The 65,436-nt window shown below is 44.0% G+C and overlaps 1 protein-coding gene and 1 long non-coding RNA gene across 3 annotated transcripts; one reads left to right on the forward strand and one right to left on the reverse strand.

Annotated features, from left to right (window-relative positions):
* Positions 1–16,145: 16,145 nt before the first annotated feature.
* LOC124249190 (uncharacterized) lies at positions 16,146–17,537 on the reverse strand. The gene is made up of 2 exons (XR_006891292.1): positions 17,392–17,537; positions 16,146–16,782 (listed from the first exon to the last, which is right to left on the reverse strand). It is a non-coding gene; the product is annotated as an uncharacterized LOC124249190 (long non-coding RNA).
* Positions 17,538–45,533: 27,996 nt separating this feature from the next.
* Positions 45,534–59,179, forward strand: SDE2 (SDE2 telomere maintenance homolog). 2 transcript variants are annotated; one of them, XM_046680045.1, is made up of 7 exons: positions 45,534–45,697; positions 51,159–51,276; positions 52,852–52,963; positions 53,560–53,729; positions 54,289–54,403; positions 55,867–56,371; positions 58,462–59,178. In XM_046680045.1, exons 1-7 carry the CDS (start codon positions 45,578–45,580, stop codon positions 58,681–58,683), a joined length of 1,362 nt encoding a protein of 453 aa, XP_046536001.1. In that variant the 5' UTR covers positions 45,534–45,577; the 3' UTR covers positions 58,684–59,178. The 2 variants fall into 2 exon arrangements, with proteins under 2 accessions (XP_046536001.1, XP_046536002.1); XM_046680046.1 differs by lacking the exon at positions 51,159–51,276 and having other exon boundaries at positions 45,573–45,697; positions 58,462–59,179.
* Positions 59,180–65,436: the final 6,257 nt, after the last annotated feature.

The following is a 65,436-nucleotide window of genomic DNA, read 5'->3' on the forward strand; positions in this document are numbered from 1 at the left end:
GGGCCGCCGGGGCGGGCTGCGGGCGGGGCTGCGCGCGGTGCGAACGGGCTCGGCCAGCGCGCCGCCCGGCCCCTCTCGGGTGGCCTCTGCGGGGCCGCGGAGACCCGGCTCGCCGCCTTCCTGGGCCGGGGTGCCTGATGCAAGATGGCTGTGTTTTATAAGCCACTAAAACGATGTATGGAACACACTGTCGACTGCACCAGGGCCTGACTACCGGTGCTGGCAGCCTGTCCTGCCAGCCAGCCGGGCCCTTTAACCGTGTCAGTATTCGGTAGAATTGCCAAATCCAGGGCAGTCAGATGTTGTCAGCAGCTTCTGCATAGTTTAAATGTGGCGGAAAACGGCAGAAATAAGGAAAACGTGGTTTGGGGATTATTGCATTTAACAATTTTCCGGTTCTCAGTAGCATAGGAAAAGGACTTCACGGCTCAAGTTATCCACATCTTCAGTTCGTCGGCCTTAGAATATCTGCACCGTCCCTAGATGGTCTTGACAGCGCTCCGCAGCTGTGTGAGGGTTTTCAACAGGAGTGTCATGCAGACGTCCCACAGGATAGCGAAGGAGAATAAGTTTCATAGATGGAAGGCACTACTATTTGTCATCTGAAGATCTTATAAAGCATCTTAGTCATAAACATCATCCTGAAACGGATATAGAGAAATCAGATACGAGGGAGGGAATAGATGTGTCCAAGGTCACTTAAGTGAGGAACAGACCCAGGAGAAACAAAAAATCCAGGCCTCCTGTTTCATTATCACTTAATGAATGTTAAGTGTCTGTGGTTGCTGTGCAGAACACACGCAATCTGCAGACCCGTCCTAAAAGCACATATGCAAAAAAGCCTGGGCGCAGCTGCCAGCGAAGTTTCTATAATTCGGGCCAAGAAGAGTTTTGTTTGCTTGTTTTTTGTTTTGTTTTGTTTTGTTTTCAGGAGACCAAAATATTTGTTGTTGGATTTATCCAAGAAACCTGTTCCACATCAATTAAATTCATCATATCTTCAAGAAATGTTAAATGACATGGGTAATGTTCTCTTTCTATGCTAGATTTTTCCGTAGCTTCTATTTTTTTGGCTTGGAAAAAAAAATGTTTCTAAGGAAAGGAAAGACTATTTTAGGTGAAATAGTTCTGATCTTGGATTATCTGAACCAACGCAGCTGTCCATCTGTAAATGAAGTCACATTTATCTGGGCGAAGAGCGGCCAGAGGCTCTTTCTAGTGGAGAAGTCCAGTCCAGTTCAGCACCTGGGTGGGTGTCTGGTTACCTACCTAGTGGCTTCAGGAAGTTCGGTCACTGAGTGAGTATTGATTGAGTGCCAGGTATGTGCTAGGCACAGTTCTGGGTGCTGGGAATACAGCAGTGAACAACACAGGCAGCGGTCCTGCCCTAATGGAGCTTATGATCTCCGGAAGCTTTGTCTTGCACCGGGAAGTAACACCCGGAGGAGAGAGAAAGAGGTCCTTGGAGCCCTAGGAGTGGCAAGAACTGTAGCTGAGGGGAGATGTGATCTTTAGAGCCCAGAGGATGGGGGATGGGCGCCTCCAGGGCAGGAAGGGACTTGAAAGGGGCCTCAGGGTTCATCCTGAATTGCCTCTACTTCTAGAACTCTTGGGCTAATGATGGCTTCAAAATTAGGAGTTTAAAAAAATGGAGAGGAGGGAAGCAAAAGCTTTTAAGTTAAAACATTTTCCCTAGAATAGAATGCCTATGGCCAGTAATTTAGAATTGTTTATAAGTAAAAGTTTAAAAAGTCAAATGGAAAGGATTTTAGAAGCACTGCTAGGGGCGGGCCCTGTTGCCTAGTGGTTAAGTTCCACCTCGGTGGCCTGGGTTCGGTTCCTGGGCACGGACCTACACCACTCACCAGTGGCCATGCTGTGGCAGGTGTCCCACATACAAAATAGAGAAAGATGGGGGCCAGCCCAGTGGTTCAGTGGTTAAGTTCGAACGTTCTGCTTTGGCGGCCCGGGGTTTGCAGGTTCAGATCCCGGGTGTGGACATGGCACTGCTTGGCAAGCCATGCTGTGGTAGGTGTCCCACATATAAAACAGAGGAAGATGGGCACAGATGTTAGCTCAGGGCCAGTCTTCCTCAGCAAAAAGAGGAGGATTGGTAACAGATGTTGGCTCAGGGTGAATCTTCCTCAGCAAAAATAAGTAAATAAACAAAAATCAAAGCACCATTATTAGTATCTGCTTGGCTTCTGAGTCAGTCTGATGCAAAGATAACTGCCTTATGGAGCTGTTGTTTCTAGCTGCTCTGGTGCTATCCGCATGCACACTCTCACATCACTCTATCTTCTTGGTCACATTGATTTAATGTATCATGTTTGTTTATTTGTTTATTATCTGTCTCTTCCCAAAAGAATGTAAAGTCTAGAACGGCAGTGGTCTTACCTGTTTCTTTCCACTGGTCTAGCACGGCCACCCCCCTCCACCCCCAGTTTGGGGCCTTTCCCCATTTGCTGTCCCTCCTTATTGGGTCAGCTCATCTAGTTCCAAAAGTAGACAGAGTAGTATAATGAACCCTGCTGTGCCCATCACCTAGCTTCAGAAATGACCTACTCATGACCAATCTTGTGTTTCGTCTACACCTCTACTGCCCTACCTCCCCCATTTGAATCATTTTGAAGCAAGTCCCAGAATTTTACGTCATTTCATCTGTAGATATCTCAGTATGTATCGTAGGAGCCAAATAGATGGTTGATATACCTATTAAATCTCTGTCATCTCTGCATTCTCTGTTTGCACTTGGTTGAAAGATGCGTCCTGAGGCTCTGGGACCCCAGTCCTCTCTCCACAGCTGGCCCCCTTGGTCTTGCCCAGCGAATGGCATTGTGATTTACTCAACTGCTCAAACCAAGGCACGGGCATCCTCCTGAAGCCTCCCTTTCTGTCACCCCCATAGTCCTATCAGTCCTTCCTCTGACAAGCTTCTCACAGTGACCTGCTCCTCTCTCGCCTCCCGTCTGGCCCCACGGTCGCTTCCTATGTGACCTCTCTCTCTCCACTCTTGCGCCTCGTCTTCCGAGCTCTACTGCAGCATGAGGAGATTAGATTTAGAGAACGGAAAGCGGATTAAGTCACACTCTTGCTTAAATCCACGCGGTGGCCGCCCCCTGCTCTCGCAGGGCCTATCATCCCTCCTGCCCTCCCTGGGACCCAGCCACCTCGGTCTGTCCAGCGCTTCCTTCCTGAGGGTCATTACGCTTGGGTGTCCTCAGCTTGAGTGCTGTCCCTCGGCTTTTCACAGGACTGACTCACTCATCTTCCAAGGCAACATTTCCCACTTTCTCCTGTTTTTTTATTCTTAGAAAATGATCATATTTATAATGTACACTGAAGAAAAGTGGAGGGGATTTGGAGCCATTCATATGGAACTTGATTAAAGAATTCATTATTTTTTCATATTACATAATCACTGTAAGATAAAATATTATGTTTTAAGGAAGATATTAAATATCAAACTTGGGTAAAACTCCCAAATAAAATGTTTTCACAGGTTTTGATTAGAAACGTTGAGCTCCGGGCTGGCTCCGTGGCCCAGTGGTTAAGTTCCAACGCTCTGCTGCGGCGGCCCAGGGTTCAGATCCTGGGCGCGGACATGGCACTGCTCATCAGGCCACGTTGAGGCGGCGTCCCACATCCCACAACTAGAAGGACCTGCAACTAAGATATACAACTGTGTACAGGGGGGGTTTGGGGAGATAAAGCAGAAAAAAAAAAAAAAGATTGGCAACAGTTGAAGACTGGCAACAGTTGTTAGCCCAGGTGCCAATCTTTAAAAAAAAAAAAAAGAAACGTTGAGCTTACACCCATGAATATAATTTTTCATATCAGATTTTATACTTGAAATGGCCATATGCTATTCTTCATCAAGACTTTATAATGAAGATCTCTTCAAATTCTTGATGATCTCATCGTTGAAAATCTTGATTCACACAAGTAGGCGATAAAAAACTCAAAATAATTGTTTTCAATCATTCAAAAAAGTCTAACAGTTTGTTATATATTTAAAATTCTTCCCTTTCTTTCATTGACGAACGTAATCTTGAAATTTCTTGTGAATGGATTTTGAATCCAGTTGAACTTTTTAAAGGTTGAGTATTTAAAAATGATACTGTAGCTCAAATGGGCAGAATGCACACGTGCTGCGAAGCGGTCCCCTGCGGCTGCCTGGTCACCGCCAAGAAGGGGCTCTACACTGAGGTGGAGAAGCGCCTGACAGGAGGACGGGAAGTCCGGTCTGCACCAGGAGCCGGTGCGGCCCCCGTGGCCCCAGCTCTGACTCGCTGCCCTTTGGGCTGTACCAGTGCTCCTAGGGCACCTGGCATGGATCTTCCTCAGACTCCTTGTCTGTGATGGGCAGTGCTCCCTGCCCTGCAGGACGAACGCAGGGATCCAGGGGCAGAGTGCCCCCTTGGCTGTGCCCAGCACGGCACGTGGGGCCATGAGTGGTGGGCACCCTGTATCTGCTCAGTGCTTTGGCAACCATGAGACACAGGTCAGGCCCGTGCTGCTCAGGCTGCCCTCCAAGGAGACCCAGACGGGGCTGCTTGCAGCCAGGGCCATGGTCCCTAGGGCTGAGGGGACCTATCTCCTGGCACCCCCATAGCCTTCAGGGAAGACCATTGGGCTGCTCTGAGGCCTCAGCTCCAGTGTGATCCTTCAGAGAGTCACCCCTGAGTCCTTGTCCTCCCTGCCCTCACTCCCATTATACTCTGTCGCATATCCATGCTTATTTCCCTCACACCAGCTCCCACAAGCTGACATTTTGTTGATTTCTTTGCTGCTTTGTGATCTTCCCAACTAGACTGGAAATGTGGTGAGAGCAAGGACTTCGATATTTTATCCCTTGTTCTGTCTCCATCAACTCGCCTGGTACCGAGCCCATGCCGGACACTTAGTAAATATTTGATAGATGAATAAACTGAAAGTGGCCATACTTTATAGAGTTTTACAATGAGTTGTAAGATGCATTTTGCTTGTGGGATATTCACATTTGAAAAAAGGCCCCTCTTCGAGGTAATGAGCTATGAGATGTTTCTCAGTATTCTCATCAGTAAAAGGATGCCAACAAATATTACTCTCCTGGAAGTTGTGAAGATGAACGGTGCGCATCTGACCAGGGCGAACTGTCACTGTGAACGTTTTATTAATTTTGAACACTGATTAAGCGATTAATGGCATGCATTCTTGTCATTATTCCCTGCTCACCAAGCAACCTTGGGATTGCAGTTGGGCTCTCTATGTAGATTGGAGATGACTTCATGGTATCCAGGAGATCTTTCCATTCTCTTTGTAAATGAACCGATGGGCGTCCCGGGTCTACATGTGCCTTGTTGAACTGGGGTAGTGTAGGTCTGCCATGAGGAAGGAGTGCCAAGAAGTCAAAGTGGTTTTGGAGACTGCAAGGACCGCAGTGAATCCACACATGTAAATGGCACCTGCTGAAACTTAGTCATTAGCCTCTGAGACCCTCCCCATGCCCTCCTTCAAGCCCCAGCTTTCTGAGATAATGATCTTGACACTTCTTAAGTATTAGCATCAGGTATGAAAATTCTAAAAAAAAAAAAAAGGCCTTAAAAGAAAAGAGGATGCTCTCTTTTGAACAGCGTCCCCTCCTATCCAAGAACTAGATTAATTGTCCAAGGTCAAGAGAAGCAAACTTCAACCAGTACCCACTTCTCCTCTGGGGAAAAGAGGCATTGAGTTTCCTTTGGTGGACTGAGAATATAGCACTCCACAGAGCTCGTCTGTCACAAGGACCAGGACTTGAGTTACTGGGGAGCCCCAAACTGCCTGCTACCACTTTTTAATAGTTCAAGCAATGATGTTCCCCTTTTTCTAGTATCAAAAAGAAAGTTGGGGTTGGCCCCGTGGCCTAGTGGTTAAGTTTGCCTTGCTCTGCTTCAGCAGCCCAGGTTTGGTTCCTGGGTGTGAACCTACAGCACTCATCAGCGGCCATGTTGTGGCGGCAGCCCACATACAAAATAGAGGAAGACCGGCACAGATGTTTGCTCAGGGCAAATCTTCCTCAGCAAAAAAAAAAAAAAAAGAAGAAGAAGAAGGAAAGAAAAGAAAGTAAATTTTTTCTGATATAACCCCCCCTCTCATTCCAAGCACTTATAAGATCACTTGAAATACCAGACAAGTTAACTTATCCTGATTATATTGAGTTTTTTCTTTTTAATAGACTATTTTTTCCTGATTATATTAAGAATTTTAATTGTAGAACGTATCTTATCAAACAGTAAGTGTGAAGCCTTTATCAGTCTAAAATTCTGTGCACCTCCCCTGCAGTCTCAGATGGCTTGGCCCTCCCTGGGCTGGATGTGAGAACTTAGGGCTCATGTGGCTCCCTGTTAGGACAGGAAACTTCCCAGGACTGCTTCCAACGCTGACATCCATCCGCAGGAAGACCCATCCTGGACGCACTGCCCCAGGCCTCCCAGAGGGAGCTCTCCCTCCTCCTGTTAGTCCTCAAACTCAGCTTGGGAGGGTTGCCAGATAAAATGGTGCCTGGGACCTTATACTAAAAAATGATTCATTTTATCTGAAATTCAGATTTAACTGGGCATCCTGTATTTTTATTTGCTGAATCTGGGGACCTGCTAAAGTGCCATTTCTCTCAGCTCTGCATGCCTCTGACTCCTGATTGCTTGTGCTGTGCTCAGCTGCTTTCGCAGCTGAACCTGGCTCCCTCCCATGGGCCTGGAGAGCTGGTGTCCATTTGTGTTCTTACCGCATCCATCCTTCCCATTCTAGGAAGCAAGTTGCTCCGTGTAAGATCTCCATACGTCAAGTAAGGAGCCTCCAGGCCCTCTCAGCTTTCTTCTGGGATCCTGAGAACTCTCCGCAGTCATGGCAAAGCTCCATAAGAGCTGAGGTCATTACTCTGTTCTCCCTCCTAAATATTCTGCCAAGAAACCTACCCCAGGAAGCAGTCTGGAGTCTTTGTACAAAGCCCGCTGTGAGGGTTGGCAATGCCACCTGAGACCAATTCTTATGTGGTCCTTCCCCCAGCAGAACCCACCCGAGGACGAGGCGCATGGCTCAGCCGGGATCAAAGGAGACCAAGTGGGAGGGGAGGGGCTTTGGACTCAAACAGGACTGAGTTTGGATCCCAGCTCTGCCACTTATTATCAGCCAACTGTTAACCTCTCTGGGTCTTAGTTTCCTCATCTGTGAAGTGAGTAAAATTACCCTAAAGCGTAATAATAGTCCCACCTGGTCAAGTCCCTGCAAGGATTAGAAAGAACGAATATGGAGCACCTGACACAGGGTCTGGGCTCCACAAACGACCAGGATTGTGTCAAATCTGTCTGTGCTGCTTTCAAAAGGTGTGATCTACTGCGTATTATTGCGATTTAAAGCAGCCGCATTGATCCTTTCCAGACCTTTTCAGGAGCATGAGGTCTGGGTTACCTGTAGGGGATTTGTCATGCTTTATTTGGCGTCAGTCCCCTGCTAGGGAGTGAGTCAGTGTCCCCCAGGGCATAGTATCTGCTCAGGACTTCTACATAAGGTTAAGGAAGAAGCTTAATTAAGCAATAGACACATTACTAGAAGCCCCACAAGGTCCCCCAGTCTCTGAGGCGGAGTAGTAATTGCAGGATCAGGAAAGAGGAAGACCTGTCTATGCTGGAACCACGGGAATGTTAACATCTCACTGAGAGAGAGAAAGAGAGAGACTGACTCTGCCTAGGCTATCTTCTTCGTCCTCTGGATCTCCTCTCTGTCATCAGGACACGCCACTGCTACTCAAAATCAACAGGAAAAGCCCCTTATCCCACGCACAAGGCGCTCCCTGATTTTATATGAGACTCAGTTATCTTGGGATAATATCTTTGCATTTCCTCCGAGTGCCCAGCTTTCCTTCTTTCTGGGTTATTTTGAACCCCAGAAGTAGCTTATTCACACCTAGGGACCAGGAGTCACTGATGATAGAGAGATCTATTGTCATTCCGGAGGCAAAAATCCTCTCCCTCGGTCTCTCCAACTTACTTAGGAAACAAAGATACTCATATTAAACGTGGGTTATACAGAGATTATTAAAAGTCTTTCAATATGCACTATTACCCCTTCCAAATGTTCATTTGTGGGCATAGAACCCCCCATTTCCTAATCAGCCCAATGCTTAGAAAATTTAGAAGTTAATGTATGTGCCAGGAAATGGGAAAAGAAAATCGAAAGACATAGATCCAAATAATTCTGGTTAAAAAATAGTGGGTATTTGGACAGAACAGATCTTTTTCTTCTTATTGCATCTATGTTTTCCAGATTTTTATTTTTACTGGAGCCTATATTACTTCTATAGTCAGAAAAATTTGAAGTGCAAAATCTGGGAAAATCACCCGTGGCCCCTGACAAGGTGACCGGGACGGCGGACACAGGCTTGGCTCCGGGGTTCGCCCTTGACAAACGTGTGGCCAGGATCTGCCCACAGGTCTTTCCGGGATCTGCTAGCTGCTCAGCAGGTGTGAACAAGGGCAATTCAGGTCAGCTGGTCTATTGAGTGCACACCGTGTGCTGGGCACTATGCTAGGCACCTGCTACGAAGGCACAAAGGTCGCCCTCACCCCATTGAGAAGAGGACAGCGCCAAGCCACGTGACTCGTGCTCCATTAGAGGCGTTCCGGGAGTTCTGTGGGAGCACCGAGGAAACCTCAGGGCCAGGGAGCGGTTGGGAAAGGATAATACCTAAACTTTTTAAAACATTTTTTAAGTATTTTAATTTTTCTTATTACAAAGAAGGAAACAATTACAGATTACTTCTAACACCTTGAGTTTATATTTTCAGATATTTTGACTTCTTTCCAATATATGATATTCATATATCAACATGCATAAATATGATATTCATATACAAACTCTTCCTTTGGTGTGTTTTATAAAAAATAGGAATTTACATGAGCCTTGAAGGATGAGTAGGAATAGATCGGGTGAAGAAGAGGTGGAAGGGTGTTCTGAGCAGAGGGAACAGCCTGAGTAAAGGTATAGAGGCAAGGGTATTCATCAAATCAGAGCACAGCTGTCAAGGCAGGAAATCTCAGGAGAAGAGGCTGGAGAATGACCGAGGACTTGGTCCTAGACAGCCTTGTCTGTCAGGCTAGGACCCTTGGCCTGTGGGGGAGGGGAAGAGGGGAAGAGACATGGTGAGATTTGCTTGTCTGATTATTGCATTGGTAGCAGGGTGGGTGGTGAATTTGAGAAGGTGTAAGACTGAAGGCAAACAATTTACGACAACATGGATGGACCATGAGGGCATTATGCTCAGTGAAATAAGTCAGATAGAGAAAGACACATATTGTGTGATCTCACTTATATGTGGAATCCCAAAAAACAAAACAAAACTAAGCTTGAACTAATAGATGCAGAGAACAGATTGGCGGTTGCCAGAGGCGTTGGGGGTGGGTGGGTGAAATAGGTGAAGGGGGTCAAAAGGTACCAACCTGCAGTTATAAAATAAATCAGTCCTGGGGATGTAATGTACAGCAGGGCGACTATAGTTAATAATATTGTATCGCACACTTGATAGCTGCTAAGAGAGTAGATCTGAAAAGTTCTCATCATAAGAAAGAAAATTGTAAGTATGTATGGTGATAGATGTTAACTAGACTTATTGTGGTGGTCATTTTGTAATATATACAAATACCAAATCATTTTGTTGTATACCTGAAACTAATATAATGTTATATTCCAATTAGACCTCAAAAAAAGAGAGAAATACTTATCTGCATTCAACAGTATAATCGAGCATCTCCTAAGTGCCAAACTTAAAAAGAAACACACAGGGCCAGCCTGGTGGCACAGTGGTTAAGTGCGCATGTTCCGCTTCAGCAGCCCAGGGTTCACCAGGTCGGATCCCGGGTGTGGACATGGCACTGCTTGGCACGCCATGCTGTGGTAGGCGTCCCACATATAAAGTAGAGGAAGATGGACATGGATGTTAGCTCAGGGCCAGTCCTCCTCAGTGAAAAGAGGAGGATTGGCAGCAGTTAGCTGAAGGCTAAACTTCCTCAAAAAAAAAAAAAAAAAAACCACACAAAAGACTGAAGGCAAAGAAACTCATGAATGCATATATTTTTACACTTAAAGAAGAAGTCAATTTCATCTCCTTAATTAATCCAAGAGGAATTTAACTCTTTGGCAAAGACAGTTTAATGATTTGATTATATCGAACTCCAAGGGACTCCAACATTCCTGCTTATCCTGAGCTTTCACCTGATGGACTCCCTCACAATAATAAAAGTAATGGTGGTAGGACAATAATAATAATAAACATAGATCATGTTTATTAAGCACTTGTGGTATGTCAGGCACTGTGCTGGGTGATAATAATAAGTAACAATAATAAGTATATATGATTCTGCCCCATTTGTAGATGAGGAAACAGGCTAAGGAAGGCCGGGCTAGCAATGGTGGATCTGGGAGTCCATCCCTTCCTCTGCTTGGGAGCCCAGGCTCTGCTGCCCACAGTATTTGCAAACCTTTATTTGACTAAGATTAGTCATAGTTACCAGAAATTTACCTAGAAAATCTTTAAAATGGCCACATTTGATAATATTTTTACCTACCAAGATTTGGTCCGTTTTTCTAGTGTGTCACGTAAATATGCTAAGAACCTCACAACAGGGTGCCAAAATCCAGAATGTAAATCGTGACACTTAATATAAAAAGTTGCAGAAATTTTCAGAGGAGTTAGTACCTAAATGCAAGTGTCCCCCAATAAGGAGGGTGGGTATCCACCAGTCACCATGTATCAGCAGTTAGCCTGTTAGCAGCACTGAGTAAACACATTTCTCTCATTTCTACTTCCTCAGTTTGCAGAGGTGTTGCTATCCCACAGCCTGCAGAGCGGTGCAGTGACTGAGCCTGGGGAGCCCCAGCCGTAGGATCCCCAAGCTTGAGTCACTCTGGCACCCTGGAAGATGGTTTTCAGAGCTGCCAAGTGAGGTTGATCCAAGCTCATTAAATGGAAAAAACCAATGTGAAGGGCCTGGCTCTTGTCCATGCCATGTCCATGTTATTTTCCTCTTCCCTGAGTCAATGAATAGCTATGTGGTTTGTGTCTATCCACTACTTATTGCTATATTAGAAAATAGTAGAGTCGTTCCCATATATTACGTCTATGAGCAGAGTTGAAAAGACCAATGTGGGGCAACATCACTTTCCAAGGTATTTACGTAGAAAGTGGACCCTTCCTACAAGGAGTGCCCCTGGAGCTGTTTAGAGTTTGGCCTCAGACTCACATCTGCCAAAAGCCTTTTCTTCTGAAAAAGCTTCCCTAATTGTGATTGCTGCACGCCCGCTTATGTGCCTGCCCTCGCTTTGTTTCCTAGCAGCCTGCAGATACATCATTGGAAATTGTGGTTTGGAGCGTCATTTAAGTGCTTTTTGCCCCCTACTCACCTGGCTTAAAAGACACACCTCTTCCATTTACCATCTGTTTATAATCATTTTGTACCTATACCTTACCTACTAACATAGGGGGCATCATTCAATGAAACTGTCATAAGAATCATTTTAAAACTTTATCTCAACACATTGGTTTATTGGTGGTGATGACATGGAACAGACACCCTCAGACATTGTTGATGGTCGTGTTTGTTGGTGCAGCTTTTTTGAAAACAACTTGCAATATATATAACAAGAGTAGTAAGCATATTCATACTGTGAACCTATAATTCAACTTCTGGAATATAAGCTAATGAAAAATTAAAAATATAGAAAATGCTGTACAAGGATCTTTATTGCAGATTTATTAATACCAGTGAAAATTATAAACAAATAGAAATATGATTAATATATTTAGTAAGCTCCTGAATGAAATATTATCCTTCCATTAAAATGCTTTCTTTAAAAATGTTTATTAGAAATGTTTTTTAAAAATGTAATGTTGGTTCGAGAAAGTGGGATATAAAATTGTGTATTTATTTTGATAGTATGCTGGGAAAATCACACACCTGTCTAAACGTATACACCAGGATGTTAATATTATGGGTGATATGTTTTTCCTTCTAATTTTCAAAATTTTAATAATATGATTATATTATTTTTTTCTTGATTTTTTTTTTGCAGGGGAAGATTCACCCTAAGCTAAAATTTGTTGCCAATGTTCCTCCTTTTTTCTTCCTTTTGCCCCCTCAAAGCTCCAGTACATAGTTGTGTATAGTTTTAAGTTCTTCTAGTTCTTCTGTGTGAGCCACTGCCACAGCACGGCTACCGACAGATGAGTGATGTGGTTCCACGCCTGGGAAGCAAACCCAGGCCACCAAAGCGGAGTGCATGGAACTTTAACTGCTGGGCCATCAGGGCTGGCTCTGATTATATTATTTTTATAGTGGAAAGATTTTTAATAAAAACTCTTATGAGTACAATTAGAACCATATGACATCATGATGAGAATTTTCCAAAGTAGAAACACCAGGACACACGGCCTGACTTATGGTCTGGCAACAGGACACAAGGTTTGAAATTGGAATGATTCCCCCAGATCCAAGACACACACATATGTGTAAACTGGCAATGATGGCTGCAAGCCAAAAGTGAGTCACCTGACCTGGCTTTATTTGAGGAACCCTCTGCAGACACTAGGTTGTCGATGACTCAAAGCCACCCACTGTGCCATAGTCCCAGGGCAGTGCAAGCTGTCAGGGGACCACAGAAAATCGATACCCTCCTGTGGCTAAAACATTGAGTCTTTTCAGCAATCGTCCCACCCAGGAAAATTCTCTGTTGGGAGTGCCATCACTGTATACAAAGGCAGGTTCCGTCAGTCCTAACTGACATAAGTACTGGTACAAAAGCAACACAATGTCTTATCCACGATCCAGAAGCTTTTTGGGAGTGTTCGGATGACCACATTCTGCTGCTCTCCCCCTCCCAGCACACTCACCTTGCCTGTCCTGGGAGGAGAGCCTTGCTCCTAGCCCCTGAGTCCAGCAGCACATCCAGGATGGTTCCTGGATCCAGGATGCGATTACATAAACTCCACATTAATAAAAAGGTGTTGCTGAATGTCTGGAAGATTCATTCATTCGCTCATTTATTGAAGGATTAATCAAAACAGGCATAATTTATTACATACTGGAATTAAAGAGCACACAAAAACATCCCTCCCCCTGGTCTCCCATTTATAAGCTAAATCAGAGTCACAGAAATTGCTGGGGGAAGTGGGGGCAGTCTGTGCACTTGGGAGCCGGTGAGATGGGGCCGCGTGGTCCTCAGAGAGCAGGGCTCAGAGGAGGGAGGGGAGGGACTCGAGAACTGTTTGCAGAGAGTGGGCCTCAGGGGTGTGACCCAAGGTGCGCTGAAATTAGCTGGAAATTTAGAGGGAGATTCACAAAGGGGAAGAAGAAGATACGGAGGACAAACGTCACATACCAGGCAATTTTGCCCCGTCTGTCTCTTAAGTGAGGGACTCACTTAATAGGACTTGCTTTTTCTTCCTGAATCTACCTCTGGAGTTTGGCCCCCTTTGAGTGGTTCTGCTAATAGGACATTGTTCATGGCCACCTGCCTAGGAGACTTCCTAGGAATTTATTGGGCAGATTTCTTTGATGCTTGACTAGAGTCAATCTGAGCAAATTCCTAAATGTTGGACCTGAAAACACTATTCTCAGGGTCAGCAGGCACTGCCAGTCACCACTTTCCCTACCAGAGACTTGCAATAGTACTTGCACATCTCTTCATCCACTAAGCACATGCCTAGTTGGCCTATGAGGTCGTCTAGCCCTTGTAACCTTGTCTTTGAGAGGATTTCTAGAGAGTACCAAGCAAGAATCTTCTGCAGCCTAGGAGGTGGGAAGGCAAGGTGGATGAGCTCCCAACTTCTTTGTTGGCATTAATTCTGCCCCTCCCCTCTAGCCTCTTCCTTTCTCTCTTTATCTCCTTTCCCCATCTCTTCCCCCACTGGCCTCGCTCCCATCCTGGCCAAATGGATTGGGGAGGAGGGGGACAGTCAGGCCAGGGAAATTCGGCCTAACTTATTTTCTCTCTATAGTAAGCCCTGAGGTTCCTCCATGGAAGCAGATGTGAAATTACACCCAAAGGTTGATGAAGTCATTCAGTTTCACAAGTCAGCTCAGTCTGGAATGAATCAGCGGGTGAAGTGACCCTCTCTGCGGCACCATCCCCAGGCACCTTCTGTGTCTTGGAGCAAAGATGGGGCTCACAAAGTGAGCAGCCCCTGCCTCTCAAGCTTGTGCGAGAAAGACTCATCCTGGGCTGGAGGTGCTGGAGACTAAGCGGTGAGGTGAAAGGAAGGTCTTAGCTCTTCCAGAGGTGGATGGTTAGAACTCAGCCTCTCTCACTCCGAAAACACTTAAGATGAAAATTTTATTTATTTATTTTATTTTTTTATTTTTTTGAGGAAGATTAGCCCTGAGCTAACTACTGCCAGTCCTCCTCTTTTTGCTGAGGAAGCCTGGCCCTGAACTAACATCCATGCCCATCTTCCTCTACTTATATGTGGGACGCCTACCATAGCATGGCGTGCCAAGCAGTGCCACGTCCACACCCGGGATCCGAACCGGCGAACCCCGGGCTGCTGAGAAGCGGAACGTGTGACCTTAACCGCTGCACCACCGGGCCGGCCCCTAGATGAAAATGTTAAATTATGCAACATTCCCACTTTACAAAACACTTGGAAAATAGAAAATAGATCAAGAAAAGAAAAATCCACCTGTAATTTCATCACCCTATTACAATTACTCTTAGTATTCCGAAAAGTTTTAGTTATTAATTCAGGTTGGCATTGCAGTGGGCACACAGGGTCAATGTGAAGGTACCCGCAAAGTCTAGATTTTAAAAAAGCCTGCCTTCTGAGAAGGAAATTAGGAAAAATTGTTGCGATCATAGCCCTCCATAGAAACGGCCCAATCCATGACACTGTCTGAAATATTTCAGCTTTCTTATCTGCAAAATGGCAATAATACTTGAATTCCCTTCCTTTCGGAGTTACCGAGAGACTAAAATGAAACGATTTCCTCAGCATCATCCCTTCCTGAACCACTGAACAGCTCCTCTGCTTCTCCCATCAGAGGTCAGAGTTGATCTGAGTTGTGTCCATCTCAAAATTCCTGTGCTGAGATCCTAATCCCAGAATGTGCCCTTATTTGGAAATAGGGTCATCGCAGATGTAACTAGTTAAGATGAGGTCATACTGGAGTAGGGTGGGCCCCCAATCCAATATCACTGATGTCCTTATCAAGGGGGGAAATTTGGAGACAGATGCACAGAGAGGGAAGACGACGTGAAGAGACACGGGGAGAAGATGGCCATCAACAAGCCCAGGAGAGAGGCCTGGAGTGAACCCTTCCCTCACAGCCCTCAGAAGGACCCAATCTTACCCACACCTTGATTTCAGACTTCTAGCTTCCAGAACGGTGAGACAATAAATTTCTCTCAAGTCACCCAGTTTGTGGTACTTTGTTATGTCAGCAGACTAACACACTCTTCTTGTAGGAGATGCTTTTACTTATGTGTGATTAATTCTGGAGGAGGAACTTCCTGGAGGCGGGCAGGTTAGTGGCATGGCCTCTCACACGGGGCAGCTGGCTCCAGGCTGCTGAGGCCCACCTGACATCCAACAAAGTTGGTGACACTCAGGTGAGGCCTGGGATGTTTGGAAGACAGTTTCCCTCCATCTCTGGCACAGACTGATTCTGGCCTAGAATAACCCATGTTACCCTCCCCCAATGGAACTAGACTGCCGTTCCTCAGACTATGATGGGCGGGCATAATACCTTCTTGAGATTTTGCTTCATCAGAACTTCCTCTGGCCGGAGTCAAGTCAGTTGTGAACCATCGATTATGCAAACCTGCAAACTACCAGCTACAGGGGGTGATAAAGGATGCAGAATGTGGACAGAGCTCCACAGAAATGGACTGGCTTTTCCTTTTCCAAGGCAGACCCAGGGGAGATACAGATAGGACATCTTACCCCAGAGTCCTTTGGCCTTTTCTCGTGGTTAATTTAACATTCCTCGGTTTCTGCCAAGAGAATTCTCACTGTGAAGAAGAGAGCAGCTGGGTTAAGCATCAGAATGTAGTTTAGGGGTGGGAAGACAGGAGCAGAGAGTTAAACAGCGAGGGCAGACCAGGGGGCAACTCAAATACAGACAAGATATTACACGGTATGGAATTACTGCTGATTTTATTAGGGGCAGTAATGGTATGGAGTTCTGTAGGGAATTGTTCTTATTCTCCTCAAGGAGAGGGAGAAAAGAAGAGAGGAAGAAAAAAGAGAAAGCAAATATAGCAAAGGGGAATTTTCGAATCTAGGTGTAAGGTATATAACTATCGTTGTACCATCTTTATGACTTTTCTGTATGCTTACATTTTTTCATTAAAATGTTAGAGGTTGGGAAGAAAAAAGGAATAAAAAAGTCCTGGGCAGAGACATGAGAGGAACCAAGAGAGAATTCAGAAGAAGGACAGAATTTGGAAACAGAGGTGGGAAAAAGGCTCTGGAACGGGAAAAAGGGGAAAGCGCAGGGGAACACAGGGTTGGTCATTCCTTCAGTTCCTCTGTGACCAGCGGAAGTTCTGATGAAACGCGAAAAACCTCAACAAAATCACCTCCAATTTCTGTTTTCACTTTGATACTGCGACAGGAGACTGGAAATGCAAGCTTTTTTTACAGGAATTCTCACTTCGTGGCCAGTTTGCTGAGATGCCGGGACGGGACGGGGCCGGGCATCTGGCCCCAAGGCAAGCCAATCCGCCAGCTAAACTGTGAATTGGCTGCGCTCATTTTGTAGATAAGAGTGGCCCCTAGAAGTAAAATGAAGCAGAAGACACTGGTCAAGAGAGAGATGAGCAGAGCGCCGTGAGAGGCAGAGCTGAAGGAACCAGAAGCCCTGGGCGCGCGCAGAGGGGCCTCCCTTCCGTCCATCCGGCTCCATCCGCTGCGCCCTGTTTCCTGCCCTTGAATCTAAGAAGCCGCGAGCGCCGGCTGTGTCCGGGCAGCGCCTCCTGCCAGCCCACCCTCTTCGGGCTGAACTAGCTGTTTTTTTGCAAACCCAAATCGCCTGGCCTGGAGCAGCGTCTCGTCCTTACTCGTGGAGCGACCCAGCCCTCTCGCTTCCCTGGGCTGCCAGAAGACTGGACCCACCCACACTTGTCGTATCCCCATCGGCACGGATTGAAACTGTTTTGTTCACGGCTGTGGTTCTGGCCCCAGCGCCATTCCTGGCGTGTAATAAGCGCTCAAAGACCGTCTTTGAGCGAGTGAAATGCATCGCCCCCAACCTGAGCTGGGCGCTGGGAGCCTTTTCCCAGCAAATTTTTACCTGTCCTTGCTCTGGTCTCTCTCCTTCCAATTGCTCCGGGCACCCACCCCCCCGGCGCTCGCTCCTGTCAGTCATAATAGCTGACACTTACCGGGCGCACGTTATGGGCCAAGCGCTGTTCTGCGTGTTTTACGTGTTAACTCCTTTAATCCTCCTGAACCCTCGGAAGCAGATCCTGTCATTAGCACGCCTATTTTACAGGTGAGAAAGCTGAGGCTTGGAGACAGGGGTTACCTGTCCGACATCGCAGAACGGTGATAATGAGGATTCCAGCTGGGCAGTCTGGCTCCAGAGCCGACGCCCTTAACCCCTTATTAGTTTAGTAATAATCAAACCCAGTGGTGCTCAGCAGCCTAAATAATAGAGCAGAGAAAACGCTTTATCCTTCAGCAAAGAACCAGACGATAATTTCAGGAAGCCTGTTGTGAAAGGAGTGATGGGTCTCTAGTCCTAGCGCCCGGCACAGTCACTGCCTCCTAGTCCACTGAGAACACGGAAGGAATCAGCGTGAATTCCACCGAGGACCCCTCCCCGTGGACGTCTCCACTGGACTGCCCTCCCCTGCCTGCCTCTGGCTCCAAGAACTGGGTCTCCCCTCATTTTAGCTGACCTGGGTCCCTCCAGCCTGCTTTGGGGGCTTGCCTCATGAGATGTAACAGCTGCAGGAGCCTGGCAGAGGAGAGGTGGCTGCCAAGCGATGCTAGGGCCAAAGTAAAGGTGGTTTCATGAAGAGACTGTCCCCAAGGGTCCAGGCAGGGAAGGGGGGGCACCTGGGCACAAGCAGCAGCAGGGAGCTGTAACTACCCCTGGGCTGAGGGGTAAGGGGAAGGAACAGGGATTCTGGGGCTGGAGAGCCGGCACCGGGAGGAGGGGCTGCCTGAGAGAATGGAGGCCTTAAACTGAGGTGGAGTGGAGTCGTGTTAGAGAGAAGCAAGCCTTGCCTCTCTCTCCTCCTGCCCATTAGCTGCGTAGAGAATCCTGGAAGCTGGAGGGCAAGGAGCCTGGCTGATGGGGTCTCCGATAAACTCAGAAGAGCCGGCACACAGACATGCCCTCGCTCTGTGTTGGCAGCCTCTGCCCTCTCTGTGGTTTCTCTCCTCAGCTGTATGAAACAGAAAGTTCCCTCCACATTATTCCCGTCTCTGCCACCTCTCCCCTTCCTTTCACGGACAAGCTCCTCCATGGGAGAGTTTGCAATACTCATCTTCACATTCTTGCCACCTTGAACTCTTTGAAAAAGTCCTTATGGAGTTTTAGATTCCAAACATGCAGCAAGTTATGCAAAATTTGAACACGACGAAAATATATGCCATAGAAAGTGAAAGTCCTCCATAATATTAGCCACCCTCCCTCCACACACATGCACACACCAGAAATAACCACTGTCAAAAGTTTGGTGTGCATGTTTGTCTAATTTTCTCTTATTATTTATTTTTTTGTGCGGCAGATTGGTCCTGAGCTAACATCTGTGCCAATCTTCCTCTATTTTGTACGTGGGTTGCCGCCACAGCATGGCTGCAGATGAACAGCGTAGGACTACACCTGGGATCCGAACCCACAAACCACGGGCCACCAAAGCAGAGCTTTGGGCCGCCGAAGCAGAGTATGTGAACTTAACCACTATGCCACCAGGCCAGCCCTGTCTAACTTTAAAAATACATATATATAATCAGAATGGCTAAAATAAAAAATTGTGACAACACTAAATGCTGGTGAGGATACAGAGAAACTGTATCTTCAGAGATTGCTACTGGGAATATAAAATAGTACAGCCACTCTAGAAAAGAGTGTGGCTGTTTTGTATATTATTAAATATGCACTTACCATATGACTCAGCAATTGCACTCCTGGGCCTCTATCCTAGAGAAATGAAAACTCATGTTTATGCAAAAACCTGTACATGAATGTTTGTAATAGCTTTATTCATCATTGTCCGAAACTGGAAACAACCCAAATGTCTAAAGAGCTGAAAGGTTAAATACACTGTGGTATATCCATACCATGGAATACTATTCAGCAATAAAAAGGAAGGAACTATTGACACACACAACCTGATGGATCTCCAGAATCTGCTGAGCGAAAAAGGTCAATCTCAAAGGTTATGTAGTGTGTGATTCCATTTACGTAACATTCTTGAAATGATAAAATTATAGAAATGGAAAACACATTAGTGATTCCTAGGGGTCAGGTAGATGGGGGGGTCACTGTGACCATGAAGGGGTAGCACCAGGGATGTGTGTGATGGGCCTGTTCTTGACTGCGGTGGTGGTCATGTGAATTGTCCACGTGATAAAATTGCATAGAACTAAATACACGCACACAAATGAGTGTGTGTAAAATTGGTGAAATCTGAATAGGTTGATGGATTGTATCCATGTCAGTTTCCTGGTTGTGATATTGTCCTATAGTTCATGTTACCATTGGGGGAAAATGGGTGAAGGGTCTCTCCGTATTATTTTTTAAAATAAAATTTGTTGAGCTATAATTCACATCCCATAAGATTCACCCTTTGAACGTGTATAACTCAGTGGTTTTTACTATATTCACAGAGTTGTGCAACCATCACCACAATCTAATTTTAGCACATTTTCATCACCCCAAAAAGAAACTCTGTACGCATTAGGGGTCACTCCCCATTTCTCCCTCCTTCCAACCCCTGACAACTACTGTTTTACTTTCTGTCTCTATAGATTAGCCTATTCTAAATATTTCATATAAACAAAATCATAAAATATGTGGCCTTTGCATCTGGCTTCTTTTACTTAGCGTGTTTTCAAGGTTCGTCCATGTTGTAGCCTGTACCAGCACTTCATTTCTTTTTATGGTTGAATATATTTCATCGTATGGATATGCTTCCACATTTTGCTTACACATTCATCATTTGATGGACATTTGGGTTGTTTCCACTTTTTGGCTATTACGAATAAGGCTGCTATGAACATTCATATATGAGTTTTTGTGTGAACATATGTTTTCAATTCTTTTAGGCATGTACCTAGGAGTTATATGGTGACTCAACTCTCCCCAGCCCCCGTCTCCTCTCCTTTGGCGCCCACAGCCCTGTGTGCACAGAGACTGCTATCAGAGCACTCAGAGGACATAGTCTGTCACCTGTGCACACACCAGGCTCCCTACTAGATGTGAACTCCTGGAGGGCAAGGTTGCCTCTTGGTCCCGTGCTTGGTCAACCATCACAAGACTCAGCAGGAAGCAGTCACTTAAGGAGTGTTTGTTAGACGAACGCGTGAGTGAACCTAAAGCCCCCAGTGACTCCCTAGACAGGAATCCCAGTGCAGTTGGAAGATGGGGAGCCTCACCTGCTGGCAAGTGCTGTCATGGAAGCTGCGTCATGGTAGAATTGACGCTCCTTTGGAGCAGCAGAAAGAGCGACAGTTGGAAAGGAAGAGGGAAAAGAGGAAATGCCTTGGGGCTACTACCTGGGGACTCAGAGCCTCGGAGTCTGCAGGAGAGTCTCCTTCGCTGCTGCCCAGGGATGAAGAAGGGAAGTAAAAAGTAAGGAGGAATCAGAGAACTCAGGCTGTCTGCTAAATGCAGCACCTGAATTCCAAATTCGGAAGCCCTTTATTTACTGAAAGGATGTTCAGGATCAGCGACCTCAAACACTTGGCAGTTCTTTCCTCCTTGGGTAGAACGAGACTCCCCGGGAGCAAAGGTTGGATAATGGCCTCATTGTGGCCATGGGAGCTTTCCCCTCTGGGAATCATGCCGCTTCCCAATTCTATGGGTATTTTGAGTGTGCTCCTCTTTGGAAAAGTTCAAGAACAATCCATATAAATGCAGTCTTTTCTAATTATAAATTTATATTTGGGCAAAGTTTCATCCATAAAAAGAGTAAATTATAGGCCTCAAAGACAGAGGAGACTCCTTGGAAGAAAGTTTGAACCAAGAAAAAAGTTGAGTAAATTTCATTAGTTTCTTTTTGCTTGTGTTCATTTTTTAAATGTTTTAGAGTGAGCGTATCTTATGTTTTTAAAAATAAAATAAAAGCAATAGATTTACTGCAATGAAAAGAATTGCTGATCAGTGGACGTGGAGTAAAGGTTATAAGAAACGCCAGTGAGCTGAGGCCACCGTATTCAGATTGGGGGCTTATAGGCTAAGGGAATGTGTTTGTTTCCTATGATGCACGCAATTGACCACAAACTTAGTGGCTTAAAACAACACCCATTGATTATCTCACTCCACATGGGTCAGGAGTCTAGATGGGCATGGTGCAGACTCGACCCTCCGCAAGGCTGTCGTTGTGGCGTCGGCCAGGGCTCGGTTCCATCTGGAGGACTGACTGGCGATGGATCCGCTTCCAGGCTCACTTAAGCTGTTGGCAGAATTCAGTTCCTTGCCGCTGGGAGACCGAGGGCCCAGCTTTTTGCTGACTGTAGGCTGGAGGCTGTGTTAATCTCCAGGAGGCTGCTCACGGTTCCTTGTCCTGTGGGCCTCTCTGCAGACCCTCTTACAATATGGCAGCTTGCTTCTGCAAATCCAGCGAGGGGGAAAGAGAGCTAGCAAGCATGGAATCTCTTAGAGTATAACCTCATCACAGACTGACATCCCATCACCATTGCTGTTCCAGTGGTCAGAAGCCGTCACACTCAGGAAAGGGGATCATGCAAAGGTGTGAGTACCAGGAGGTGGGGATGATGGGGGCTACCTCTGTTTTCTAAGGGAGCTCAAATATTCTCGTGGGATCCACATCTCCTCATCACTCAGCATTCTAGCACATTCTGAAGGCTGTCCTAACACAAGCACCTGTGATTCTCCACTGATGGCTTTTCTTCTACAGACAGATGGACGTCCCGGGGAGGACGTAATGCTAGTAGCAGGCCTCAGCCAGTGACGGATGGGACTCGGAGCTCCCCAGCTCCCTTACTCCGTGGGTAAGGAAAACGCTGAGGCATGCTCTGTACTGTCTTCCAGAGTCTCCAGCGGGACTGAGCCCCAGTTGCTGTTGCCACAGCATAACTCGCTTAATAATGTTCCTTTTCTTGGCTTCGGTCCCTTCCCTGACTCCCTTCCCCGGTCTTCCTGGGGAAACCAGTTGCACTCAAATCTTGCCTCAGGGTCTGATTCCGGGACAATTCAACCCAAGACAGTGGGAGTCCATAGTAAAGTGGGTGGTAAAGAAAAAAAGCAGTTACAAGCTGGATTTAGGGTTCTACCTGGAGGCTGTCTTAGTCCGTTTGGGCTGCTCTAACAAAATACCAGACAGGGTGGCTTGTAAACAACAGAAATTGATTTCTCATAGTTCTGGAGGCTGGGAAGTCCAAGATCATGGAGCCCCAGTGGATCTGGTGTCTGGGGAAGGTCCTCTTTCTGTTGCAGGTTGTCAGCTTCTTGCTGAGTCCTCACATGGTGGAAGGGGTGAGCTGGCTCCCAGCCGCCTCTTTCATAAGGGCACTAATCCCCTTCCTGAGGGCTCCACCCTCATGACCTCATCACCTCCCAAAGGCCCCACCTCCTAGTACCATCAACTTGGGCATTAGGTTTTTAACGTATGAATTTGGGGGGACACAAAAATTCAGATCCTAGTACAGTCCAATTAAAAGGGACCTGAAATCAGCAAAGACTAGGAATTACAGAAAGAGCCTAGCAGGGTTGGGGGCAGAAAAGCAGACACCGAAAAACCAGACATAATACTCAACAATTAGTCAAGTATGACTAAGCTGGGACTGGTTACATCAACCAGCTATAGACAGATAATACCCTCAGATTCCTCACAGTGGACTAAAGCAGGTTTTTGCACCCTAAACCGCTGACCCTGAGTGTGACGATTTGGAACCATCACAGAGGAAGGGCACGGAAGAGGCGGCCAGGTTTCCACCCTCCGACAATTAGTAAAGTAGAAGAGGCCAGTAGTTTTGGGCTGCTTAGCACCTATTGCCACTTCCTTGTTAATGGTACCCCGATTTTTCTTGGATGTCTTAAAGATACCTCAAAATCAGTAAGTCCAAAACTAAATCTGTGATTTCCCTTTGCTCAGCTGGGGTTTCTTTCAGAATTCTATAGCTCAGGGTGGCGTCTCCACCCGCCTGGTTGTGTGAGCTGAACACGCGGGCCTGGGTCTGGCTCCCTCTTCTCCCTTCCCCCACCAAGTCCTGCCATTTTGCCTCCTCAACTTCTGTTGAGCCCACCCATTTCCCTCCGTGCCCACCACTCCGACTGCCCTAGTCCAGTCCCCGCCATCTCGGGACTTCCAAAAGTCTCCCAACTGTGTCACTCGTTCAGGGGGCAATCCCTCGGGGTGGAAGGCCCCTCCTGCAGCCTCAGCTCCTTCCTCAGGGCCCCCACTCCAGCACCGCCGGCTCCAAGACTCGTCTACCCTCACCGACCCATGGACTTGCCTTTTTAGTATTTAATCATAGCTGTAATGTGAAATATTTGTAAATATATTTTATTGTGAAAAAAAGGAAATATAGAGAAACGTAGAGACCATATCAAGCACGTGAGTAGTCATGATCCAGAATTAACGACGTCAACCAATGTTAACTCTCTGCCTTATTTATTTCAAATATTTTCCTTTCCTTTTAAAAGAAATCAGACATAAAACAGATACGGTTAAATCCATGTGGAACACCATTCGCTTCCCCCTCACTCCTGTTCACCGTTTCCCCTTGTCAGAGGAGCTGCTATCAAGAATTTCATTGTTTCTTTCCTATTCCTGTTTTCATGCTTTTAATCTACAATGTATGTTTTTAAAAATCAATGGTTGTATTCCTATTCGTTTTTAAATTATGTAAATAATCTTGTAGCATCAAGTTATAATTTCCCACTTATTTGTGTTACAGTTTGCTTACTGTTTCTCTCTCCTGCTTGGTGGTACGCTCCATGAGAACCAAGCATGTTTTCCACTATTGAATCTATAACACCTGCCATAATGCTGGGCTTTTACTGGGCTCTCAATAGATGTTTGTTAATTGAGTGAATAAAAGCTACTTTTCTACTCTAGACACAGGTGGGACTTCTACTCCTACAGTGTCCAAAACCAAATGTTATTAATTTTTATTTAAACCACTTTGATTTCATTTAAGCCGAGAATATCTTGGTCTGTAGGCGATGGATTCAGGAAGGAACCACAGGGAGTTTTCATTCTGTCTCATTGTGGAGAAACAGAAATGAGAGCAATGAGCTCATCTTTCTTATTCTCTCACCGTCCCTCCAAATACCAGGGCAGAACCGGGCCGATGAGGTGGAGCAGAGAATATCAAAGCGGAAGCACATAATGCGTGGGCCCCTGTGGGCTCACCTGCGGGCATCGTCAACATCCAACCCCAGCCCTTAGAGATTTAAATAAAAACACAGTGGGCGAACAGGTGGGCTCAGGAACATGTGGCCTCATGTCCCGGGGGCCCCCTTGGGCCTGGAGAGCTGGTGCTGGGCTCTGGTGCACTATATGGCTAAGTGAACTTCAGATTAGTTGCTTCCAGATACAGAGGGAGGACACAAAAGGGAAGCAAACTCCTTTCCCAGTGGTAATGCCAGCCAATCTGTCCACCCCAGATTGAGAATTATACCTTGCCGTGACGACGGGTCCAAAGAACATTGTCAACTCAGCATCTTTGGTGGGGCATGAAGTTATTGAATATTAAGAGGCAAGGGACCTTATGACCTCGTGTCATCAACATACTTGTCACCTCTCCCTAGAACTGATCAGGCACAATGAGCTCCATCACAGTGAAACTTGCAACTTGTTAATACCGAGGTGGAGATGAATAACAGTGTTTGTTTACCTATAAAATATAGACCTTTTTTTTTTTGGTGGAAAATGAGGAAGTGGAAGGATTGTGACCTTTGGAATCAGACAGACCTGGGTTCCTCTACTGGCACTGCCTCTTCCTGGCTGTGTGTTACATAAGCTTTAGTTTCCTCTTCTGTAACATGAGGAGAAAAATCCCAACTTGAGAAGTAGTAGAGAGGATTCAGCGAAGGCACTGAGCGCTGTATCTGGGACATGACTGGATCTTCTTTATCTCACTTTGGAGAGAGTAAATGTTCTGATTCTGGGTCACGCCTATGAAAGGCAGCATATGATATGAAGACCAAGTTCTGGCGACCGCACCAGCCAACGTCGTCAACTGGCCTCCCCCGTCATCGAGTGGCTGGTGGAGGCCTGCCATGGTGAGAGTTGGCTTTGTTTTGATCCTATTGAGTAATTACAATGATGCTGCCATGTGTGGAGGTGGCCTCCTTTAGTCATTGACTGTACCACCTTGCCTCGGTGAGGCTCCAATCTTAGTCCCAGACGGTGTTACTCACGTTCGAAAGGCCAGCGGTTTTTATCTCCAGAGGAACATGAATGCCGTGGCCTCCAGGGGAATATGGGGCTCCGAAGATTCCAGCATAGCTGATTATACCTTGTCCTGGGTAAAAAAGCCTTAAGACACTGTTGTCAGACGTATAAGGGATTTGTTTCTCCATATTAGCTAGACTGGAAAATCAGAATCTCTTCTCCCTCTCCACTGCTGAAATAGCAATTCTGTCCACTTGCCTATGGAGGCTGTTGTCACCCTACGATTTGGCCTTTCATCTTAGGAATGTTCTCAATGGGTAGAACAGCTGGGTTCACTAATCTCCCCTCTTGCTCCACCGTCACCCGTGTGTAACTTCAGGCTGGATACACACCGCCAAAGGAAACATTCATTATTCAGGGAATGTGAGCTTGCAGGTCCCACGCCCACAGCGTGTATCATGCACTCATCGAAGAGGCGTGTTGCAGATGCTGAGAGATATCTTGTTTCAAACAATGTGAAGCAACAACAATCGGAGGAAGATGCCCAAATGACGCTTCTGTGGATTCCCCTCCTGGGAAAACACAAAGAAATTGTGGTAGACAGAGTTCAAGACGATAACTTCTCTACCTAATCTATTCTTTTAGTCCTTTCAAGCTGGTTTCACAAAGTTTTAAACGCCACCCGGTTGTGGGTGGAGCATTATCTTCTGGGAACTACTCCCAGGTACCTGAAATACCATTCAAGAATGAGCAAGACTTTTCCCCAAGGCCAGTGGCTTCTCTGGGGCTGCAATTACACCTCAGCATGGGCTGATCACACACGGATTTTTGGTTTGACTAGTAAGCCTTAACAGGTTGTTGGTTAGTGATTAAAAAATACATGGAATCATAAAATATATGATATTTATCATTCCTTTTTTTGGTCATAACATTATTGCCCTGGAGCTAAGGTGGCAGGTATGAGAAATATTTTATATGTAGTCCATGTCTTGTGTTGTATGCTTATTCTCAGATTTGGGCTTTGGCACAGATGCTAAACACACAGATGCCAATTAGGAAACTAAAATCCAGTCATTACTCAGAGATTAAATATTTCAACACAGTGTCTCAAACTATAATTAAAGGCAGTGAGCTTCATTACTGGGAGAACAAAAACAGAGAGAGGCAGACAACTATTTCTGGAATCATTCTTATCTTCAATACGATCTACTCCGCTCGACATTTTACCAACTTGTTTACAGTGTTCCAACCTTGCAAATCAGTCTAAATAAAATGCCAAGAAGTGACACATTTGTGAAACGGCCTAGGGAGAAGCCAGAGGAAGCAGGCAGAAGAAGAGGCGATGAGAACAAGACAGAGGGATAGAAATCTCCTACTCCAAAAAAAAGGTTCAGAAAGAAAATGAACTAATTAAAATGCATAGTCTGTATCAAATTTTAAGGGGTGGTATAATTCAATTTTGACCCAAGTTTACTTTGTATTTTGCTGCAGCATGCAATTCAAATTATAGCTGTAAGAGCGTAAAGTACACACACAGTATGCGCCTGTCTTGAGCATATACTAATGAAATTTGTTACTTGATGACTATCAAGGTTTCTGTCATTTTATAAATGACAGGTCATATATAACAGAATATATGTATAAAAAAATCAGAAAAAATGACTTGTTGAGAGAATTAAACTTAAAGATTCCATTTCCCAGCACCGAAACATTTGGGCAGCTATCTTCCGATTTCATTTGTTTCTTTTTGTCCTGCTGTTTTGGCATCATTTAAGCACTTTCTTAATGGCTTTTTAAAAAAAAGTTAAATGAGTTAATATAGGTAAAGTGCTTAAAAGCACTATACAAATATGCACAATTATTATTATTTCTGACTCTAGACACTAACAGAACTAAGAATGTTTTGAAAGTACTGAGAATATTGTACTATAGTATTTTTAATATTCGTACAGCACAGGAATTTCCAAAGCAGGGTCAGGAAACACCAGACATTTCAGTAAGACTTCATGCTGACTCTACAGAGCGCGGGGCAGATAACGACGTATGGCAGGAAGCTGTACTTATACCAACCAAGACTCGTCCTAGTTAATTACATTTTCTGACAACTAGCATGATGTCACATCACCCAAAATGGAAACTCATCTCACAGGTAATATTGTCCAATCCACAGATAATAAGAAACTTCCCTCAAATACTTACAAACTTATCCATACCTAAAAGGAATATCCTTTTTTAGAGATATTTTACAAAGAAAAATGTCTCAAATGTTTTCCCTCTTAGTCAGTATCCCTCTAAATTTTATTGTTGTAGGTGGTATAACATAGAAAATAGCCAGGTACAATAGAATTAAATAGACTCTATTTCAACCATGAGAGAAATCAGATTATAGTCTGAGTATGAGAAGATACCAAGGGAATACTCTTCTTTCTGTTCGGTGTGATATTGACATTATAGTCATGCAAGAACATTATGTATATTTTTAGGAGAAGCATACTGAAATATGTATTGGGGCCGGCCCAGTGGTGCAGCAGTTAAGTTCACATGTTCCGCTTCGGTGACCCGGGGTTCACCGGTTCGGATCCCAGATGTGGACCTACACACTGCTTGGCAAGCCGTGCTGTGGCAGGCGTCCCACATAGAAAGTAGAGGAAGATGGACACAGATGTTAGCTAGGTTTCAAAAAACAACTCAGAAAAAGAAAGAGAGAGTGCAGCAAAATCTTGCTAACTGTTAAATCTGCGTGACGCGTATTGGAAGGTTTGTGGTTCTATTCTCTTTACTTTTGTGTAAGTTTAAAATTTTTACCTAATAAAAAGTTTCTTAAAAAGACTGATCCCAATAACCGGTTTAACTGTTTGTTTTTTGCGTATGCAGAGCATGAATCAAATGGAGAGAATTCTGCTATATTTGAGTCTATCTGCTTAATAGGATTGTTTCTCTAGCTCAGGAGTTCTCAAACTTGAGTCTGATAGAGTCACCTGGAAGGCTGGTTAAAACTTACATTGCTGGGTCCCACCCTAGAGTTTCTGGTTCAATAGATCTTCACAGGGAGCCAAGAGTTTGCATTTCGAACAAGCTCCCCTTTGATGCTGATGCTGGTGGTCCGTGGACCACACTTTGAGAACCACCACTCTAGCTAAATCATCTCTTTGAAACCATCCTGCTTCATTTTTTTCTGCAACTAATTCCATTCCTTTATTTCATGTCAAGCACGAGCTTTAACCATTCACATGGACCAGTTTCTGACCCTACTTAATTTATTCTAGAATATGTTGAGAGTCAAAATCTTGAGAATTTGGAATTAAGGCTTTTCACTGTTTGGTCTCAATCCACTTAGCTTTCCAATCCTGTCTTTCACTATTCCTCTGACTCCTGCAACATCAGGCTACTTGACTTCTAAACAAATCTGTCACATTCCTATCTCAGTACCTTTGCCCGTGCTATCATCCACTCCTGAAATGTACACACGCACTCACACACACACACACCATGCACTCACACACCAAGGACCCAAGGTCCAGTCCAAAGCCCTCCTCCTCCATGAAGCTCTCCTGGGCTACCAGCGTACATGGTGATCTCTCCCACTGAAAACCTCTCACTTTACATTGTAATAATTTTTATACTATTATTCATTATATGCACACATCTTATCTCTTCTATAGACTTTAAAGTCGTAGGGGGCATGGGCTGTGGTTCACACAGAACTTCTTTGTGCATCCACAGACTTCGGCCCAGAACTATGCACTTAATAGGCAAGTTCTTTTTCCCTACAGATTCGTGGGGGAGGTTACTTTTTCTCTAAAGTAAATAATGGGCTGGAACTTGCAGTCTGTAGATGCAGAAGAAGTGTCAGTGAGGGGCTGATAGAATCCTAATATCTATTTACCTCCACGTAGGGCTATGAGAATAATTAATGTGTACGCAGGTCTTTGAAATCTTCAGATGAAGCGGGCCTGAAGAGAGTCCAGAATGAGGATGATGATTCCTGTGACTCTTTCAAGCCTCGTACCGCGTTTTGTAGCACCCCTCAGGTTTTCTCAGACCGGGAACAGAGTCGAGGGCTATTCCTCTGACAATGGCTAAGAGGTGACTTCCCAACACCTCCTGGGATTTTCAAGGCAAAGGAACTTTGAAATAAGGCTGGAGGTATTGAAAACCCTGTCATCACAGCCTCTTGGCTTCCTGAGCAAAACTGAAACAGAGATGTTTCTTTGCATCCTCCGGCGGGAGCGGTGGGACTCCAGAGCGGCCCTGTTTCCCTCCTGAAGGGGACTTGGCTAGTCTCCCTCACGGGCTCTCAGCTCCCTGGGTTAGAACCTCCGTGTTCAAGTGGTTGCAGCTCAAAGGCATTTTTTTGGTCCAAGTATACAGATTTTGGCCTGAGTTCTGCTCTTCGGGAAGCATTATTGATCTCTGTGATAGAATAGCTCAAGAGGTCTCTTGATTATCAGTTGAAAATCTGTGACTCAAGCTAGTGAGGGTTGCATCAACATCTAAACTCGGGTTTTTTCCAGCCTCCATTTTCCTTGATAACAACTTTCCTCTCTCTTTGCTCTTTGCTTTATTCCTGCGTCCGTGTTTTGGTTGACCTGGCTTGGTATCACTTTGGAAGTAATTCATTAACCATAAAAAATGTCTTCTCTGAATCCATAGCTATGACTGCCTATGTTAGAGGGAAAGAAAAAAGCCCTGATACTTTTACAGGCCCAGGCAGACACGGGTACAGTTATAATTAAGCAGCAAATCACGAGATGCTGTTAGAGCATGCCTCAGATGTGTTAGAAAAAGTCAAATGTTCTCACCTGCCAGCAGGAAAGAAAAAAAAAATGAATAGCCCAGTCAAGCTTGACAAGACAGGCTTATACCTGGTGTGATCATAAAGCCACTCCTGGCTTGTATTTCCAGGAATGAAAAAGCCAATGTACAAAGAGCCGGGGTTATATTCCACACCAGATGCTAATTCCCTTCTGAGCAGCAAGATTGGGTCAAACCATTTCCTGGTTGGCAGAGGGCAACTTCGGTTAGACTAATGCACGTTAGCCCTCAGATTGCTATGACTGCTGTGCAAGGAAGCCTGCGATTGAATTAAAACAACAACGACAACAAAAATCGCACAAAAAGATTCCACTCCAGACCTGAAATTAGAAGGTGTAAGTTTTGAACCTGGACCTGTCATCATTGATCCAAATCTCAGGGGGCACGGTGGCTCCCTGCTCTGGCCTCGAAGGTGCATTGTTGGCATTTGTCCCTGTGCAGGGACGTCTATGTGGGCGGCCCTTGATTCCTGACTCAGACTTTAGGAAAACAAACCGACAAGCAGCGGAGGAGGCCCTGACTCTGGGCCTCTAATGCCCTTGAGCTCAGTTCAGGATACGCTTCCGTGAAAGGAGGAGGTTTCTCTCTTGGGCAAATGTAAATAAGCATCAATGATTGACCATTGACTTGCATAGGAAAACGCTTCCTGCGCTTTATTGCCTTTGGAATACAAATCCCACAGTCACTTGCCGACTGTGTGTCTTCGTCATAGGATCTGATTCTGGAAGAGACCTTAGAGGTCATATAGTTGAACTCCAGATGTCCTAATGTCTGTCTTCTTTCAGAATGCTTCAAGGTAGCGGGATCAAAGGATTTGTCACAACTATAGTGCTGTGGTCTGGAATGCGTTCTCCGAGTGCGGCCCCCCACCATCTGACAGCTGCAGCATCACCTGGGAACTTGTCGTAAATGCCAGTTCTCAGGCCTCACCCCAGACCTGCAGAATCAGGAACTCTGGGGATGGAGCCCACAGTCTGTTTTAACCGCTCGTCCAGATGGCGCTAAGTTTGAGGACCACTGTTCTATTGGAAAAGCATACATTTACGGAGGGAGGAAGCTGGGTGGGGAGGGAAGCTTGAGTGTACTTAATATTCACATAAATAGCCATTTTTGTCCTTCCTTCGCAACTCAATTTCTTCACGTGAAAATGAGAAATTACCTTATTTTGCCCACTCCACTAAAAGAGTGCTGACGGGGGCCTAGAAGAATATTCTCTGTCTACCTGTCTCTCATCTCATGACGGAGCTGAGAGTCTGCTGGGAGAACGGCCCTCCCGCCAGTGCCAGGCTCTCAGCCCGGGAGGCTGCCAGGCAGGGCCTCCCCTGTGCAGTCCGAAGCAGCCTGGCCGAGCCGCAATCAGCCAGATGGCAGCTGGGTCGCTGCCCGACGACAGGGAAGGAATCTGCTGGTGTGCTCAGGAGTCCCGCCTGCCAGCCTGGGAGACACCTGGTCGGGCAGTCCACTCAGGGTCAGAATTGCTGAGGGCCTGGGGCCTTGCAAAGCAAGGACAAGCGTCCTGAATCACCTTCCCTGGGCTGTTATCAGAATACATGGTGAGGCAGGGTGTGCCCGATGGGCTAGGAGCCCTTTCAGAGCAGGGCATAATATGAAGACTATTCACAGCGATGTGTGTTTATTGATTACGTGTGAATGACATTTTCCTATTTATCTTTCTGCCTTCTGCAAATTCAACTGGGATTTCTTGAGGAAACAGCCATTACCTGGACTCTGTAACCCTGCCGCTGGATGCCTAGTGAAGTCATTTGACACGGACAGTGTGTGGAGGCAAGGTAACTGTTTATTGAAACCCTTGGGGAGGCAGTATTGCCTAATGGTTAGGGGTGGGAATCTGACTGCCCGGCTTCTGCATTAATTTGCTGTTTGAACTTGGGAAAATTATTTACCCTTTTTGTGCCCCAGCGTTTCTACAGAAAAAAAAAATCAATAATAATAGTATTCACTTAGCAAGGCTTAAAAGAGATAATCCACCTAAGTGCCTGGTATGTAGTGAGCACTGAATACAACTCAGTCCCCAAACCCATCCTGACCCTTCATGCATCTGCATCTCCCCTTCTGCCATCTGCTCTTTGGAACCTGCCCTGTGCCCAGCCCCCCCAGTCACAGACACCGCCTGTGCCTACTCATTCCCCAGAGTCCACCTCCTATGCCACCCCTCCCTAGAGAACCTCTCCATCCGCCGGCCCCTCGGCCACGCAGCAGCACTGTTTTTATATTTTATTCATCACATTTCCCTCTCAGGTTTCATAATGTACAAAGGACCTCAGATTACTTATTTTTCGTTTTCATTTCTGTATCCCTCTGAAGAGCCTCCTGAGAGGCCTCCTAGACTGAGCATGTCGATGTTAGGATGTTTTCCTGCCACAAGGACCCAAAAACCCAATTCAGGTTGACTTCTGGAGTAAAAGGACTTATTGCTCATGAAACTGAAAATTCCTGAGGAAGTTCAGGCTTCATGTATGGTTCGATCAGGGTGCAGGCTCTGTTTCCTGGGATTCCCTCAGCTCTGGTTTCTGAGCTGTCATTGCTGTTCTCTGTATGGGCAGTAGCAACAAGTTGGGCTACACACCCAGTCCAAATCCAGGGGGAGAATGCATTTCTCCAACCAGCAAATGGAAGTCTTTAACTTCACTCTGATCAGGCCAGTTCACATCAAGTATTTATCCCTCCATGCATAAGGGATAACTGAGGCAAGGGGATGGGATTACCCCAATCAGTCGGAGCCTGCCCTGGAAGGAGGGAGTGTCCACCTCTCCCTGAACTGCCAGCCGCTCCACAGTGGGAACGCAGAAGACAAATCTGGGGATGTTGGAGGAGGAAGTGGTAGAGAAAGGATGAGGGGCAGTAAACCCTTTATTGCCTATCACAGTACTCAAACTATGCAGATTAAATAAAAGAACACGTGAATAAACAGCCGTATCATTTGTTTTCATCCCACCGGTCTGCTAGTCTTTATATCTTTGCCAGGCAGTTTCTGAGCAGCTTTCTGGATTGCACTGAACTGCCGCAACAAAACCACCGGCCTCAGGGCACTTAGAACTCAGTGTGCCTTCTCAAGGCCCATTTCTATATCTTTTCTTTTATTTCATTTTTTAGCCTCAGAATTGGATTAAACACATCCTCATTCTTCAACCACGTTTCTCTTTTATTTATTCAGTTATTTTAAATCTGTAACAAGCTCCCAGACACTCACCCCCAGTAGACACTCAGCTGCCTTCCCCCGCCTAAGGGAACCCGTCGCCCTGAACCCTGCGTTCTCATCCACTTGCTTTTCTTTTTATATCATTTTATTTCATCTCTATGTATTCTTAAAAAGTATGTTTTTATTCCAGTCACTTTTAACTATATGAAGAGGGTCTCATGATGTCTGCAATCTTTTGAAATTTACTTTTTTCACTTAATATATTGCTAAGGCTCAGCCATAGTGTCACCCGTAGCTGTATTTCATTTGTCGTCACTGCTGACTCACATCCAGGTGAGAGTAAAACACAGCTTCTCCATCTACTCTCCTTCTGATGGGCATTTGGGTTGTTTTGGGGTGTTTGTTACTGTGAACAGGAGGTAGGATGCTTATAAAAGATCAGCAAGGAGCTTCCTGATCTCTACCCCCTAGACGATAAAACTGCTGAGAATCTACAGTAATTAAAGCAGTGCGGCACTGCTGCGGGGACAGACAGATGACCAAGGGAATAGAGTGGGATGGTAGGAAAGTTTGCCGTACGTCAGAGGCGGCAGTTAAGACTAGTGGGGAAAGGAGAGACTAGTCCATAAGCGGAGCTGGATAAAATTATTATCCGTGTGAAAAAGGAGGAAGTTGAATCTCCACCTCAGACTCTAAGTAGAAGTCAATGCCAAGTGGATTAAGATCTTAACCATCAAAACCAGAACGTAAAAACTCTAATTAGAAAATACAGGTAAATCTTTTAGACTTTCAAGTTGGAAAAGACTTCTTAAATAAGACATGAAAGCATTTAACTAAAAAGGGAAAACTGATAAATTGGACTATATTGAAAGTAAGAACACTTGTTTGCCTATAGATTTTATGCAAACAATCACCAGGACTACAGATTACTCTGCTGCTTTTTACTCTACCCCCATAATAAACCTTTTATAATTCGTGATTAGATTTGAGTATAAATCAAATCTCAGCTGGCTCCGTAGCCTTAAAGAGAACCATTGTTTCCTGCAAATTGTAATGGTCTCATTGGAGCCACATCGCCCTGTTCCCTCGGCCTGGTTCACCTTAGCCAGGTGTTCCTCTGGCTTCCTGATTGCCCCCTCGCTCCTACTTGCACTGTGAACATCAGAGCCTTTACAGACGGGAAACAGTGACGGGAGACAAAGGATAAAGTCTGCTGTAGTAAAACGAACGGGACATTATGCCCGCCCCCAAATCCAAATTTTAAGCTACAAAAAATTGTTTCCAATGAAGCTAATGAAAACTAATAAACATTCCTTCGTCAAATACTTACTGAGCACCGACTGTCCAGCAGACATGGTGCTAGAAGCTAGAAATATGAAAATAAATGAAACGGAGTCCCTGTCCTTAAGGAGCCTACAGTCTGTCACAGGAAGACACGGAGATGGTGGGGCAATGAGAGTTCCTGGTGCTGTGTTAGAATTGTCGCAGGGTCCTGTAGGGAACAAAGAAAGGGATGGTCCACCGTACCAGGGAGGGCATGGGACATTGAAGAAAGGTGGGCATAGGAGAAGCTTGAAAGACGCAATTTGAACAAAGACATGAAGGTGTGAATAATGAAGTCAATACGGAGAAACGTAAGCAGCCAGCATGGTTGAAGCATAGAGTCCAGTGGGGGAGGCTAGAGCAGATTAAGTTGCAGCATCAGGCAACGGCCAGTTTGGGCGTTTGAACTTTTGCCTAGAAGCTACGAGGTGCCATTGAAGAGTTCTGGGCAGGAGGTGACATCATTAAATTTGGTTTCGGGGAGATCACTCTGGCAGCAGGGTGGGATGTGGGTGGAGGGGTTTGAGGATGCTGGCAGGGGGCTCACTCAGGCCAGAGACCATGATGGCTGAAACGAGGCCTTAGCAGTGGTGGGGGAAGGGCTGGGAGAGAGGCATTTTTTGGGGCCCAAATGAAGTGAAGGATTTGGCCATTGATTAGATTTGGGAGAATGACAAAGCACAGGGATGTGCAATGACTCTCAATTTTACAGACTGAGGCCCGGGTAGCTAGATGGTAGTACCGGTCACTGAGTTAGGAAATACGAAAGATAAAGCAAGTTGAGGGGAAACACGATTGACCTTGAGATACACAGGGACATCCCAACAGGAGAGAGATGAGGAAGACGCCCATTCATCGTGTGCCGAGGAGCCACAGTGAGGACGGGGCGGGGCAGCACAGAGAACCCTCTGAAGAACCTGGCCAGGAGGGAGGGGACCGAGAGTGGGAGTGTCAGAGGGCACAGCGTGGAGGAGGATTTTGAAGTTTAAGACGTGAAACATAAACATATATCCAGGCTTTGAGAAAGAAGCCAGTAGAATTGGAATGGTTGGAAATCTCTGATGGAGGAATCCCATATCTCTTTCTTACATCCCGTGGGGGTTGAAATTTCAAAGAAAAGGGAATGGTATTTCCAAGAAGCCACTCTTAGCCTAAAATAAGTCCTGGACAGTGTCAAAATGATAACATAGACCCTCTTGTGTCCTGGACAGCAAACAACAATTCTGATGCACAAACAAGGTAGATATCCAACATCACAATAGTCACACAAAGGAGAGTAATGACAGGCTCAGACCTATCCACGAATATCATAACAGCATCCAGCCCTTTTCACTGGGCTTTTCTATTTACACAGATCAATGACGCAAACACACAAGCATTTTCCAGATTCATGCAGATAACCAGAGACTATCATTATGAATTCATAACACAGACATGGACAGGCTGCATGTGAAACCCAGATATATAAAGGGGAAGGTGAAGAAAAGGAATCTGGCAAGAAGTATGTTGTCGCTAAAGACACAACAGGAATGAGTTCTTGCTGCTTGGTACTCCACAGTGAGCTTCAGGTTTTCTGGCAGGAATAAGACACCCAGGATTCACCAAATGTCTTCTTGTTTCTTCCTCCGTGATCTTCGCTCTTCCAGACTGAGATTTCTCTATGAGGACCCCAGGTCACTATGAGTAGACAGGGAACCATCTATCCATTCTTCTTCCTCAGTGTCTCCTGCCCCATCTCTTCTTTTTGCTGCCACTGTGTACAGGCCTTCATTCCCTCTGGACCTTGACAGTAGCCTAATTGTAGACAGGACTGAAGAGTAGGTCTTTATACTGTAGATTCAGTCAGATCCGAGTGGAAATCTTGGCTCTGACACCTAACTGCTGTGTGACCTAGGTGAAACCACTTAACCTTTCTGAGTCTGTTTCCATACTTGCAATATAGGGATAGCTACTCAGTCAAGGGAGGCTATTGTTGTTGTTTGTGCCTCCAATCTCTCTCCAGGGTTATTTTTCTAAAGTACAGATCTGATCCTGTCTCTTCTCTGTTCAAAACCTGCTGTGCTCTCTCCTTCCTTACAGATTGAGGTCTGGACTTCTCAGCCTGGTGTTAAAAGCCCTATTTACCTCTCCAGCCATTATCTTCAGCTTCCACCCTTTCCCTTGGCTATGCAGGCTCTTACATCAGACTTCTGGCCATTCTCTGAACCCTGTGCTCCCCTCCTCTGGGCCTTTCTATAAAGTGCGTGTGTGTGTGCGCACGTGTGCACTCCATCAGCCTATCAACGCATACCCATTCAAAACCCCAAATATTTGCCTATCTCTCTCTCTCCCCTACGTGCCTATAGGGTGTAGTGTGTGTGTGTGCGTGCCAATGACAGCGTTTGTTGGTTTGAGATGATTTAAGAATGATTTTTTATTTATTATGGTTTTAGAGCATCTGGAGAGCCGCCCCTTCCCTTTCTTGTCTTGGTATCTCTCTGTCCAGTCGCCTGTCTCTCATCTCTCTTTTTCTGCACTTAGGAGGTAATAAATGAATGGTTGTTAAGTTGAATCGAACAACCCACTCCCACTGCAGGTCTCTAAATCTCCAGCTGAGCTACGATGACACAGAAGCTCATCCCGACACAGTAGATTCTTTTGTGTTTATCGACTCTGCACATGAGTGTGAAGACAACAAGTAATGTCACTGTGTTCGGTTATTACCTTCTCCTCCAAGAGGCAGCAAGAAGGAAGACTTAGCTCACCAGCCCGGGTCCAAACAACAAGAAAAAATATTTCAGGTAAAGTGGATTTTGATGGCCTGTGGAGAAAAATGTGTTCGTTTTTACAAATTAAAATGAACTGAGCCCCATAACACCCTGAGGAATTGGAGGCAGTGCCTTTGTGGTCAGCATCTCTGGTTTGTATTTAGAAACCCCATAGGTTAATATCCAAATTATATAAAGAACTCCTACAACTCAACAGCAAAAGACCCCGAATAATCCAATTAAAAATGGGCAAAGGACCTGAACAGACATTTTTCCAAAGAAAATATATGCATGGCCAACAGGTACCTGAAAAGGTGTTCAACATCACTAGTCATCAGGGAAATGCAGATCAAAACCGCAATGAGATATCAGCTCACACCTGTTAGGATGGCTATTATAAAAAAACGAGGGATAACAAGTATTGGCGAGGATGTGGAGAAAAGGGAACCCTTGTGCACAGTTGGTGGGAATATAAATTGGTGCAACCACTATGGAAAACAGTATGGAGGGTCCTCAAAAAATTAAAAATAGAACTATCATATGGTCGAGCAATTCCCCTTCTGAGAATATATCCAGAGAAAACGAAAACACTATGTTGAAGAGATATCTGCACCTCTATGTTCACTGCAGCATTATTCACAATGGCCAGGACATGGAAGCAACCTAAGTGCCCATTGATGGATGAATGGATAAAGAAGTTGTGGTATGTATACACAATGGAATATTATTCAGCCATAAAAAGAAAGAAATCCTACCATTTGCAACCATATGGATAGACCTCACAGGCATTGTGCTAAGTGAAGTAGGTTAGCAGAGAAAGACAAATACCATATGATCTCACCAATATGTGGAATCTAAAAAAAAAAAAAAAACCTCACAGAAAAAGAGATCAGATTTGTGGTTATCAGAGGCAGGGTGTGGGGAAGGAAGGTGGTCAAATATGCGAACTTCCAGTTAGAAGATAAATAAGTACTTGGGGTGTAATGTACAACATAATGACTACAGTTAACACTGCTGTGTGGTGTTAATGAAAGCCATTACGAGAGTAAATCCTAAGAGTTCTCTTCACAAGGGAAAAAAGCATTTTTTTTCTTTTTTTTTGTATCTATGAGATGATGGATGTTAACTAAACTGATTGTGGTAATCATTTCACAATATATGTGAGTCAATTCATTATGCTGTACACCTTAAATTCTACAGTGCTTTATGTCAATAATATCTCAATAAAACTGGAAGAAAAAAAGAGACCCCACAGTTAACCAGACTTCGACCTCAGCCTTTTCTGAATACTGCTCCTAGTGTGTGCATATAGGTGTAACTTGAAAAGGAGTTCCATAGTCAAATAAGGTTGTGAAATATTGGATTAAACAAAGATAACAGAATGTCTCAGGGCTTTTATCATGTTAATGAACTTTGTGAATCTCTACGAGGGAGCATATAGTATGGGAGTGTTCCCTAATTTATTTGAAAATGGAATTCTTTTTTTTTTTCCAGGAGAAGATTTGCCCTAAGCTAACATCTATTGCCAATCTTCCTCCTTTCTGTTCCTTTTTTCCCTCCCAAAGCCCCAGTACATAGTTGTAAATTCTACTAGTTCTTTTTTTTCCCAAAGATTTTATTTTTTCCTTTTTCTCCCCAAAGCCCCTGGGTACATAGTTGTATATTCTTCGTTGCGGGTCCTTCTAGTTGTGGCATGTGGGATGCTGCCTCAGCGTGGTTTGATGAGCAGTGCCATGTCCTCACCCAGGATTCGAACCAATGAAACACTGGGCCACCTGCAGCGGAGCGCGTGAACTTAACCACTCAGCCACGGGGCCAGCCCCTCTACTAGTTCTTGTATGTGAGCCACCACCACGGCATGGCTACTGACAGACAAGTGGTGTGGTTCTGCGCTTGGGAACTGAACCTGGGCTCCCGAAGTGGTGTGCACCAAACTTTAACTGCTAGCCCATCAGGATTGGCTCTGAAAATGGAATTCTTTTATAATAGTGCATTGTGGTGACCTAGGGTTTCATGGAACACACTTTGGGAAACACTGCTTTAATTTAATATTAATATCATTTGGAGACTGTGTATGAAGTTTTTGCATCTCCCAATAGCAGCACATAATGCACGTTACTCCTGTCTTTACACTAATGTCCAGAGGATTGCAACAGACATTACAGGGTAAATATGCATTTCACATCCTTTATGAACCCTTTCTATAGCCCAGATACATGGATTGTAGACGTCTAGTAAATATTCAGAGGAAAGCCCTCTACCAATTTATGGAAAATGAGAGAATTTTTGTGTCATTTTCATCCTTATTTTCTTATCCAGGGTGGCACAGATTGCCTGTCTTTCAAGGCTCTGGGTAATTAAAAGAGAAGTTATGTGTTGAAACCAATGTCATGTCACAGTAACGAGGAGGAAATTGTTTACTTGGACACAAGCAGTCCGTCCGACCCTCCATTTGAAACACCTTGAAGAACAAAAGTTATTTGTGGGGAGTGCCTAAACAGCTAAGACTTTCACTATCTGGAACTTTCGGGAAGCATGCTGTTCTGGATAGTTCAGTTTTCTTAATTGTTAGGGTTTAACCCACATATTTATGAATGTTCAGAAATCTGCCCTTTTTGGTGGACTTTTCCTAAAGCGCATCCTCCTGCCTTGTCATCTTCACCAGGGCACACTGAACATCCCTGAGCCCTTCCTTCAGGAGTCAGGACAATGCTCTCCCTCCACTGTGGTGCAGGAATGTGTTTAGGGTCTATGGTGTTGTGTCACATTGTTTGACCCCATACAAAATCTTCCCCAACAGCAGTGTTAGTTTTGTTTTGTCTTTTTACATGACTCCGGCGGCAACTGTTACTTCACATTCTTGTCCCCACTCCAGCCTCTTGCAGCCCTCGTTCTGCTTTTCATTCTTCGTGTCTTCCCACTTCATAGACTTGACTTCACTTCAATTTACTAATTTTCTGTAGGCTGTTAAGCAGGCCACCACACTTGCTAGAATCCTTTTTAAAATAAGATGAATCTAGGGCCAGCCCCGGTGGCCTAGTGGTTAATTTGGGTGTGCTCCGCTTCCGCAGCCCAGGTTTGGTTCCTGGATGTGGACCTACACCATTCAGTCAGTGGCCATGCTGTGGTGGCAGCGCATATACAAAGAGAGGAAGATTGGCAGTAGATGTTAGCTCAGGGCAAATACTCTTCAGCAAAAAAAAAAAAAAAAAAGGAGAAGAAGAGTCTAAGGGTTCTATGAGAAAAATGCACAGACTTTAGCTGTGTAGAGCCCTTTGGGTTATTTCTACTTTTCATTTTTTAAAACCACGTTTTAGGTAGATGAGTTAGCCAGACAGCTGACTTATTAAAATAAATTTAGTTAATTTATTTAAACTAGCATCCTAATTCAGTTGTCTAACGACTTCTGACATTTTAATTGATAAGGTACAACACTTTTCAAAAGGTTCAAAAAAACCTCAGAGAATTTCACAATTACGAACTTTGACCACACCCTGTGGTCAAAGATGACTTCTGACAATTGTAGCATAGCCATCACACATGCAGAAGCAGATGTGTCTCGAAGTCACATGACTTTCCTGGGTTCACACTGCAAAAACTCTGGCGAGCAAGAAGAATCTGAGTTTTAATAAGTCTCTCTATTCACCAAATAATGTTTCCCCTTCAGTTGCCAAAGTAAAATTAAATAAAATGGTGAAGGTTATTTCTTTATCAAAGATAAGCCCAGTTGGTGGATGTGATGGTTCATTTGATGTGTCAACTTGACTGGGCCACGGGGACCCAGGTATTCGGTTAAACATTATTCTGGGTGTGTCTGGGAGGGTGTTTCTGGATGAGATTGACATCTGAATCGGTAGACTGAGTAAAGCAGATTGCCCCCCATAACGTGGGTGGGCCTCCTCCAGTCTGCTGAAGACCTGAATAGAACAAAAAGGCTGACCCCCCTTCGAGCAAGGCGAATTTCTGGGTCTTGAGCCTACTGGCCTTCAAGCTAGAACCACAAAATCAGCCGTCTTCGGTTTTCAGTCTTCAGCTTGCTGACTCACCCTGCAGATCTTGACACTTGTCCACCTCCATAGTTGCATGTGGTGTGAGCCAACTCTTTCTAAGTCACTCTCTCTATCTATGTCTTTATCTACATCTATTGGCTCTATTTCTCTGGAGGGACCCTGCCTAATACAGTGGACATACTCTAATGCCAACTAATGAAAGAAAAAATCCCCCCAAAGACCTACCACTTCTCCAGCAGGAAAATCCCCTTTGAAAGTCTTGGCTATGCAGAATTCATAAAAATTTATTACAGATTTTTATTGACTGGAGAGAAATTAAATTTCATTGCTGAAAAAATTCCAGTGCTGAGATACTACATTTCTGGAAAATGGGTGCTATGCCAGTTTTGCTTTATAATGCAGTGAACAGCAGGACAGGAACTAAAATTGTTCAATGTATCAACATTATCTGATAGCGATGTAAGAATGATTATAACCAAGAAGCCTTTGGAAACTAGCGTTATTGTGATACTGCAAACAAGGTAATATCTAGGGCAATCAGGGATGATAGATTTATTGATGTCAGCCCACCCTGAATGAAGAGCCTTTCTTCTTGCTGATACTACAAAGAGGTGGGCTTCCGACTGTGGGTCCCCACTGACTGTGGGTTCCGCTTTTGATCTGTGCTCTGCCCCTTGTCTTCTGCCCTTTCATGTTCCTTCCTGGCAGCAGGGCTAAATACAAACCTCTTCTACCTCTCAGTTCCACCTCGCCCTTGACGTGTCCTGTTTTCTTCTGTTCAATAAAGGAAGGAGGGTGGAGCCTTTCCTGGCAGCCAAACATCTTGGGTTCTTGCTTTAGGTTCCACCTCCCACACCATCCACCACCCAGGGCGGACTACAGAGCACTTACCCAGAAGCTGTTTTTCCATCCCAGGAGCTGACCTCATCGTTCCTGGGGTTGGTGCCATCTATAAGCCAACACTTGCCAATTTGGGAGTTTATAGCAGTTTTGTGGCATGGGAGGAGTCAGCCTGGACTGTTGTCTTTTGTCATAAAGACGGCACTAACAGCCTCCTTTCGTCTCCTCTGAGCATGGACATGGCTGAAAACACAGAAGCACCACTTGCATGTCACACATGGATACAGTCCACGAATTCACTAGTTTCGGGAGCCTTGCTGTCTATTTATGAAAATTGCCAGAGCGTACAGCTCTGCTTCCTGTTCTTGCAGACCAGCATGACATTTTGGCTCAATGGAGCCCCTGTCATGGGTTGCCACACAAACATTGTCTAGTGCTGTCATTTCCTGGCAGTGAACAATTATTCCACATCGCCTCAGGATGCTCTTACAGTGTCCTTCTCGAGGTGGCTGAACTAGTCCTCAAAAAGCAAATGTATAGCTAGAGTCACTCTTCAGGAGAAGAGGGCAGGAACAAAGCGAGAACACCAAATATGGTCCTAGGAGCACGGCTGCACTATTTTGATAGTAGAGGAACTGGTCCCCACCCACTCACCACTTAGTTGTCACAACCCTACATGTGTCTTCCTGTCCCTTCCTTACCTAACACGAGGTGGGGAAGGTGGCAGTAGTGTCTCTATCTTTCCATAACCATTGACCAGCCTGACCACATAACATCATCTACTGGACACCACCACATACTCTCAGCCACCCACCTAATCATCATCTGTCTTTCTAGATTTTTCCACTGATGTGCACTGTGTTCTTGGCCATGGCCCTAACTTTAGATATCTCAATTTCCTCATTATTTAAATAAATTTAATAATGATCAATCCACTTGACTTCTGCATCCTTAGGAGAGAAAGTGTTATATTAGTGCAAAATACTTTTTTTCAGATGTATATTGGGAATAATTAGATTTACTACCTTAGTAATTCATCAAGTATCCAACTAATATTTATTTAATGTCTACTTTGTTTTTGTCACGGTGCTACGTGATCACTGTGAGGGTTTAACAACAGATTAGATATTGCTCAGGAAATTTGTGTCTTGGAAAAGTTAATAACAATAGTCCTTTTTTTTTTTTTAATTTTTCCTTTTTCTCCCAAAGCCCCCCCATACATACTTGTATATTTTAGTTGTAGGTCCTTCTAGTTGTGGCATGTGGGACGCTGCCTCAGCATAGCTTGATGAGTGGCGCCATGTCTGCGCCCAGGATCCAAACCAGTGAAACCCTGGGCCACCGAAGCAGAGCACACGACCCTAACCACTTGGCAACACGGCCGGCCCCGCTATTTCATATTTTAAATGACAAATGCCTAGTCAATACTTGGGATTTTTTAAATAATAGGGGTTTAAATGCAACAAAGGAGTAAAAAGTGAACAATTTCATTCAGAATTCGGGTTTTGGAAGGACTAGATATAATGTAGTAATAAATGTGGACTTTATCAGAAAGGACTAACCCACACCGTATGCAAATCATTGCCCTGAAGCAACATGTTATGTAAACCTAAACTGCTCCTTTATCTGCTTACTCGTAGGAGAGGAAGATCCCAGACCTTGGAAATAGCCATTTTTGATCCCCAGAAAGAAGAAATCCTGAATTAACAAAGAAGAGGCTTAGGGCTCAGGTCTCTGAAGTCACTTGCTCAGGGACCCTGGCGATGGAGACCTGGGAGGGAGATTATAGAAAGACTCAAGGTTTCCGGAGTTTGAACTGCTTATGTAAACTTGGTGAGACAGCTACTGACCCCAAGGTCACCGTGACACCCCCTTTCGCAAAACACTGCTCTCTAGGTACAACATCTTTACTATTTTGGGTAATTTTTCTTTATCTACCGGAATCTCCATGGAGGCCCTTTCTCTCTCATTTCTCTCCTGTGTAAGTGAAATAAAGAGTTAGAATCTATAACTTCACAGGCCTTGAAATTCTATTTTTGTTCATACTGCCACAGTGAAATGATTTCTGAATTTTCTGTTGCTTTCCCTTCAGCCATGAGTTTCATTTGCCAAGTATCTGAATAGCAGAGGATTCGATTCTGTGCGCCGATACATTTGTGTTTAGTAGGCACAGATCTCTCTCGACAACCATCCTTTTTTCACACTAGTGGCTTTTAAACGGTTCAGGACTTTAGAAATACCATAATCTCAGCATATTAAATATTAAGGGACTCCTTCAGATTCCCAGAGCCTTAAAGGGATGCTGTTCAAATCGGTAAGAGCGCGTTTCCATGGTGCAGAATCGAAGTTACGCAGGGCTTCTTGAAGCAGCAGGACTATAAGCGTCACTCCCGCCGCTGCCTTTCACAAGGGCCCACTTGTTGGGAAATATTTTGAAAACAGAGCTGAAGTGGAGATAACGCAGAGCGCAAACAGGCGGAAATAAGAATAAACCGAGCGTGGCTGGCAGAAACCGAGAGCTTGGCAGTTTCTGCAAAGGAAGAGAAGGCTTGGCAAGCCGAGGGGAGGAAAACCCCCCAGGGCCGTTGTTTAGAGACCTCCCGAGGGCGTTTCCCTTGCCCCCAGGGCTGGGGGAGCTCCCCAGGGCAGAGGAAGCAGCCCCCCAGAACCGCTTCCGGGACTGCCTCTTCCCTCGCGCCCCCAGGGAGCAGCGCCTTCTCAGGCCACCACTCCTCGCGACCCAAAAATAACCACACAGATGCAAGGAAAAGGGCCAAAGCCCGGGGCAGGGGGCGGTGCTTAGCCGCCGTCTTATCGCTCCCAGCCAGAACGTTCCACACCCCCGCCCGCGCCGGCCTTTTATAGGAGTCCCTCGAGCCCCGCCCTAGCAACCCCCCTAGCAACGCCTCGCCCCGCCGCTCCGCCGTCTTATCTGCCTCCGCCAGGCCCTTCCTGTTTCTCTGCCCCCGCCGGCGCGGCTCGGCGGCCTGGCTCACGTGACTGGCCCCAGGGGAGGGGCGGGGCGAGCGGAGACGGGAGGGGCGGGGCGCTGGAACGCGAGGGACACGTCATCAAGAGGCGCCGGGCTGGTGTGGCTCGTAGCCACAGGGAGGGTCGAGATTCGGGGACCAGGAGAAATGGCGGAGACGGCGGCGCTGGTGTGGGTTCGCGGCCCCGGCTTCGGGTGCAAGGCGGTGCGGTGGGGCTCGGCGCCGTGCTCCGTCCGAGATTTTATCCACCGACATTGCCATGATCTGGTGAGGTTCGCGGTTCCTGGAAGGAAGGGGCTAGAGGCGGACGGGGCAGGATTGGGTGCGGAGACGGTCGGTCGCGGGCGCTCTCTTTGGGGTTTTCAGTTTTTGAGGCTGAGGGTTCTTCAGTTTTAAGGTGCTTCAGACTGCTGCCGAGGCCTTCCTTTGCTTTTGTTTTGTGGTGGTTTTTGTTATGTTTCCTTACGGAAGGGGGAAAAGCCCCTGCGCTCACAGGCGCTTAGTGCCGCCCTGAATCTGGACTAGCAGGAAACACTGTGGTATTCTGTCTTCATCCGTAAATGAGGCACTTGGACCAGATGACTTTTAAGCCCGATTTCCTTACATTTTCTTTACATTGCTTCTATGGTTATGTGACGTACATTGTGTCCACTGATCGCACAGCCCCGTTAGCTCCAACCTAGACAAGTATGTCGTATCCAACCCAGGCCAAAGGATGCTTGGGAGGGAAATGGATTCATCTGGTCACTGGTCGGGGCCAAGCGCTCGCACACATGTGCTATCGAGGGCATGGTTCTTGGGGCCTGCCATTTAGATGTCTTCCCTCATCATTCGATGGTCTCATTTGTCCATGCGTATTTTTGAAAACCTGCCATGCACTTGTAAAGTTACATGTATGGTTTACTTAATTATCAAGCAAGCAAGCTTTTCACCAACTGTGAGATATTAAACCTGTTCAGTTATCTCAAGATTTTGGTTGTCTCCCTGAGTGTAATTTCAATTTTGGCACTTGACTAAAATCTCCGTTTTTCTTTATAACCACACCTCATCCGTGCTTTTCTAGGCTGTTTCCTCTGCTTGTTATTTATAGGCTTAACATATGTTAACACTGCAGTCAAAATCAAATCTTTACTTGGACGGCTTCTGTGAAGAAGCAACATGTGTTTGCAAATAATGTGGTTTTTCAGCTTCCCCATTTTTCTTCCTACACTGCAATCCAGTGGAAAAACTGTCAGAACTGTTTTTGACCACTGAATGGGGGAATATTTTCCAAAATATTTGGATTTTAATATCTCTGAAAATAACATCTCATGAGTACAGTTTTCAAACATACTGATAATTGATCCAAAGTGAGCCCAGAAAAAAATAGGATCTTAATTATAAGGAGTATTGGAAAAAATAATTTTAAATAGGGAGGAAGAAATATAAATGAATGAATTCACTCAGGTACTCAGGAAGCATGACTGTTAGAAATGTGAAGACAAACACAGAACTTATGAAAGGGCGTTTGATGAGATGCTGGAACAAATAAAAATAGCTCAAGTCCACACCTAAGGTTTTTAAAACAAAACTGTGCTGGCACATGATAAAGTTAGTGTTAGCTCCCGCTGAGAAAGTAGAAATGTGCCCTACTATTCATCAGGCTGAGATAACAGACACAGATAAAGCCAGCTGCCAAGTGAGTAGAGGAAAGGCCGTAGTGTAGTGGTGAAATGTCATGATGACTCCCTTGAAAGTCTCCTGCTTTCTTATCACTGAGAAACCTTGATCTCGAAAATTACAGACTATAAGCAACTTTGTTGTTTGAAATTCTGTTGGTATGAATGAAGCATCCCACTCTTGCCTCGAGAATTGAAGTCACTTTGATCTAGAGAATCACGCTTGATTTCCAGCCCAGGTGCAGAGCTTTAGATTAGGGGTTTCTGAACACAACATTCCACATTTATCTTAACTTTGTAGTTTCCAATGAAATAGGCGCCTGGATCTACTTCACGGTCTAGAACTGATGTTGTCCCTTTTACACACAGCCCTGCTTTGTTTTGAGCCTCTCAAAACATTGTTTCATTTAAATTTCACCTAAACTCCTCCCTTGCCCCAAATCCTATAGTAACTCTTTTTTGTTGTTGGTGGTGACACACCCCATGATTCCTCTGGTGTGCAGCCCCGCCTTGATGCAGTCAGTAAATTTGACTTTGCTAACTGCAGGTTTGTCTCTGGTGGCCTTAGGCCGCCGACTGGGCTAAGGCACACGTAATACTTTTGCTTGAAGTGCATTATAATACACAAGTGGTTAGAGACAGTTAAATTGACTCCAGATTTTCTTTGTTCTTATTTTCTACTAGTGATTATTAATTGACAAGAATCTTAAGCAGAAAATGCAATTTTGTCGATCATTTGTCTTGTTTCATAAGCAGTTCTGTTTGGAAACAAAGTATTGTGTATAATCTTTCTGCCTACACATTAATATTTCTTAAAGTTATTTAGAATTTTAGAAATACTGTGCCTCTTAGACATATAAAATATTAAAAGAAACTAAAGTAGCTTTTAATTTATAAACATTAAACAAATGCGAGGTGTATTACATATCTCATTTAATCTTTACAACTCTTTAAAGTAGACAGTGTTTTACAGATGAGAATAGGCCTTCATGTTAATCGCATCATTTCGTATGGCCTGAGCCCCCTTGCTCCTCTCTCCTGCTACCATGTTTGCCTGGGGAGACTCCAGTCCACTTAAATCCAACTCCACCTAGTCTGTCCATTGCCTGGGTGGTGACTGTGGTAGGGAAACTAATCACACAAATCACTTTCACTCTAAATTCACAAATACCAACTGTAGCACTGCTGGGCACTTCTACTGTATTTTCCTAATGCAGAGCAGGTTTCTTCTGGCAGTCTCCTTACAGGACTGCTGAGAATATTGATCCACATAGCCCTCTGGCCCCTGGACACAGTCGGGGGGTGCCTCAGTAGCTTTGCTCGTTTTCCCAAGCGTCACCCACATTTTTTATGTGTACCGTGCTGTGGGAAGGGCTGGGGAGCATGCTTAGTTCATCACTCTCTCACTCTCCGGAGTTGCTCTTTCACATCTTCTCTCTTTAAAACTCCAATACTTCTTCCATCCCAAGGACCATGCTTTGTGTTCACTGAGAAAGTACAAGCAGTAAGGAGAGAATTTCCTTGTCCTCACACCAATGCCTCTACGCACCTGCCATATATTTAGCCTTGTGTTCTGTTACTGTGGATGAACAGTCCTCATTATTTTACAAATAATTTTCTTCCACTTTGCACAGTATCCCATCCTGTCTCACCTACTGGAGGACTTATTTTAGCATTAGTTCTCTCTCCCCTGCATTTTCCAGTGTTTTCCCCTTTTACTGGATCATTCCTACCAACAAGCAAACACGAGCCCACATCCCTTCCAGCTGTCACCTCATTTTCTCGGGCTTTCTTTATAAACATGAAACTCTTGAACATAGAACTCTTCTCCTTTAGAACCCACTCTAGTTAGGCTTTTGTTCTCATCACTCCAGCAGAGCCGCTCTTGTCCTGCTCGTCAGTGTCTTCTGTGTTCCCATACCCAGTCATCAGTTTCCAGTTTTCATCTCGCTTGGCCTGTCAGCGTCAGTTGGCACAGTTGCCCTGCCCTCCTTGGTACACGTTTCTCACTCATCCAGACATCAGCCTCAGTTCCCATCCACCTCTCTGCCCTCTCCTTTCGGGTCTCTTTCGCTGCTTCCTTATCTCTTTGGTCTCTAAACCTTGGAGTGGCTAGGGCTTAGTCTTCTGATCTTTTTTCTGATGTCCTCCCACCCCCCTATCCAGATGATTTCATCCATTCTCATGGCTTTGAGTACCATCAGTGTGCTGACAGCTTTCAAATGTACATCTCCAGCCCAGACCCAGTCCGCAAACTCTGGACTTATATATCCACCAGTTTACTTGCCATCTCCACTTGGCTGTCTGATAGACATCTCAAACTAACATATCCAAAATGAGATTAATTTTCTCCCCCAGATGTCCTTCTCCCTCTTAATAAATGGCAACTCTGTTTTCCCACTGGTCAAACCAAATGTTTTAAATCATCTTTCTCCTCTCTTGCTCTCACTCCCCTCATCCAGAGCATTAGCAAGTCCTGTCACCTCTGCTTTCAGAGTGTCCTCAGAATCCCACGTTTCTCATCGCCTCTGCCACGACCGCCCTGGTACAAATAGCCTTCCTTTCTCACCTGGGTTGTCACGATAGCTTCTCACTGATTTCTCTGCATCTATGGTCTTATTTTCAATTTACAGCTAGAGTGATCCTTAAAGAGCATAGCTCAGATCTCAGTTTGTTCACACGATCTTGCAATAGTTTTATTCAAATCAAAATCCAAAGTCCTTACAGGGGTTTTTCAGGCCCTGTCACTCCCCTTCTGCATACTTCATTCCAGCCTCTTGGCATGGTGCTGTTCCTTGCATGCTCTAAGCTCATGCCTGCTGCGCGTCTTTGCGTTTGTTGCCTCCATCTGGAATGCTGTTTCCCTAGATAGCCGTGTGGCTTGTTCTCTCACTTTCTTTAATTCTCTGCTCGAATGTCACTTGATCAGAGAAGCTTTCCTTGACTAACTGTGTATAAAATAGGTTACCGCCACCCTCATCCACACGTTCTGTCCCCTCTACCCTGCTTCTCGCCACTTGACATAATATATGATTTGTTCGTTGTCTGTCTTTCCTGCTAGAGTGTAAGCTCCCTGGGGCAGGATGTGTATTCACTGTAGTATTCTCTGTAGTATCCCAACACCTGAAAAGGACCTGGCACATAGTAGGCACTTAATTAATATTTGTTGGGTGAATGAATGGTTCCCACTGGAGTAGCTGTGTGATGTGGTTCAGAATGAAAGTTCATTGTTTCCACTTCAGGAAGCTAACAGCAGTGCATTTTTCCTTCCTATCGGTGTTTAGATTTCTTCATTCTTGATACTGTAAATTTAATCATGTACCTCCTAATTTCCATATAACTTGGGAGAATACTCCTCTGTTGTCTTATAGTATCAGAAATTTGTTTTGAAAGACTTACAGTTTTTGTATTTTCTTTTCATCACTCACTCTGAGATTTTTCTTTCTTTCTTTTTTTTGAAATATAAGGAGTGGGTGTGGGAATACTTAGGCTTCTGCAATGATTGGCCAGTAACTCAGGAGAAGGCTAGCAGAAAAGAGAAGTGCCAGCTGCCAGCTGGTCCTAAAACTGTTAAGGCTTATGTAGGTGTGTTAAAAACCATACTGTTGGTTCCTCCCTTCCCCCATTCTTATCCCTACCTACACTTTTCAGGATGTATATTGTAACTTTTAAACTTGGGGGCCACTCTTGATGTTTAGCTTGTTACCTGTTTTAAAAAATCAGAGGAAATGGGACCGCCAGACTTACTGGATCTCAGCCATGTATAGTTTTCTACCTTGACTCCAATCTCCTATTAGAGAAGGAGAAAGAAGCAGTTTTTATTTTCACACAAAGGACGAAAAGTTCTTCTATATATTGTGACTAGGTATTAGGAAAAAATTGTACCAAGAATATGTCATATGAAATGACTTTCTTTTGGTAGTTTTCATTTTCAGTTAAACATATTAATTGAATACACACTATTTGCTTGTAACTAGAGTAATAAAAAGATGATAAGCTAGGTCCATTCCTCTAAGAAACTTGTATTGTCTCATAGATGGCATTTTAAAAAACCCCAAATTTGTCTCTAGGGTGTCCCTGTGGACTGCTTCTTTGTGAAGTGCAATGGATCGCTTGTTAACTCCAGTGACACGGTGCAGCGTGGAGCTGTTTATAGTTTGGAACCCAGGCTCTGTGGTGGAAAAGGAGGTAGGACGCGAGTGGTGACTGCTTAGTTGTAACGCATCCACGGTCTCGAGCCGCATGTATCACTTTAACAAACTCCTTGGTCTCTGCACTATGCCAGCCTTGTTTCGCCTTATGAAGTCCTTTATTTACTTACCTGACTTTGAATATTTTCTCCTTTATTCTTTTTGAGAAAGGTACTGTCTGATACAATTCCCGCCTTCTCCGGCCAGATGGCTCTTAGGCAACTTGGGCTCTAAAACTTTGGAGAAGATTAGATTAAGAGAGGTGGGCATTAGTCTGTCCAATTTGCTGAAGAAGGAGTGTTAAAACAATCAAATCTCCTGCTTTTGTCAAGATTTTGTCTAGTTATTGTAGTTCCAAGGGAGATCTAAAGTCATTTCGTGAAATCCAGCTATTTACAGATTGGGGTAGATTAAGGTCCTGGGTATACTGACACATCTAAGAGGGAAAAGAAACTAAGAGTAAAAACTGAATACAGTTGGCCCTCAGTGTCTGTGGGTTCCACATCCTTGGATTCAACCCACCGCGGAGCGAAAGGCCTATGATGTTTGCATCTGCACTGAATACGCCCAGACGTTTTTTCTTGTCGTTATACCCTAACCGATATTTACGTAGCATTTACATTGTGTTGGGTGTTATAACTAATCTAGAGATGATTTAAAGTGTACGGGAGGGTGGATGTAGGTTATGTACAGTGCTCTGCTGTTTTATATAAGGGGCTTGAGCATCGGGGTATTTTGGTATCCATATCTGCCAGGGAGTCCTGGAACCCATCCTCCGCGATGCCAAGGGGTGATTGTGTGAGCAGTTCTTGATCTTTCTCCTGATACACTAACATGTAATCCCTAAGCTTTCTCAAAATCGACAGTGATTTGTTTGGTTTTCAGAGAGCTGACATCTCACATTTTAATCATCCTGCTGTTTGAAATTGTGTCAATAAGAATGAAGTTTGTCATATCAGCCAGTGACAGCTTAAAATTGCCTTTCTTTTTAAACTCACTGCAAAATCTCATCATATAATTTTACTTATTAATCTTGGAATCTTGGGATGTCTGGCACTGGGTAAAGCCCTCTAAAAGATCCCAATGGTACAGGTACAGTATTTCAGAAATATAAGAGGAAGGGCAAAAGGCATGAGGTTGAAGCAAGTTTATCAATACTTTTGCCTTTGCTGTCTGGGTTAGAATCTTGATGTCTATTTTCTTTAAAAAGAAAGAAAGCAGAAATCACCTTTAATCTTATGATGTAATACTATTTTCACAAATCTGGCATTTATCCATCCTTGAACACTTTTTTTTTTTTTGGATGAGCAAGATTGGCCCTAAGCTAACGTCTTTTGCTGTTGAGTTGAGGAAGATTTTCCCTGAGCTAACACCTGTGGCAATCTTCCTCTATTTTTTGTACGTAGGATGCTGCCACAGCATGGCTTGGTGAACAGTGTGTAGGTCCATGCCTGGGATTCCAACCTGAGAACCCCAGGCTGCCAAAGTGGAGTGCACGAACCCGACCACTATGCCACCAGGCCAGTCCCCTTGAACGCTTTTTAACCTGCTTTCTCCAAATATATTTGCTCAGGTTTTGGCTCTATGCTCCGAGCGCTTGGTGCTCAGATTGAGAAGACAACTAATCGAGAAGCTTGCCGGGATCTCAGTGGAAGGAGACTACGAGATGTCAATCACGAAAAAGCGTAAGATGCCCGCTGGTTTTTGTTTTTTTTGAAGAGAGAAACATACTTTCATACCAACAGTGGTTATACACATGCTCTGCATATCGGAAATGTAAACTTGAAATATTCGTGCTCTGATTTACTGTTATCAGATTTAACCTTTTCTGTAATTTAATAATTATCTTTGGGTTTTAGTTAAGTCCGTTACAGTATGCTGGTAGTAAATGTGGCACATCTTTCTGAGGGAATATCACAATGTGAACAGGAGAGCATTATTTGGGAGGGTTTTTTGTGTCTCTGTGTCTGTGTGAGGAAGCTTGGCCCTGAGCTAACGTATGTTCTTAATCTTCCTCTTTTTGCTTGAGGAATATTGTCACTGGGCTAAGATCTGTGCCAATCTTCCTTTACTTTATGTGGGATGCCACCACAGCTTGGCCTGACAAGCAGTGCTAGGTCTGTGCCTGGGATCTGAACCTGGGAACCCCGGGCCACTGAAGCAGAGCGTGCGAACTTAACCACTGTGCCACCAGGCCAGCTCCTAGCGGGGCTTTTTACAGTTCTAAAAGCGTATGTGTGATACAGCCGTTCACTTGCGTGTGTGTCTCTCCCTTCCCCAGAATGGCTGAATGGGTCAAACAGCAAGCCGAGCGGGAGGCTGAAAAGGAGCAGAGGCGCCTGGAGCGGCTGCAGCGGAAGCTCACAGAGCCCCGGCACTGCTTCAGCAGCCCTGACTACCAGCAGCAGTGCCACGAGATGGCCGAACGCCTGGAGGATTCTGTCCTCAAAGGTGAGAATGAGGGCTCCTTAGCGTGGGCAGCAGGCACCCCTGCAGCCAGCTGTTCCGGACTGTTCCACACTGTGTGCAAAGAGCAGTTCTTAAAGCTTTTTGGGTTACTGCCCCCTGAGAATCTGGTGAAAGCTGTGGAACCTCCCCCCTCAATAATGAAGACAGTGTATCTCACACCCCAGAAAACAAAAGAACACATGCGTATGCAACATTTGACATACTTGACTCCTGACTTTTGTGGGCCCGTGGGCCCCAGGTGAGAACACTGTTTGAGCTTCATGGGATAAGCTAAGTCTTCAGGAGCTGTCTAGCTATTAGCATATTTGCTTCTAGTTTCAGGTCATTTTTAAAAAATGGTTTTTAATGAGAATGTCATCAGTGTATTTTTTTAGCATCCAAAGCATTATGCTAGGGCTATTTAGGTTCAAGTGAATAAGAAGGAATCTTTTCTATCAAAAAGGTTATCATGTAACAGGAAAGACAAATGTATGCAAATAACAAGCCCATAATTACACTTGGTCCTGATGGTTGAAACCCAGTTGTTCACATTTCTGGTTAGGTATGCAGGCCGCCTCCAGCAAGATGGTATCGGCAGAAATTGGGGATAGTCGGAAACGGCCTAACACATCAGGAGCAGACGGAGGAGCCAGGGCCGGGAAAAAGAAATGCTTCTGGTGAGTATGTTTCATTTTCATTCCAAATCCATCTGTGAGGACTGAGGTGTTATGTTTCCTTCCTGTCTGTCTGGGTAAACACCTTCCTAGGTAACGTTTGATGGGTACCCAGATTTCCCAGAGAGCTTCAGTCATCAGATTCAGTGATAGTCACATTGTACACACTAGTAAAGGTTTCTGCTCTGAGTGCCATTAATAGAATCTACAGTGAAACACCACATAAAAACAGCTTTGGGCCTGAATTGCTGTTTGTTCTTGAGAGTTAACTTTCAAAAATTCCGTGTGGAAGCCATGGCTGTACTTTCCAGGTGTTCTGTGTTCTCTCTGGTTTCTCACAGTCCTCGCTGAGGTCTCCGGTCACTTTGCCAGACCTCTCTTCACACTTTTGCACTTGTGGGTGAAAAGCACACAATATTTTTTCTTCTCCATTCTTCTCAGAGCTCTCCCACTCTTCCCAGCTGGCCTCTGGGGACCAGCCCAGTTCCCTTGGGCCAAGTTCTAGAAAATGATAAGTCCAAGTGGATCTCGCTTCCTTGTTCGACTCCCCTTTGAGGACAGAAAGATCGTTACTAACCAAAGTTCATGTCACTGTCAGTCCAGCGTAGAATGTTTTGTTTTCTTTCTGAAATAAGAATTAACTGTTCCTGAGAGAAAAGGTAGCAGTATTGTGTGGTTCTTTTTAAGTCAGATTTATTGAGGTATAATTTGTATACAGTACAATTCACCCTTTTTGATTGAACAGTTCTGTGAGTTTTGAAAAATATAGTCATGTAACTACCACCAAAGTCAAGATATAGAATATTTTTATCTCCCTAAAAACTTCCCATGTGCCTCTTTGCAGTTAATCCCTTCCCCTCTTCCACCCCTGTCAACCACTGATCACTGGTGCGCTGTTTGTTCCTATGGTTTTGTCTTTTCCAGAATGTCGTGGAGCCTTTTATAGAGGCTCGTTTCACTTAGCATAGTGCTTTTGAAATGTCTCGACGGTGTTATATGCGTCAGTAGTTCCTTCCTTTTTATCACCAAGTATTATTGATGGTAAGGCTGTGCCACAATTTATTTATCCATTCTCCAGTTGATAGACATTTGGGTAGTTTCCTTTGGGCAATTATGAATAAAATATAGGATTTTCTTTTAACTTTATTATTTTATCTAATTTCCAACAGTTAAAGTTCATACAACAAAGGAAAACAGCTTTAAGCAAAGTGAGTTTTGTTTTAAGAGATGCACAAGTTTAAAAGAGAGATCTTCTTGGATCTTTGGGATGGCTGGTTCTAGTCTCATTGAATTTTTTTTCCCCTTCTCTTTATACCTCTGGAATATCTTTTTCTGAAACTTATCTACTCTCCATCTCAAGCTAGCAGATGCTTTTAGTTAGACGGTCTGTTCCCTGGACAAACTAACTCTTTTTTTATTTTGAGTGGAAGGTATAATGGTGTTAACCTTTCTGTGGCTTCCGACAGGTTGGGCATGGAAGGACTAGAGACTGTGGAGGGGTCCAGCTCTGAGAGCTCAGATGATGACAGTGAAGAAGCACCTGGGACTTCAGGAACGAGCTGCCATGTTCCAAAAAATGGCAGTGATGGTGCTGAGATGGCAGCCGAATTTCCAAGTAGTTCTCAGGGGGCAAGAGTATTGAGTACAGACTCTACCTTGCCAGAAAAAGCACGGACCCTGGCGAGTGACTCTGGGTACGGTGTTTCAGAAGACACCTGTCCTGAGCTGGGGGAGACATCTACAAAGGAGGACGTGGAAAGGAAGATGGCTGCAGAAACAGAGGAAACCCAGGAGGAAAAGGAGGCAGGGAGTAAAGGAGCCGTCGGAAAGGAAGCAGTTGGGGCTGGACTGAATAAGGAGGAAGAGACAAAAGAAAGGACTGATGAGGGAAGAGCTGCCCAGGTTTCCCCGGGAGGAGAGAGGGAGAACGTTCCCATGGCCGAGCTGGGGAGAAGCCAGTCAGGAAGCACCGTAAGTAGAATTTTGGGGTCGATGTCTAGAGCCAAATCAGTTTAATCTCCACAATAAGTCATTAAAATGAAAATGTGCTTTTTCCCGTCGGCTGCTTAGTGGAAAGGCTTGTTTAATAATCAGAAGTACAGGTGATGCTGAAGCTTGCCCTTACCCGGAGAGAGAGCCTTCCTTTTTTTTTTTTTTCAGCTCTAGAGTTTATATTAATTTGCCACTAGGGGGTGTCCTTGGTTTCCTGTTTCATCAATTCTGAGATACATGTTTATCACGTTTTACTATCTCTGAATTTGCGTGTATATCACATAGCTTAATTGGTATTGGTTTATTCTTTTTTTTTTTTGAGGAAGATTAGCCTTGAGCTAACGTCTGCCCCCAATCCTCCTCTTTTTGCTGAGGAAGATTGGTCCTGAGCTAACATCTGTACCCATCTTCCTCTATTTTATGTGGGATGCCTGCTACAGTGTGGCTTGATAAATGGTGCGTAGGGCTGCGCCTGGGATCCAAACTGGCAAACCTTGGGCTGCCGAAGTGGAATGTGTGAGCCTAACCACTGCACCACCAGGCTGACCCCTATTTCTTAATAATACGTACAATAATGCATAGTGTGATGGATGGCATTTTAGATTTGATGAAGTGTGCTCATTTTCCCATCACTAAACCTCTAGTTACTTATTCTTTCTCATGTGAGATACTATTTGAATTGTCAGCTGCATGTGGAGTCTTTCCTGTGGACGGGGAGCAGCTCCTTTTTAATTTGTCATTAATCTGAAGTCCTCCCTTCAGCCTTTTAAGGGTTTATTTTCATTGTGCATCCGTTCCTCGGGTAGTCTCTCCTTCGCCGGCTTCAGTGGACTAGCTTGCAGCCAAGAGCTGCAGTGTTTGCGCTTTGATCTAAGGTCTTGACTTGCTCTTTACAACAGGTGAAACCTGAACTGCTTGGTTTCCTTTGACAAACACAAAGCCTGTCATGATTTGTTTAACCAGCACCTTCCCTACCCCCAGGACATAGGCACAGAGGCAATGATGGCCCTTTCGAGGGAGGCTGGTGGGATTTTCATGCTGAGGGCTTTAAACTGACCATCACGCCGTCTCTGGAGTTGTAAGCAGGGAACTCTTACCTTACTCGTGTATATTAGGGCCTTCATCCTCACTGAAGTCTTGGGAAAATGAATAAAGGAATGTTTTGTGAATAAAACCCGATTTGACTTTCAGTCTTTGAGCCTTTAGCCATGGGAATTTTGTTCCTGGTGAGGTAGCAGGAGCTGCTGTATTTGTGACAGCCGGCTGCGGCCACTTGTGAGTCTCCGGAGACATGGATTTGGCCATAAACAGTGAAACCAAGATTGACTTCAGAAATCCAATAAAATGGCTTTAAAAAAAGAAAAATAAAGATAACTAGAAAGATCAAGTGTCTGTTCCTACAGCTCTTTACTATTTAAGAAAATAACTTTCTATGAGAAAATTATTGCTCTTTGAATATATCTTGTGAAAATCCCTGGATGTGAGTATCTCCGTTTTTGCAGAGCATTCGTCATCAGAAGCATTGGCTTTTTGTCTTCAGGTCCACTTGGTCTATAGAAGAGTTGCGAGTCTGGTGAACGGCTTTGGAGTTTGCTGAGTTACATGCATGAGGACTCTTACCATCAGTCTTAATTATTTGATTGGAATGGAAAGTATTAAGATTACAGAATTAAAAGATTCACAGGCATGTGAATCTCATTAAAATTAAGCGTGATAGGGTGCTGCTCTTTTCTGTGCTGATAGTGTGGGCATAGGCTGGGTATATCTTACTGTTTGAATTTTTACTGGAAAAATCAAAAAAGAAAGAAAATAGTATTAATCTGTTTGGGAATCCTATAACTTCTGTTACTGTTCCAAATACTTGTTTCAAATATATAGATGAAAAATTGTTTATTAACAATGTATATTGAGAATGCATGTGGAATAACATTTAGATGATTATTAAAATTCAATAGCAAGATACGACAATTTAAAATGAAAATTCCTTGAAAAACAGAATGTAGTTGACAGTTGAAGAGTCTTTATTCAGAGGAAGGAGCCTGTTTTAAATGCTTCCTTTCTTTCCTCAGGGTGTTGGTCTGGAGACTGTGGATTTACTGGCGTTCAGCTCTGTTGCGGAAGTGGAGTCGCTGGGCTTGGAGAGGCTCAAGTGCGAGCTGATGGCGCTGGGGCTGAAGTGCGGGGGCACTCTCCAGGAGCGCGCCGCCCGCCTCTTCTCCGTCAGGGGACTGGCCAGGGAGCAGATAGACCCCGCCTTGTTCGCCAAGCCTGCGAAAGGGAAGAAGAGATGAACGTCATCGGAACGGATTTCCTATTTCTTTCTAGACCAGCGCTTAGAACCTGCATCATGTTGACTCTCGGCCATGATTCCTGTCGATATTAAAGCTGACTTTTTAATAACCCAATTCTAACTATCCTCTTTTTCATTATTATATTTATAGAATTAATGTGTGAAACCATGTGGGCCTGAAGTTTTCTTTGTGGGAAGGTTTTTTTGTACCAAGTCTAATTTCTTTGATAAACATAGGGCTATTCAGATTTTTGTTTTCATCTTGTGTCATTTGGGTGAGTTATATTTTCAAAGAATTTATGCATTTGACCCAAGTTGTCAGATTTGTGGACACAAAATTATTCCTAATAGTCCTTCCGTGGGGCTGGCCCCGTGGCCAAATGGTTAATTTCGTGCACTCTGCTGCAGGCGGCCCAGTGTTTTGTTGGTTTGAATCCTGGGCATGGACATGGCACTGCTCATCAAACCACGCTGAGGCAGTGTCCCACATGCCACAACTAGAAGGACCCACAATGATGAATATACAACTATGTACCGGGGGGCTTTGGGGAGAAAAAGGAAAAAAATAAAATCTTTAAAAAAAAAAAAATAGTCCTTCCGTATCCTTTTAAATGTCCGTAGGCACTGTGGTGGTAACTTTTTCATTCTGATACTGATAATTTCTGTTTCCTCCTTGTCCTGATCAGTCTAGCTAGGGGTTTATCAATTTTGTTGATCTGATTTTCAAAGAATCAATTTTTGGCTTTATTAATTTTTCTCAACTCTTTTTAATTTCATTGATTTCTGCTCTTTATTTCCTTTCTTCTACTTAACTTGGATTTACTTTTTTCTTTAGCTTCTTAAGGTAAGCCTTAGGCCATTGATTTTAGACTTTTTTTTCTAATATAAATATTTAAAGCTCAGAATTTTTCTTTAAGCACTGCTTTAGTTGCATCTCAAAATTTTTAATGTTCTATTTTCTATCATTCGATTCTAAATATTTTCTGATTTCCTTGTAAATGCTTCTTTGACCCATGGATTATCTAGAAGTATGTTGTCTAATTAGCAAACGTTTGGCTTTTGCTGAGTATCTTATTGTTACTGGATTTCTACTTTAGTTCTGTTGAGGTCAGGCAATATCCTCTTTATGATTTTAATCCTTTTAATTTTATCGAGACTTGTATTATGGCCCACTATATGGTCTGTCTGGTTAAAGGTTCCGCATGCAATTGAAAAGAATAAATATTCTGAATTGTTGGGTGAATTTGTTCTGTAATATCAATTAGGTTAGATAGTTGATATCGTCTAGCTCTTCTACGTCTTTACTGATTTTTTTTGTTTATTTCTGTCAAGTGCTGAAAGAGAGGTGTTAAAATCTCCAGTTAGGATTGTGGAGTTGTGTGTTTCTTTAATTCTATCAAGTTTTGCTTCATATTTTGAATCTCTGTTATCGGGTTATGTTACGTCCTCCTATTGAATTGACCATTTCATCCTTATGAACTTTCCCTCTTTATCTCTGCTGCTGCTTTTTGTTTCTAAGTCCACTTTATCTGGTGTGAATTACAGCCACTCCAGCCGCCTTATGCTTATGTTTGCAGAGGATACCTTTTTCTAGTCATTTACTTTCTACCTCTCTGTGTCTTTTTACTTAAAGTGGGTTTCTTATAGACAACATGTGCTTGGATCTTACATTTTTATTCTGACAGTCTCCATGTTTTAATGAGTGTTTATTAACATTAAATGTAATTATTGCAATGCATAGTTTTAGGTCTGTCAGTTACTGTTTTTCTGTTTGGATTAGTTGATTATTTCGGAATTGCATGTTAATTTATTGGCTTTGTAGCTGTACTCTCTTTGCATAGTTGTTTTAGTGGATGCTCTAGGAGTTACAACGTATGTTTTCAGTCTTTCAGTTAACCTTGAGTTAATGTCGTACCACTTCACATAAAATGTAGAAATCTTGCAACTATATATGTCCATTCCTGTCTTTTATGGTCTAGCTGTCACCTTTATGAAATCTCTATACATTTTAAGTCCTGTAATATGTTATAATTTCTGCTTTAATCATACATATTTTTTTAAATTAAGAGGAAAGAGTCAGGCTTATTCACATATTTACCATTTCTGATGCTTTTCATTCCTACTTGAAGATCTGGTATCGTTTCCCTTTGGCCTGAAGAATTTTCTTTAACATTTTTTTAGCACAAGTCTGCTGGCAACAAATTCTATTTTTGTGTTGGGTTTTCTTCATCATGTTAAAGATCTTTTCCCACTGTCTTCTGGCCTCTACTGCTGCTGATGACAAGTCAGTGGCCTGTGCAATGATTGGTCCACTTTATATGTTGTCTTTTTCTTTGGCTGCTTTCAGGTATGCCTGGTTATGATTTTCTGTGTCTTTATCCTGCTTGGGGTTTCCTGAACTTCTTAGATCTGTAAATTTATACCATTAATCAAGTTTGGGAATATTTCAGCCATTATTCCTTCAGATCTTTTTCTTGCCCAATGTCTTCTTGTCTCCTTCTAGGACTTGGATTACGAATTTGGTAAACCTCTTAAGTATAGTCCCTGAAGTCCCTCAGTCTGTTTTTTTCCCTCAAACATTTCTCTCTTTATATAATTCTTTAGATTATATAATTTCTATGATATAGCTTCCAGTTCATGGATTTTGTGACTTCCATTCTACTAAGCCGATATAAAAAATTATTTGATTTTGTATTTTTCCATTCTAGACTTTCTATTTTATAGGTTTTTTTAAAGTTTCTATTTCTCTGCTGAAATTTTCTATATTACAAGCATAATTTCCTTTATGTCCTTGAGCATAGTTATAATAGCTGCCGTGGAATCCTTGTCTGCTCGCTCTGACACTGGGATCAGCTCAGGGTCCGTCTTTGTTGATTCTCTTGAGAATGGATCTCATTCTCCTGATTCTTCACGTGTCGATAGTTCTGGGTTGTATCTCGACATGGTGAATGATGTTGTGGAGATTCTGGATTCTGGTATATGTCTTCAGGAGTGTTGCTCTTTTTTTTTGTTTCTTTCTTTTTAGCAAGCACTTAACATGGCTAAACTCAAACCCTAAACACTGTGTTTTTCCAGATGGCAACACCCTTGAATCTTACTTACTGCTTGGAGTTGCCATGTGCTTATGTGGTTCAGGAGGCAGAGTTTACAGACACACAATTTTTGGCTTATCCTGCTCTGGCTCTCCCTTCCAGGACCTCTTCCTTCACTCTTGTTTTGTTTTCTGGTTCCTCAAGCCAGCAAGACTGCATTTTTCCATCAGAGTTCTAGCCACCTGGCATCGTACAGAGTAGGGGCTAAAAACTGTAAAAGGGGGAGAGTTCCCCATACTCTTCCCTTCTCCCAAGTATCCTGTTCCCTTGAAGTGTCTGCCTGCTTCTGGTCCTTCTCCAGTGCGTTCAGACAGTTGTTCAATGTATTTTGTCCAGAGTTTATGACTGTTAACTACAGGAAGGTTGGTCCAAAAGAAGCTGCTCAGTCATATCAGAAGCAGAACCTCTAGTATTGCATTAAAAATGTGTGTGTATCTCTATCTATCTATCTATAAACTAAATTACAAGACATGCATATATACATTTATTTTTTCATTGAGGTCATGATAGTTTATGAAATTTCAGTTGTACATTCCTGTTTGTCAGTCACCATATAAATGTGCCTCTCCCTTCAGCGCTTTTGCCCACCCCCTACCCCCTTCGCCTCTGGTAACCACTAAACTGTTCTCTTTGTTCATGTGTTCGTTTATCGTCCACGTATGAGTGAAATCATACAGTGTCTTTCTCTATCTGGCTTATTTACTTAACATAATACCCTCCAGGTCCATCCATGTTGTTGTGAATGGGATGATTTTGCCTTTTTTTTATGGCTGAGCGGTATTCCTTTGTGTATATATACACCATATCTTTATACACTCATCAGTTGATGGGCACTTGGGTTTCTTCCACTTCTTGGTATTGTGAATAATGCTGCAGTGAACACAGGGGTGCATAAGTCTCTGAATTTTTGATTTGATTCAAGTTCTTTGGATAAATACCCAGTAGTGGCATGGCTGGGTCATATGGTATTTCTATTTGTAATTTTTGAGAAATCTCCACACTGTTTTCCATAGTGGCTGCACCAATTTGCGTTCCTACCAGCAGAGTACGAGGGTTCCCTTTTCTCCACAACCTCTCCAGCATTTGTTATATTTTTGTCTTGGTGAATATAGCCATTCTAACAAGTGTTAGGTGATATCTCATTGTAGTTTTGATTTACATCTCCCTAATAATCAGTGATGATGACCATCTTTTCATGTGCCTGTTGGCCGTCTATATATCTTCTTCGGAAAAATGTCTGTTCATATCCTGTGCCCATTTTTTGATCAGGTGGTGTTTTTGTTGTTGAGTTGTGTGAATTCTTTATGTATTTTGGAGATTAACTCCTTCTTGGGTATATGATTTGCAAATATTTTCTTGCAGTTGGTGGGTTGTCTTTTCATTTTGTTTCTGATTTCCTTTGCCTTGCAGAAGCTCTTTAGTCTGATGAAGTCCCACTTGTTTATTTTTTCTTTTGTTTCCCTTGTCCTAGTAGACATGGTATTAGAAAAGATCCTTCTGGGGCCAGCCCCATGGCCAAGTGGTTAAGTTTGTGTGCTCCACCTCGGCAGCCCAGGGTTCGGATCCTGGGCACAAACATGGCACAGCTCATTAGGCCACATTGAGGCAGCATCCCACCTGCCACAACTAGAAGGACCTACAACTAAAATATACAACTATGTACTAGGGGGATTTTGGGAAAAACAAGCAGGGGGAAAAAAAAAGGTTGGCAACAGTTGTTAGCTCACGTGCCAATCTTTAAAAAAAACAAAGAAAAGATCCGTCTGAGACTGATGTCAAAGAATGTATTGCGTATATTTTCTTCCAGGAGTTTATGATTTCAGGTCTTACCTTCAAGTCTTTAATCCATTTTCAGTTAATTTTTGTGTATGGTGAAAGATAATGGTCTACTTTCATTCTTTTGCATGTGGGTGTCCAGTTTTCCCAACATCATTTATTGAAGAGACTTTCCTTTGTCCATTGTTTGTTCTTAGCTCCATTGTTGAAGATTAGCTGTCTGTAGATGTGTGGTTTTATTTCTTGGCTCAATTCTGTTCCATTGATCTGCGTGTCTTTGTACCAGTACCATAGCTTTGTAGTATATTTTGAAGTCTAGGATTGTGATGCCTCCAGTTTTGTTCTTTTTTCTCCAGATTGCTTGAGCTATTCAGGGTTTCTTGTTGCCCCATATGAATTTTAGGATTCTTTGTTCTATTTCTGTGAAGAATGTCATTGGGATTCTGATTGGGATTGCATTGAATCTGTAGATTGCTTTAGGTAGTATGGACATTTTAACTATGTTTATTCTTCCAATCCATGTGCATGGAATGTCTTTCCATTTCTTTAAGTCATCGTCAATTTCTTTCAATAATGTCTTAGAGTTTTCATTGTATAGGTCTTTCACATCCTTGTTTAAATTTATTCCTAGACATTTTATTCTTTTTGTTGTAGTTGTAAATGGGATTGTATTCTTGTCTTTCTGTTTGTTTGTTATTAGAGTATAGAAATGCAACTGATGTTTGTAAGTTGATTTTGTACTCTGCAACTTTGCTGTAGTTGTTGATTATTTCTAATAGTTTTCTGATGGATTCTTTAGGGTTATATATATATGACGTCATGTTGTCTGTAAACAGCGAGAGTTTCACTTTTTCATTGCCTTTTTGGACTCCTTTTGTTTATTTTTTTCTTCCCTAATTGCTCTGGCCAAAACTTCCAGGACTATGTTGAATGAGAATGGTGATATTGGGTACCCTTGTCTTCCTCCTGTTCTCAGAGGGATGGCTTTCAGTTTTTCTCTGTTGAGTATGATCTTGGCTGTGGGTCTGTCATATCTGGCCTATATTATGTTGAGGTACTTTCCTTCTATACCCATTTTATTGAGAGTTTTTATCATAAATGGATGTTGGATCCTGTCAAATGCTTTCTCTGCATCTGTTGAGATGATCATGTGGTTTTTATTGCTCATTTTGTAATGTGGTGTATCACATTGATTTGCAGATATTGAACCGTCCCTGCATCCCTGGTATATATCTCATGATCATAGTGTATGATCTTTTTAATGTATTGCTGCATTCAGTTTACTAATATTTTGTTGAGGATTTTTGCATCTGTGTTCATCAGTGATATTGGCCTGTGATTTATATTGTCCTTGTCTGGCTTTGGTATCAGGGTGATGTTGGCCTTGTAGAATGTGTTAGGAAGTGTTTGGCCTTCATCAATTTTTTGGAATAGTTTGAGAAGGATAGGTATTAAGTCTTCGGTAGAATTCTCCAGAGAAGCCATCTGGTCCTGGACTTTCATTTTTGGGGAGGTTTTTGATTACTGTTTCGATCTGTTTACTTGTGATTGGTCTATTCATATATATTCTCTCTGTCTTCTTTACTCAGTTTTGGGAGGCTGTATGAGTCTAAGAATTTATCCATTTCTTCTAGATTGTCCAATTTGTTGGCATATAGTTTTTCATAGTATTCTCTTAGAATCCTTTGTATTTCTGTGGTATCTGTTGTAATTTCTCCTGTGTCATTTTTAATTTCATTTATTTGAACCTGCTCTCCTTTTTTCCTAGTGAGTCTGGCTAAGGGTTTGTCAGCTTTCTTTATCTTCTCAAAGAACCAACTCTTTGTTTCATTGATCTTTTCTACTGTTTTTTTGTTTCAATTTCATTTATTTCTGCTATAATTTTT

This window comes from Equus quagga, chromosome 12 (assembly GCF_021613505.1).
Source record: "Equus quagga isolate Etosha38 chromosome 12, UCLA_HA_Equagga_1.0, whole genome shotgun sequence".
Classification (NCBI taxonomy): domain Eukaryota; kingdom Metazoa; phylum Chordata; class Mammalia; order Perissodactyla; family Equidae; genus Equus; species Equus quagga.

Coding starts and splice junctions, on each gene's coding strand:
- SDE2 (XM_046680045.1), top strand. CDS start 45,578: ATGGCGGAGACGGCGGCGCTGGTGTGGGTTCGCGGCCCCGGCTTCGGG. Junction 51,277..52,851: donor GCTCTGTGGTGGAAAAGGAG/GTAGGACGCGAG, acceptor ATATTTGCTCAG/GTTTTGGCTCTATGCTCCGA. Junction 54,404..55,866: donor GGGAAAAAGAAATGCTTCTG/GTGAGTATGTTT, acceptor GGCTTCCGACAG/GTTGGGCATGGAAGGACTAG.